Source organism: Nicotiana tabacum, chromosome 22 (genome assembly GCF_000715075.1).
Source record: "Nicotiana tabacum cultivar K326 chromosome 22, ASM71507v2, whole genome shotgun sequence".
NCBI classification, from domain to species: Eukaryota; Viridiplantae; Streptophyta; class Magnoliopsida; order Solanales; family Solanaceae; genus Nicotiana; species Nicotiana tabacum.
This window is the reverse complement of record NC_134101.1, coordinates 146,521,224-146,593,312: the sequence shown is the minus strand read 5'-3', so window position 1 is coordinate 146,593,312 and position 72,089 is coordinate 146,521,224. Positions and strand designations below refer to the sequence as shown.

Here is a 72,089-nt window from a genome sequence, read left to right as displayed (position 1 = left end):
GCCTCGGGGTAGCAAGGCTGAACAAAGAATCATGCACTATCTTTTATTTTTACTAGTTGATTTTCCTTTCGCATTTTGAATTTTCACAATAAGATCTTCCAATGTTTAAAATAGTTATGAAATTTATCAAAGCATTTCGGTTTCCTTACAAATCTTACTTTTATTATTTTCTCTCATTACTTTACTTATACAACATTACTATTACCTATCTTGATGAACCAATGTCTGTGACATGCAACGAGACACCACAACAAACCGATTCAGATTCAGAAGAAGATGACATACCGGAAAAGATTGTTAAAGAAGTCGAGAATTTTGAGAACAGACCTAGGTCCAACCTGGACGAGACCGAGATTGTTAACCTGGGAGATGTAGAAATATCAAAGAAACTCGGATCAACGTTCATTTGTCACCGACAAAAAAGGAAGAATACAGAAATATCAAAGAAACTCGGATCAACGTTCATTTGTCACCGACAAAAAAGGAAGAATACATAGAATTTCTGAAGGAATATAAGGACATATTTGCCTGGTCATATGATGACATGACTGGTTTGAGCACAACTATTATGGCCCACAAACTGCCAACTGATCTGACATGTCCACCGGTAAAACAGAAGCTTAGAAAGTTTAAACCCGACATGAGTCTGAAAATCAAGGAAAAAGTCACTAAGCAGGTCAAAGCTAAGGTCCTCAGGGTAGTAGAATATCTGACATGGTTAGCCAATATTGTGCTGGTGTCGAAGAAGGATGGGAAGGTCAGAGTTTGTGTCGACTATCGGGATCTCAATCGGGCTAGTCCAAAGGACAACTTCCCCTTGCCGAACATACACATCCTGATCGACAATTGTGCCAAGCATGAGTTGCAATCATTTATAGATTGCTTCGCTGGATATCATCAGATCTGGATGGACGAAGAAGATGCTGAAAAAACGACTTTCATTACGTCGTGGGGGATGTACTTCTACAAGATGATGCCATTCGGGTTAAAGAATGCAGGGGCCACCTACATGAAGTCCATGACTACTATCTTCCATGATATAATACACAAGGAGATTGAGGTGTATGTAGATGATGTCATCATAAAGTCCAAGAAAGCCACTGACAACATGGAAGATTTGAGGAAGTTCTTCAACAGACTGAGAAGATACAACCTGAAACTGAATCCCGCGAAATGTGCATTTGGGGTTCCTGCCGGAAAACTACTTGGGTTCATTGTGAGTCACCAAGGGATAGAACTGGATCCATCTAAGGTTAAAGTTATTCAAGAACTGCCACCATCAAAGAACAAGAAGGACGTAATGAGCTTCCTAGGAAGACTTAACTACATCAGCCGGTTCATAGCACAATCTACGGTCATCTGTGAGCCGATCTTTAAGATGTTGAAGAAGGACGCCACTACCACATGGACTGATGATTGCCAAAAAGCTTTCGACAGAATAAAGGAATACCTATCAACACCACCAGTCTTAGTTCCGCCTGAGCCGGGTAGACCTCTATTACTCTACCTTGTAGTATTAGATGGAGCGTTCGGTTGTGTTCTTGGGCAACATGATGAAACAGGGAGGAAGGAGCAGACCATCTATTACCTCAGTAAGAAGTTCACCCCGTATGAGGCTCGGTATTCTCTGTTAGAGCGCACCTGTTGTGCTTTGACTTGGGTAGCTCAGAAGTTGAGGCACTACTTCTATGCCTATACTACATATCTCATATCAAGGATAGATCCCTTGAAGTACATCTTTCAAAAGCCCATGCCCACTGGCAAGCTGGCCAAGTGGCAAATCCTGTTGAGTGAATTTGACATTGTCTACGTGACTCAGAAAGCAATCAAAGGACAGGCACTAGCAGATCACCTTGCTGAAAATCCCGTGGACGGAGGATATGAACCCCTGAAAACATATTTTCCTGATGAAGAGGTATCATTCATAAGAGAAGACATTGTAGAATCCTATGACGGTTGGAGAATGTTTTCGATGGAGCAGCAAATTTCAAAGGAGTTGGCGTAAGAGCGGTCCTAGTATCAAAAACCAGTCAGCATTATCCAGTGTCTGCCAAACTCAGGTTTCCCTGCACCAACAATATGGCCGAGTATGAAGCCTGAATCTTAGGGCTCAAGATGGCCATTGACATGAACATCCAAGAGTTGCTAGTAATTGGGGATTCAGACTTGCTTATACATCAGGTCCGACAAAAATGGGCGACCAAGAACTCCAAGATCCTCCCTTATCTGCATCATGTGCAGGAGTTGAGAAAGAGGTTCACAAACACAGAATTCCAGTATGTTCCCAGGGTCCAGAATGAATTCGCCAATGCACTGGCTACCCTATCATCTATGACACAACATCCAGACAAGTATTTCATTAATCCCATTCTGGTAAATATCTATGATCATCCCGCTTACTGTGCTCATGTTGAAGAGGAAGCAAACAGAAAGCCTTGGTTTCATAATATCAAGGAATACTTGGCAATACCCAAAGCTCACAAACGCTATTCAGAAGCGCACGCTTTGGAGGTTATCCAACAATTTCTTTCACAGCGGAGGAATCCTGTAAATGAGGACTCCTGATTTGGGATTATTAAGGTGTGTCAACACAAAGGAAGCATCCAAGCTATTAGAGGAAATTCATGTAGGGACCTACAGTCCACATATGAATGGCTTTGTTTTAGCAAAGAAAATACTCTGAGCTGGTTACTTTTGGATGACTATGGAAACAGACTGCATCCAGTATGTCCTAAAGTGCCACCGCTGACAGATACATGTAGACATGATAAAGGTGCCTCCAAATAAGCTTATGCAACAAGCTCGCCATGGCCGTTCGCCGCCTAGGGAATCGATGTTATCAGACCAATCGAACCCGCCGCATCAAACGGGCATAGGTTTATCCTAGTAGCAATTGATTATTTCACCAAATGGGTTGAAGCAGCATCTTACAGGGCAGTGACTAAGAAAGTCATGGCGGATTTTTTCCGCGACCGTATCATGTGTCGGTTCGGAATTTCAGAGTTAATCATTACTGATAATAGCTCCAACCTCAATAGTGATTTGATGAAATCCATGTGTGAAACCTTCAAGATCAAACACAAGAATTCTACAGCTTACAGACCTCAGATGAATGGAGCCGTAAAGGCTGCCAACAAGAATATCAAGAAGATACTAATGAAAATGCTAGAGAAGCATAAGTAGTGGCACGAGAAGCTCTCATTTGATTTATTGGGATACCGCACCATAGTCCGCACATCGATAGGAGCAACCCCCTATATGTTGGTTTACGGTACAGAGGCAGTCATTCCCGCCGAGGTTGAAACTCCCTCATTAAGAATCATACAGGAAATAAAGCTAGACGATGCAGAATGGGTGAAGAATCATTACGAGCAGCTAGCTCTTATAGATGGAAAGAGAATGAATGCAGTTTGCCATGGTCAACTTTATCAGAACAGGATGTCCAGAGCCTTCAACAAAAGAGTCAAGCCGAGACAGTTCACACCGGGGCAGCTGGTGTTAAAGAAAATCTTTCCACATCAAGATGAAGCCAAAGGAAAATTCTCTCCCAACTGGCAAGGTCCGTACATGGTTCACCGGGTTCTAACAGGAGGAGCCCTCATACTTGCAAAAATAGACGGAGAAGTCTAGCCAAAGTCGATCAATACAGATGCAGTCAAGCGATACTATGTGTAACCTTTATGCTTTCTTTTATGATGTAATTTGAACTACGCCTGGCCTGATTCCCATTTAAGAGGGGATACGTAGGCAGCCCTATGGGTTCGGTCACAATTCAATAAAATTTCCATTTCCCCCACTATTAGAAACTGGGGCAGAATTTTGAGGAGGACTCTCAAAATTCCGAAGTCGATTCCAGCCATTTATCATTAACAGCCGTCAGGAGAAGCAGCCCAATAAACTGGGACAGAATTTTGAGGAGGACCCTCAAAATTCCGGAGCAAGCGAAGTTTCCATGTCTTGAACCACGTCGCAGTCGTCGGTTCATCTAAAAAAAATTATTCTTAATTATGCACTTATGTCATGATTTTACTAAATCATGCATGTTTATTACTAAAATTGCCTTGTTTAGCAACGCTACCCCAATGATACGTACAATATCACCAGATCAAAGCCGAGCAGGTCAAGCAAAGCCAGCGGGGATACAAACTAACTTTCCCCCTTTACAAACTCACGATTTTTCTTTGGATGCAGGCACTTGAGTTGCAAAATCATCAAATATACTATACGCTCACTCACAAAGTTCAGGAATACAACTCTCCGAACCGTTACACTTGCTCGCAACTACTATCCATACAACAGTGTCCCCAGCAGGCACAGTATCCCCAGCAATCACGATACCGCAATCCGCTATCAGCTAATAAAACTCTATTTCCATTTGCCATTTTTACTTCCTGCATAAGGCTACCATTCTGCTTTCTAAGGTTAAGCTCTACCTCCATCTGCATTCTCTGCATTGCATAAGGCTACCGTTCTACCTCCCGAGACTAAGCTCTGTCTCCATCTGCATTCTCTGCATTGCATAAGGCTACCACTCTGCCCTCCGAGATTAAGCTCTGTCTCCATCTGCATTCTCTGCATTGCATAAGGCTACCATTCTGCCTTCCGAGGTTAAGCTCTACCTCCATCTGCATTCTTTGCATTGCATAAGGCTACCATTCTGCCTTCCGAGGTTAAGCTCTACCTCCATCTGCATTCTCTGCATTGCATAAGGCTACCATTCTGCCTTCTAAGGTTAAGCTCTACCTCCATCTACATTCTCTGCATTGCATAAGGCTACCATTCTACCTTCCGAGGTTAAGCTCTACCTCCGCCTGCATTCTCTGCATTGCATAAGTCTACCATTCTGCCTTCCGAGGTTAAGCTCTACCTCCATCTTGCATGGCTGAAAGATCGCCACTTCATTTACATCTTGCATGGCTGAAAGATCGCCACTTTATTTACATCTTGCATGGCTGAAAGATCGCCACTTCATTTACATCTTGCATCGGCTGAAAAATTACCACTTTATTTACATTTTGCATGGCTGAAAGAACGCCACTTCATTTACATCTTTTATGGCTGAAAGATCTCCACTTCATTTACATCTTGTATCGGCTGAAAGATCGCCACTTTATTTATATCTTGCATGGCTGAAAGATCGCCACCTATTTACATTTGCATTGGCTGAAATATCGCCACCTTATTTACATTTGCACTGGCTGAAAGATCACCACCTACTGCATCTCATAGGCTGAACGATCGCCAAATCATCCGAAGGCGTCATTGTTTGGAGGCACCATTTTCATAGCCCGAGAACGCCATGCCATGGCCTGAGGACCCCTTTTATCTTTTGCATATCAATATTCAAAGGCGTCATAGTTCGGAGGCATCATTCTCATGGCCCACGAGCACCATTTCATGGCCTGTGAATCCTTATTATATTCTTCATGTCCCAGGACGTCATGGTCTAAGGACGCCATCCTAACCGTCTGAAGACAACATTCATGGTCCGATGGGAACTTGCATCATGTTTAAACTTTTGCACAATACATTGTTTATTTGCAGGTAAACCAGCGAGCAACAATCGTCTCAACAAGAGCGATCCCGCTCCAGTTCCCGCGGCCCCATTAGGCCTTAACCATCCAACCCAACCTAAACATTGCGTCCATTCTTGGAAAACCTCCATCGGCATACTCCGCCGACGGATCCTGAACTACATATGGCCTAATTCTTATAATACCAGGGATATGTAGGTAGCTCAGGAACCAGGGCACGGTCAACCTTTTCAAACCATTTCGTTCGGTCAAAATTGGCCATCATGTCTTTACTAAACAACTCTTTCATCCTTCCCGAGTAAAGAGGGGCAGCTGTTGATACCCAATTGTTCCCTATATATTTCTCATATGCAAAATACTTTCAAAATAGCATATGTATGCATATATAAGCATGTCCAAGTGTTTCATTATTTTTCTAATTTTTAAAATATTTTTAAATCAATTTATCGCCTTATTTTATCAAAAAAACCAATAATTATTTCCCAAATTATCATTTTTTGGTAACTCCTTTATTGTACTCTCATACTTATACCAAAATATAGCTAAGTTAATTTTTGCACATTTTTACAAATTTATTGAGTATTTTAAAATTAAATTGCACATAATTGCAATTTTAACCTATTTTAAGATTTAATTGTGTTTATAATAACAAAATTGATCCAAGTATTTTTAATTTAATATTTTTGTATTATTAATTAATTTAGTACCTTCAATTTTGTTTCCAGAAATTATTTTGCTATTTTTTATAAAAATAAAGAGGGAAAAGTGGTTATTTAATACTAGCCCTGCCTATTTAAATTTTAGCCCAAATCGACCCCCCAATTAACTCCAATTTCAATTTCAAATGGACCGGTCAAATTCCTAAACTACCCGCCCCTGATCCAATTAAGTTCAACCCCCCCCCCCCATTAAATCCAAGTCGTTGATCATTTTGATCAATGACCACAATCCCTCTTTTCCTTTTTTAATCCACCAACACCCCTTAACCATAAATCATTTCACCTAACCAGCTGCCTCTGAAACCCTCCCCTCTTTCAAAACACTCTCGAACCTTCCCTAACCCTAGCCGCCTCCCATCACTTCTACCTTGAAACCCACCGGGATCCATGGCTTCTCAGGCTGTGGAAGTCTTATACCCACCTCCTCTGGCTCCCACGCGTCTGATACCTGAAGATTTGAGGCATAACTATGAAGGTTTGCACCCAGACCTCTGCCGATTCAAGGTTCCAAAGTCATCACCGGCCTTGCTCTGGCATACCACGATGTTTTGAGCCTGGTTCTGACCTCTCCGACTCAGATCAATGACCTTTTCAAAGCCTTTCTCATTTCTGGGGTTCTTCTGAAACCCTAACCCTTCGAGGTTTTCTCCGATCTCTTTAGATCCGTTGTGTATCTGTGCTCTCTTTGAGTTTTCAAATGATCTCCCTAACTTTTCTTTCGAAAATTACTTTTCAACGTCTTTTTTTTACGATTTAGGGTTTTCTGAAAATGTTTAAGTGTTTCTATGACTTTCTTTCCCTTTTCTTTTGTGTATTTTCCTCTACTGTGCTCCTATGTTTTTATCTACCACGTTCTCGTATATTCTCCTACTGTGTTCTGTTCTTGTATGTTCTTCTACTGAGTTTTTATACTCCATTCTTGTATGTTTTTTTATTGTGTTTTATATACTCCATGCTTGTATGTTCTTCTACCATGTTTTCTGTACTGTGTTCTCATATGCTTTTCTATTATGTTCTTGTATTTTTCTTCTACTATGTTCCAACATGTTTCTCCTACTGTCTTTCCTGCTAAGTTCTTAAGCTTCCTTAGTTTTCTTCTACTGAGCCCTGTTTAAGTTTCTTCTGAAAATTTTCTTAAGTATGTTCATTGTTCCTATCAGTGTTTCTCTTCTATTTTTTCTTTAAGTACTGTGTTCTGCCTGTTACCTTGATACCATGCTTTCTCATGAGTTTTGCTATTGATAGAAGCACACAAGAGGTTTCAGTTCTTCTCTGAAACCTCTGAGCCTGCTTCGACCACTTGTTTTCTCATCTCTGTACTTGATTCAAGGCGGAAACCCTAAAATTTGGGGGTTCTGCCAGGTTTGATCATATATTTGATTGAACTAGGGTTTTATTTTAGAACCCCTAACTCTTCGAGTCTTTGAATTGAGTTTGGACTTCTTTGTTTTCATATGATTCTGACATTTTTACTAAAACTCTTCTACACTGGTTTTTCCTATTGATTTTACAGTGACATGAAAGTTTTCTTTCATGCTCACATGTTCCTTATATATGATGAATTTTCCTCTAAATGGTTTTCAAATTTGCAATTAGTGCAAACTTCCTTCTAAATATGGCTTGATTGATTTCTTTCCATTGTTTACTGATTCTTCCTATTACTCGGCCTAAGTTAATTTCTGACTTGATTCATTCATACCAAATCTCAGACCTTGTGATTTACTGGCTGTTAATTGACTCCCTTAAATTATTTGCACAAACTGTGTACTGTCAAAACCCTGTCCTTAAATAACCTTTATTTATTTGTCCTCAATTGCATGATTTACACAAAGTGTTTATTCAATTCCTTTCCTTAAATGGTTTTCACCTATTTGAATCTGAATCCCCTAATTAAGGGAAGCCTTATGTAATTGATTGATAATCAGTTCCTTAACTATTTTTGTTGCCTTATTTCTGCTTGATTTTTACACTATAAAAGGCACGACTCTCTTGACACACTACAAGATCAGAATCCTTCTGAACTCACACTCTCTCATAATAATTCTTGACTGCACTGTGGCCTGTTTTACAATACTTACTGCTTTCCTTTACTTTTTTCCCTGAAAACTGGTATGTCCTGATTTAATTCTTAGCACCACAACAATGTGTAGTTACTGCTTTTGTATCCATGTTCATCTGCTATTTCTGTATATCTCAGCACTTAAATTAGCATGCTGATTTCCTTATGTGTGTTTTGTTATGAACCCCCATTCCTCTATCACCCCTATGTGTTTTGAGTGGTGACTTAAGGCATGGCAATGTAAGTTGTTGTCCATGAATTAAGTTTGAACCACTGGGGTCTTGACCTCTAAGCAAACAGGCTAGAGGGTGTGCCAGCATCTCCCATTGCTGGGTATGCCCTTTAGCCCGCTTTTCTGTTGCCTCTTACAACTTCCCATTCCCCTATACCCTTATGTGTAATGATGTGAGCTACTTCCCTTTTCCCTTTTCCCCTTTCAGAATCCTACTTCTGCACTTGCACTCTCTCTTAGTCCCTAAGTTCTGCCCTCTCTTGTGAGCCTTGTCTTGGGACCTCGAGCTCCCTCTGAACTTGGACACCTGAGGGCTGGCCCTTTCACACTGCACTATGGATTAATACATGATACATTTGGGTGTAAGCACTGCCTGGAGTTCATATGAGACTCTTAGAGAACTCTGACACACCCCAAATAGGAGAAAGGCTTTGAAATATGATCTTTTGGAGTTGATTTACTTCATACTTCAGACAGGAAGTCTGAATCAGGCTCTCCTTGGTTGTACTTTTAAATTTCTGATGTATTTTTCCTTTACTTTACCTTTTCTAGGTTGTAATAATTTTGTAATAAAACTCTCGGGGATGGTCAGTAAAGAGGGAGGGTGACTATGTATGCAAAAAGGGGTAGATAATTTGCCTATAGGAGTTTATGAATTTCTGCATTCTCATATAGATACCATGTCTATAGGAATCTTGCATTCGCGTCTAGATACCATGTCTATAAGAATTTTTACATTTTCATGTATAGATACCATGTTTATAGGAATTCTGCATTCTCATATAGATACCATGTCTATAAGAATTTCTGCATTCTCATGTAGATGTCATGTCTATAGGAATCTTGCATTCTCATGTAGGTACCATGCCTATAGTTTATTTCTGAACTTCTGCATAGCATATAGATATCCTACCTATAGGAATTTCTTAATTTCTGCACATCATGTAGGTATCCTGCCTATAGGTTCTTTCTGAATCTTTCATATGCATTCCTCATCAGGCAAACATGTTCGTAGGTCTTAAATAATCAACTGGAATTAGATATCATGTTCATAGGCTTTAAACGAAATTCAGCATCAAGATGTCATGCCTATAAGGTTTCTGCATTTTTACTACGTTTATAAGAGTGTCCAAAATCGACAACACATAGAAAGCATGCCTATAGGAGCCTTGATCGAATCTGAATCGTTTCACTCGCTTATAGGTCTAAAACCAGTAACAATGACGCATGCTCTTTTGTTAAAACTCGCCTTTCTTTAATAACAGACGATTTTCTCAAATAGGTATGTATTCATGTTTGTTTCATTGTTTCTGGAATCAGTAGATATCATGCCTATAGGGGTCTTCGTCTAACACTTAGGCAAGCCATAGGGTGAAAGTTTATAAACTGAATCAGATTTTATATGCTACAACCAGCAGGCAAGCCTGACTCAGGCTTCTTATATGAACTATGTAATAAATCAGACAACCTCGATCCTTTAAGTTTCATCAGACCCTAAACAGTATGTGCGAGTCATGCTACATTATGTGCTTTATTTGGTTTAAAGGAGATCTGTTTGAGCCCTTTTTATTTGTTTATATGCTTCCCCAAACTTGCTATATGTGTTTTGTTTGTCGCCTTAGTATTTTACCTTTTGAAACCACAGATGAGCCCAATACATCCTCCTTTTAGGATTAGTAGTCCCAAGTGCCTCCGGGGCTGATAAAATTGGGGCGGGTAATAGCATGCAATAAGTAAACGAGACCATTCCGCGCTTTAATACCTTAATGGGGTGGGAAGGGTAGATATGAATATGATGACCACGCGATAACATCACGTGTAGCCCCTCACTGAGGAGTGATTACAGGATGTTGTGTGGGGTGATTTATATTATCAATAAACCTAGGACCCCCTTCCTTTTGTTTTCTTTGTTTCTTTTAAATCTTTTTAAACCATTTCTTTTAAGGAAATCAACTCTTTTTAGTTCCTTTTTCTTACTTTTGTTTATTTGTAACCATTACGTGAAAATCCCCTCTTATTTGAAGTCTTTATTTGCCTATGTGTTATTTGCACTTAAGTCACAACAATAGCTTCGCCCGGAACCACACTAGTGGATCCTGAGGGGTGTCTAACACCTTCCCCTTGGGATAATTTCAAGTCCTTACCCAATCTCTAGTTGTTCAAACCAAACCTTTCTTAGTGTCCTAATGCACTTAAACCATTAGGTGGTGACTCTTCAATTCAAACCCAATTCCCGAAAGGGAACGAGTTGTCTCCGAAATGTCACAAACCCGATTTTTGCGAGAAAAGGGGGGCGCGACAGCAGTGAGAGAAAAGGATTGGGGAAAGGACGATGACTTCATTGTCTTCTTGTATTGGGGGAAATATTTTCATTAATTCTAATATTTGGGGGGAAACTTTGAGTGAAATTTTATATAAGAAAATTTTAGACTTTTTCCCTAACTGAACGGTTGCCTTATAAGAATTGGGGGAAATATTTTATTAAGTGCAATTTTGGTGGGAAATATTTGGGAAAATATTTTATAAGGAATTTTTAGGGTACGCTTGTAAAGTTTTGCATTTAATATGACAATATAACAACTCTTTAAAATCGTAGCAATAGACCTAAGAAGTGTGGCCAAAAGTTTTATATTTAGATAACACTTAAAAAATGTTATCTTTATATTTAAAAGGAACGCTTTATAAGTGTTAACTTAAAATCCGTGGCCGAAGACTATACTTAAAGGCCACGCCTAAAAAGTGTTCCTACAGATACTTTTGACAACATTTTTTAAGCGTTGCCTAAATTAGTGTGGTTGTAGGCATAAAATATTGTCTTGGGTTAAAATAGAATTGTGGAGTAATAAGTTAGGGCATAATTAGAAAGAAAAATAGGAAACAATCTCACCACACCAAATCGGTTGTTTCAAAAAAAAAAAGGACTTTTCATTGTTCCGGAACAATGAATTTAATAATATAATACAACTAATTTTAATGAAACATTCAAATAAATATTTTTTTGGGATAACAATACAACGGGGAACAACCATCCAAACAAGCCATAACATTGAAGGCGCGATCAGCAAATGAGTCGTCCTTAATGCTGTGGCGTCAGAGGTTAGTCAAATCCGCATCAGGCCGGTTAATTTTTATTTTATACAAAAGAAGAGATAAACTATAAACGTTTTTATGTAATATTAAAAAAACGCTCGCTTATTTGGCGCGCTTTTACCATTTATTTAGAAAAATATTCTGACAATCCCATATATTGTATTCTATTTTCTACCATTTCAATCAACCTTTCCCTTGGAGTGACGCACTTGGGTTTAATTTGTTTTCATATCATGACACTAATGGAGAATTACGATTTTTTTTGAAATTTGAGGGGTATTACAGATGCTGTCCTTTAAGTCGGTAATGATAGCATATTTTCGAATATTCAATAAGTTCCTTGTTATAAATTAGGAGCATAAACAAGAATTGACAAGGTAATTCCAACAGGGAAGTAGAAGCATACTAAAATCGAACAAGAAATTAGAATTTGCAGTCTATATGGGCAAGCTTCTAAAATTAGCTTATTTTGAGAAGTATTTTTTTAAAAATATTTTTCTTAAAAGTACTTTTGGTGAGAATAAGTTTGTGTTTGCCTAATTAATTTGAAAAGCACTTCTGAGCAACAATTAATGTATGAGCAAGCTTTTAAAAATGTATTATTCTACAAAGTGCTTTTTACAAAAATACTTTTGGAAAGAAACTACTTTTTTTTTGCTTCTGCTTCTACTCAAAAATATTTTTTTCTTCAAAAATCTAAACACTTTAACTTTAAAAAAAATACTTTTTTTGAGAAAATAAACTTTTAGCCTTGAAAAGCATGGTCAAACAGGCTACTGCTCCTTTCAATAAACTTTCCTCAAAGTGACTTGCATCGTGTCTTGCGTAGTCCATTTGTCTCACATCCACAAACCGATCAATTTTAAAGCTCACTAACACAAAACTTTATATAAAGTGCAGAAACTTTATAAGCAATTACTCACTCTCTCCATTTGAGATTATGTACGGGTAAAATCAGGGATATCATTATCCCCGATTTCTCTATGAAAAAATGAGGGGCAACATAATTCGACGCTGGCTCGACTAAGGCCGAGGGAGCCTGCAGATTGAATCCTGGGGGTAGATGAATGGTGCGTCGGAAACAGAGATATCCGCCATCAGTCGGATATTATAGCGCGGATCACGCCTGATATTAACTACGAATCGTGTTTTCTTGCAAAAAAAAAAGGAAGGAAAGGATTTTTACCTTATTTAGATTTGTATTAGGGTTAAAACTCTTCTACTATATAAAGAGGAGAACCATTTAATTTTTTGGATCACTGTTGGCACGCATATCAAAGCAATAAATTTTACTTTTGTCTTTTAGCAATTGTTTAAGTATTCTTCAACTGTTCATGCATTCAGTTGCAACGAGCTCTATCCCAAGGGCTCGATTGGAACCGGTTTTTAGTGTTCAAACCAAACATCAAGCTTAATTATTTCATCGCATTTGCTTTGATTGTCTCTCGTTCCTTTAATTAAATTACTTTTTGTTCTTTGACTATTCGTGTTAGATTAAAATCATGTATCATTTAAACCGTGTACAAATTTAATTGTTACTTATTTTAAGGGTAAACAGTTTGGCGCCCACCGTGGGGCTAAGGATAATAGTGGTAATTTAATATGAATCTTTATAACACACTCTACTTTACGTTTGCTCTTTGAAGTTTGACTTCAGGATTATTCATTATGTCGACTCCCAATCTGCTCACTTGAATGTTAGTGCCGAGTCAGGCCACCACGGTGAAAATAATAACGTGGTACCAAGAAACGACGTGCCCCTTGTCGGCCCTAATGGCGTTTCAATCGTTGATCCAGTCGATGTCAATTCACAGATTGCTATTAACATCAACCTACCGATTGATCACGGAAATAGAATTCACGGGGCACCCTGGCCATCGTCTCGTGAAGCACCCGAAGAGGGAGGTGATGGAGTTAGTTTATGTTTGATTGTTGAGATGTTACAAGCTCGACAAATTGCAATAGAACAATTGCACAATCAAAATCTCGCACACAACGCGGCCAAACCCCAACGGGTTGGAGAGGGTACTCGAAGGGATGAACAAATTGTCACAGAACCCGATGGATCTGGACCTAGGAAAGCTACCGAGACAATGAAAATTCTCAAAACACTAACAAAACAGGTGGAATTCGACAAGAAGAAGATAGAGACGCACGACAAGAAGGTGAAAACTTACAATTCAAGGGTCGATCAGATCCCGGGAGCGTCCCGAATATTGAAAGGTCTGGATTCCAAAGAGTTCATTAAGAAATCTTTCCCCCAAGCGCCGTACCAAAACTAATTTCGAAAAAAAATTTCACGCTCAATATTTCAATATACAACGGGACCATATATCCAAACGAGCATGTGACCTCTTATACGTGTGCAATAAAAGGCAAAACGAGGATGATGAGATCGAGTCGGTGTTGCTGAAGAAATTTGGGGAAACCTTATCCAAGGGAGCAATGATATGGTACCATAACTTACCTCCAAATTCTAGTGATTCATTTGTATGCTTGTAGATGCCTTCATTAAATCCCATCTCGGCACTATCAAAGTTGAGACGAGGAAATTGGACCTGTTTAAAGTCAAAGAAAGGGACAACGAGATGCTTAGGGAATTTGTGTCGAGATTCCAGATGGAACGGATGGACCTGCCCCATATTACTGATGTTTGTGCCATTCAGGCATTCACTCAGGGACTCAACTCTCAAGTTCGATTGCTTCTCAGAAATTGAAGCAAAACTTGGTAGAGTACCTAGCGGTTACCTGGGTCGATGTCCACAATAGGTACCAGTCAAAGATCAGAGTCAAGGATGACCAACTATGGGCTCCCTCGGGGTCGATTTATCCCAATAGAGCAAATGAAAAGCCTAAAATAATAGGGGATTGGGAGTCGAGGCCTTCCCGAGACCGATACCGATACCAGCCTTACAATTCAGATAGAAGGGGAAACGGACCCAATCACCATCCGATCAGGAACGATAGAAGAAATGATCAGGGTCAAAACAATCGAGGGTTTGTCAATAGAAACGGTTTCGACAGGTCACTCGGGGTCAGAGATTCCCAGAGACTATTAGAATATAACTTCAAAGTGGATGAAATTAACGAGTATAGTATCAGCCATCGATCGCATCAAGGAGACCAGTGGCCAAGGTCACTCATGTTTGATCTCGCATAGAGGGATCACAATTTCATATGTAAATATCACGGTACTCACGGTCACAAAACCAAGAGTATCGATAGTTAAGGGAAGAAGTGGCTCGTCCGTTCAACAATGGGCATCTTCGAGAATTATTAAGTGAGCGGGCCAAAAACCATTTAAAAAATAGGGATGCCAACAACAAGATTTAACAGGAAGAACATCAACATGTGACTAACATTATTATCGAAGGAGTAGATGTTCCATGTGGACCAATGATAAAACACTCCAAAGTATTTGTCACCAGAGAAAAACAAACACGGGATTATGTCCCGGGGGAGCAATATCATTTAGTGACGAAGACGTCGAGGGAATTATTCAACCTCACAACAATGCACTGGTAATATTTGTACTTATTAATAAATCTTGAGTTAAGGGTGTGTTAATTGATCTAGGTAGCACGGCCAACATCATCTGATACAGAGTCGTGGAATAACTAGGGTTGTTAGATAAGATCGTACCAGTAGTTCGAATAATGAATGAGTTCAATATGGCATGCGAGACAACGAAGGGTGAAATCACCCTGCCAGTCAACACAACCATGACCACCCATGAGGCGAAGTTCTATGTAATTGAAGGGGATATGAGATACAACGCCTTGTTCGGAAGATTGTGGATCCACAGTATGAGGGTTGTACAATCGACCTTGCATCAAGAGTTGAAGTTTCTAACCCAAGAGGAATCAAAACGGTCTATGGGGAACAAACAGCTACAAAGGAGATGTTCGCTATCGAGAAAGTGATCCCGGTGCCCGCAATCATGACATCAAAAAGTGAATGACTAGTCAAAGAGAAAGACACCAAATATCAATCACTGGTCCCAACCCCGACCGGGCCGAAAAAATAGGAGGAACACCAAAAGGATGATGAAGATGGCTTCGGGGTACCGAGATCCTTCGTAGCACCTGATGATATCGATGCCTCCAAGTCAACGATCGAGGAACTGGAACAGGTCATATTGATCGAGCACCTACCGTATAGAAAGGTATACCTGGGCACGGGATTTACCAGCAAGCTCAGGAAAAAACTCATTAATTTTCTGAAAGTTAATGCTGATTGTTTTGTCTGGTCCCACTTTGACATGACAGGAATAATAGCGAAGATAACTACTCACAAATTGATCTTGGATCCGAACTTCCACCCGATCAAACAAAAGAGAAGGCCATAGTACGAAGTCAAGCATGCATTTATCAAAGACGGGGTATCTAAACTCATAAAAATAGGTTCCATTCTGGAGGTCAAATACCCCGATTGGCTAGCTAACGCAGTCGTCGTACCTAAAAAGAAAACAATCTTAGAATATGTTAGATTATACGGACTTGAATAAGGCATGGCTAAATGACTCCTTCCTTTTGCCTAACATCGATCGAATGATCAATGCGACAGCTGGGCACGAGACATTGAGCTTTCTCGACTCCTATTTCGGGTACAACAAAATAAGGATGGACTCGAGTGACCAAGAGAAAATTTCTTTCATAATTGGGTTCGACACTTACTATTATAACATGATGTCATCTGGATTAAAAAATACCGGTGCCACGCACTACTGACTAGTTAACCGGATGTTCGAAGAACAGATAGGGAAATCAATGGAGGTTTATGTTGATGATATATTAGTTAAGTCCCTGCAAGCAGAGGACCATTTGAAACATTAGCAGTAAACCTTCGACATACTAAGGAAATACAATATAAAACTAAACCCGGAGAAATATTCCTTCGGAGTCGGCTCGGGCAAGTTCCCCAATTTCATGGTATCTAACCGAGGGATAGAGATCAACCCGGATAAAATAAAGGCCATAGAAGATCACCGTGGTTGACAATGTCAAGGCGGTACATAGGCTGACCTAGTAGATTTCCACATTAGGACGATTTATTTCCAGGTCATCGGATAAAAGCCCCCGATTTTTCTCATTAATAAAGAAAAAGAATGACTTCTTTTGGACCCCGGAGAGGAGTGCTAAAAGGTTTTAGAAGAACTCAAACAATACTTATCAAGTCCTCTTTTGTTGTATACCCCGAAGGCGAATGAGCAGTTGTGCCTTTACTTTGTGGTCTCCGAGGTAGCGGTAAGTGGTGTCCTAGTCCAGGGAAACAAAGGTACACAACTTCCTATCTATTATGTTAGTAGAACCCTAGGTGATGCCGAAACGAGGTATGCACATCTAGAGAAATTAGCGCTTGCCTATTTAAGCGTATCTAGGAAACTGAAACCATACTTTCAATGTCACCCTATATGTGTCGTGACCTTTTATCCACTAAGGAATGTTATGCATAAACTCGAGCTCTCAAGTCGGCTAGAAAAATAGGCCGTAGAGGTTAGCGGGTACGATATTAAATACATACCGGCCTTGATCCCTAAGGTCAATAAAAAATTATTACTTGCCTCGGGAACTAGCCTAGGGTCTGGACCCTATTTCACAGATGGCGCTTCCAACACGAAAGGGTCCGGGTTGGGAATCGTATTAAAACCACCCACGGGTAATATAATAAGGCAATCTATTAGAACTGTAAGATTGACTAACAATGAAGCCGAATATGAGGCTATGTTTGCTGGTCGAGAACTGGCTAAAAGCCTGGGTGCTGAGGTGATCGAAGCCAAGTGCGACTCCCTCCTTGTTTTTAACCAAATTAATTGGACATTCGAAGTAAAAGAAGATTGGATGTGGATATACTTGGATAAAGTACAAGTGGTGTTATATCGGTTCAGAGATTGGACATTACAACATGTGCCTCGAAATCAGAATAGCGAGGTTGATGCTTTGGTTAACTCAAATTGTCAGTTGACTTTGATGAATTTAACTCCGAAGCGTTGGCGCAATTGATGAGCTTGGTGATAAGGAAGGTTATTCCAACGTAAACTCAACGAGTTTAACTTGGTATTGGAGAAACAAATACATAGACGACCTTTAGAAGGCAAAATTGCTGATCCCAAAGAATGAAGGGCCCTTTGAACTAAGTTTGCTAAGCTTAGCTTAGTTGAAGGGAAACTATATCGAAGATCATTTTTCGTACCGTTAGCAAGGTGCCTTGAGACCGATTACATGACGAGGGAAGTCGACGAGGGTACTTATGAAAACCATTTAGGAACAGAATTGTTGGTTCGGAAATTGATCAATGCCGGTTATTACTGGAACGACTTGGAAAAGGATGTGAGGGACTTTGTTCAAAAATGTAACGAATGTTAAAGACATGCCCCGATGATCTACCAACCGGGAGAGATGCTTCACCTTGGACGTTCATGAAATGGGGAATGGACATCATAGGTCCTTTACCGTGGGCACCCGGTAAGGCCCAGTACATCTTTCTTATGACTGATTACTTCTCCAAGTAGTTTGAAGCACAAACATTCGAGAAATTTTGAGAACAGGAGGTTATCAACTTCATTTGGGATCATATAATATGCTGGTTTGGGATAACAACCGAGATCATGTGTGATAATGAGAGATAGCTCATCGATAGCAACGTTAGTAAATTCTTCGAGAATCACAAAATCAAGAAGATTTTATCAACCCCTTATCACTCGAGAGCAAATGGTCAAGAGAAAACAAAACTATACTAATAAACCTAAAGAAAATATTGACCGACTCAAAATGGAAGTGGAAAGAAATGCTGCCCGAGGTCCTGTGGGAATATCGAACAACTTCGAGGCCGAGTACCGGTGAAACACCATTTTCCCTAGTTTACAGTACAGAGGCTTTGATTCCGGTAGAAGTGGGAGAACTGAGTTTAAGGTTTCGATATGCTACGGGGACATCGAACGGTGAGGTCATGGACACTAGTCTAAATTTAACAGATGAAAGGCGAGAAGCCACCCTAGTCCGGTTAGTAGCTCAAAAGCAGTGAGTGGGAAGATACTACAAACGAAAGGTAAACCTTCTACACTTCCAAGTAGGGGACTTGGTATTGAGAAAATTCATGTTGCATACCAAGAAACCAAATCATGGGAAGCTAGGCCCGAACTGGGAGGGACCGTACAGAGTCACCGGTATAACTGGGAAAGGCTCATACCAGCTTGAGGCCGAAAATGGTGTAAAACTACCAAACAACTGGAATGTGGCACACTTAAAGGGGTACTACTGCTAAGGCATGAAAACATAAATTTCTTTAAGGTTTGTTACACTTTGAACTAACCCATGCAGGTACTCAATCGAAGTCAAGTCCAAAGATTAGGTCTGAAAGCACGTATTGCACTCATTTTCCTTCGACCAATTTTTTCCCGTAATGGGTTTCACAAAAAGGTTTTTAATAAGGCAACAGTACGTGTGCTACTCTAGTTTGAATGCCGGTCTAAGATCGGGGATTGCAAATGGCCCGTATCGGATCAATAGTATTCGAGCCCTTAAAATTCAGTCTCGAGTTCTATGGGACTATCACACCCTGAGTTAAGAATCGAAGACCTAAGTTTGGGAATTTAGAATTCTATTCCACATCGAAAACCAAGGTAAGAATATTATGATTTATTGTATGGGTCAAACGTTCAACCGAACCGTGCCCGTATAGCTCGTTCTCGCCATAGCGGATAGCTTTTTTTTATCTTCAATTACTTACACTACATTTAAAGTAATAAAAAGAAATTCGCCTTCTATGTTTCATCGGTTCACATTCGCACAAGAAATGTTATCGTTACATCACTTAGAATGAATATTGTGTTCAAAACCTTCTAGGCCCATGGGCCACCATTAAACAAGGGCATGAAACCCCTAAGGCAGTAAGAGTCCACGAGACCGTGCCCAACCATCTAAAAGACCCCTAAGACTACAGGTCACCCCGAACCAGCGACTGCTACCCAATAGTAAGATTGGGAAAATCAGGCTACTAAATCCCTAAGGCACCGAGCCAACAAGGCAGGGCCCAAACACGAAGGGTCACGGCCATCCTAAGATATGAAGCCTCTATAGCTTTGATCACAATGTATAAACAAATCGGAGACGCCTGATTTCATGCGTAAAAAGTAAAGTCCTTACACATTTTAAATCCATAAGTGATTATTTCTGACCGGATCAAGTCAATCGGTCTCGAATTACGGTCATGAAAAGAGCCACCTTCGGCAAAGATTAGTTGTGTCTGGATAAATTATTCAAATATTTTAACAAAGATTTATTTTATTTTTTATCGGGTCCTCTGAAGTCAAAGCAACTCGGAGTCATTACTTAATTGGGCTTTGGAAGTTGAACAATTTATGCAATGTTAAATTCTATGCTAAGGCATCGATGGCATATTAAGTCTGATACACAAGTTATATATATCCTAAGTTTTAAACATAAACAAATGTAGAAAAATTAAAGGACACAACATGTAGCCGAAGGAAAATTTCATATATTATTTACCGTGAAAATGGTAATAATAATTAAATTTATTGATGGGATTCTAAAAATACATGATCTATTTTTATGCTAGTTCGTTAAGCAGTTGATGCTAAGTATGTGAGAATTATAAATGAAATAAGAGTTAAGGATAGGGCGAAAATCAAACCGTTAGGCCAATTATCAGGGCCTCAAGCTCGTCGATTCCGAAGCTTGACTATGAGCTATCGAAGGCGGTTGCTATGCGACTAACGGTTATAATAAAATTAACGGTGGCTCTTTATGGCCAATGATAAGCAATAAATGATGGACAAACTAGCATAAAAATAGATCACGTATTTTTAGATTCCCATCAACAAATTTAATTGTTAGTACCATTTTCACGGTAAACAGTTTGGCGCCCACCGTAGGGTTAAAAATAATAGTAATTATTTTCTTGTTGGTTTTGTCCTATAACGCAAGTTATCTTTCACGCTTTCTCTTGTCCAAGATCATCGATTTCAGGTCGAAATGTCTAACTCGATAAACGGAGGTGAAAACAACAATTTTGAGGACCATGGGGAAAACAGTGTGGTTGTTCCAGGTGGTGGTGTGACACCACAAAACCCTGGGAATACACCAGAGCCAGTCCCCGTGGATGCAATCTCACGCTACGCCCAACGGGTCGATATAAGCTCGCACACCGACAGGAGCTTGCGTCAAGGAGATCCATAAGAAGCTCAGAAAACCCCAACTAGGAAAGAACGCGAGGTTAGCCTTCCTGTTATTTTTGAAATGTTGTAGGCACAACAGCTAGCTATTGCTCAACTACAAATTCACCAGAAAACTCCTAGCACGGTAGCACCAGGGATAGCTCCCCCAGCCAAACAGGTACCGGAGAGATCGAGCAATAATAGGTCGATAGCCGATCCTGTCATCGCAAAAATGCTCGAGGACCTCACCAAAAGGATCGAATCGGGCGAGAAAATGATAGAAGCCAACGATAAGAAGGTCGAGACCTACAACTCCAGGGTCGACCAAATTCCGGGTGCACCCCCAGTCTTGAAAGGCATGGATTCGAAGAAGTTCATACAAAGTTCATTCCCAGAGGAAGCAGCCCTGAAACCCATTCCAAAGAAGTTCAGAATGCCATAACTCCCAAAGTACAATGGGACCTCAGACCCTAATGAACATGTTACTGCCTACACTTGTGCAGTGAAGGGCAACGATATAAAGGATGACGAGATCGAGTCCGTCTTACTAAAGAAGTTTGGGGAAACACTCTCGAAGGGGCCATGATGTGGTATCACAACCTAGCTCCTAACTCCATAGATTCATTTGTCATGCTAGCACACTCCTTCATAAAAGCACATGTCGGTGCCATCAAATTAGCAATGAGGAAATCCGACTTGTTCAAAATCAAGCAAAGAGAGAATGAAATGCTGCGAGAGTTCGTATTTTGGTTCCAAATGGAACGTATGGAGCTACCGCCAGTCTCCAACGACTGAGTAGTGCAAGCTTTCACTCAAGGTCTGAATGAATGAAGCTCGGTGGCTTCAAAACAGTTGAAACAGAATTTGATCGAGTATCCCGCGGTGACCTGATCGGACGTCCACAACCGATACTAGTCGAAGATCAGGGCCGAAGACGACCAGCTGGGAGCCCCTTCAGGCTTAGTATACCCAAGCGGGCTTTCGACGAAGGAACCAAATCTAAACAAAGAAAGGTATTAGCTATAAACCGAGGATAGGAGGAATGCCCCGAGGTGCAACCCACCTCGCAATGATCGAAGTATAGGCCGAGGACAGGATCCTCGGGGACTCATCAATAGGGCCAAATTCGATAGGAAGGTAGGGCCAATGAGGGCACCTCACTTGTCACAATACAACTTCATCGTTGATGTATCAAACATCGTGTTCGCCATCAGTGAAATCAGAGATGCTAGGTGGCCCAGGCCTGTACAATCGGATCCTTCCCAAAGGAATCATAACTTAGTGTGCAAGTTTCACAACACGCACGGCCACAAGACCTAGGATTTCCACCAACTCTGAGAAGAGGTAGCTCAACTACTTAACAAAGGTCATCTCCGGGAATTCCTTAGTGATCGAACCAAAAATCAGTTCCGAGAAAGAGAGGCGGCCAAGAAAAATGAAACAAATGAGAGACAACAGTTATCTACATGAACTTGGGAGGCCCCGATGCCCCGAAGGAACCCGTGATGAGAAGGACAAAAATATCCATCACCAGAGAGAAGCGAACCCAGGGTTATATACCCGAGGATGCCCTCACATTCAGCGAAGAGGACACCGAGACCTTGTCTCAACCTCACAATGACGCACTGGTAATCTATTTCCTTGTAAATGCTTTTCAAATAAAACGTGTACTCGTGGATCCAAGTAGCTTGGCCAACATTATCAGGTCGAGAGTGATAGAGCAGCTTAGACTGCTTGACCAAATTGTGCCCGCCCCCCGAGTCCTCAATGGATTCAACATTGCAACTGAAGCAACGAAAGGAGAAATCACCCTCCCAGTCACCGTGGTCGGCACAACGCAAAATGCTAAATTCCATGTCATCAAAGGAGACATGAGGTACAATGTCTTATTCTGACGACCGTGGATACACTGCATGAGAGCAGTACCATCCACTCTCCACCAAATGATGAAATTCCCGACAAAGGATGGGATTAAAACCATCTACGGGGAACATCATGCGGCAAGAGAAATGTTCGCGGTGCACGACGTGGCCCCAGCTAGCACCAATACCTCCACCCGCAAAAGAGCCGAAGGGTAATAAAACTACACCTTTGAGTATGCCCGATTAAACAAAGTAAAGGACCGTACCACGGCCTCATCTCGAGTAACTAGGACATATCGATCCTCGAAACATCGCCGACACATCCCACACTAAGGTATAACCATCTCCTTTTTCATTTCATATTTCGTACTAAACCTTATACAGGTGCCCGACCGAAGTAGTCAAAGCGCTAACCCAACTTGAAGACCTTAAGGTTTTAAAGCATCTGTTGCGCACTCTTTTCCTTCGATCGGGTTTTTATTTCGAGAAGGATTTTACCGGCAAGGTTTTTGACAAGGTAACACTTATATGCTACCTAAGGAAGATCCAACAAGTGTTCAAGGCTTCTTTTGCAATCGACCCCAAACACTGGGGGGCATCCCCCCGAAAGGTCATACACTCAGAAAAGCTAAGAAACGCCAAATGGGGTCCCAATAGGAAAATGATGTACCGGGCCAAACGGTCGAAACGAGCCATGTCCGTATAGCCGGACCCCCGACGGCAAAAACATGTACACTTGTACGAAATAATTGAAGAATATCTTTCGTCAAAGCATCTCGCACTCTAAAAGAAGCTCGGCACCTCCGCAAAAATGACTTCTCTGCCAAAAATGTCCCGAATACTCGGGGACTGGCGTCAACAATTCAACCCCAGAATGACCTCTAGGTAGAGACTCCAAAATCATAAGCCCTCAGATGAGGCAACATGAAAATCGTAAAACATCTCCAATGCCGAAAGTACCCCGAATACTCGGAGACTGGCGTCAAAATCTCAAAAAACGTATGACCTCAGGGTTGGGATCTCCAAAATCGTAAGCCCTCGATTAGGCAATACAAAGTTTGCAAATAATGGCTTCCGAGTCAAGAAATCCTCAATGACTCGGGGACTGCCATCAAGAGCCACCTCCATCGACTTGTCAAAACCCGAGGCCATAAGACCCCGAACGGACAGACTTGGTCTCGTAAGACCTACATAAGGCAGCAACTATATCTGTAAGACCTCAAGCAAGGCATGAACCACACTTGTGCCAAATGACAATATGTGTAAGACCTCAAGCAAGGCATGAAGAATACTTGTACCAAGTATCCAAAATTATAAGACCTCAAAAGCATAAAAAACTTGTAAGACCTTACTAAAGGCATAAACCCAATCTCAAAGTTTCGGCTATTTATCGAACTTGTAAGACCCCCAAAAAGGCATACCCTCGATATAGATACCAAAACTATCTCACTCGGGACTCAAAGGCTCTGGCTGAACACAAGTGACTCCGGTCACACGGCTGTACCAGCCGATCTAACGCGACTCGGGGATGCCCGACCATCGCTACAAAATCACAGGCCTTCAATTACTTCGAATCTACTTCGAAAAAAACCGGTTAAATAGGCTACCCTCGATACAGGCAAAAGAGCTTCGACCATGTCAGCTCCTAAACATCGGCTTCGAGATACTTAGCCTCCGAGCCAAACCCTCTCGAGGTGCTTGATCATCACCGTATAACAACTTACAATCGAGGTTTTTTATTACGCCGTCGAAGAGTCAGGCAAACACTATTTTTCCTTATGGAGGGAAAATAAAGCCAATAAAAGGTCGCATCGACCAAAAGCGTAAGAGCCATTGTCGCCAGCATAATGAGCCTCAAGGCCATAAATATAAAAGGCCGCATCGGCCCAAGGATTAAGACCCATTGTCACCAGCCCACAAAAATACAAAACTTGAGGGTAAAATGAGCTCAAGTCATAACCTGATTCGGAGATTGAACCCAAAATAGTTAACTAAGAACGCCTGAGAGCAAGGCATAAGAGCCATTGTCACCAGCCCACATACACTAAAAGGTCGCATCGACCAAAGGCATATGAGCCATTGTCACCAGCCCACATACACTAAAAAGTCATATCGACCAAAGGCGTAAGAGCCATTGTCACCAGCCCACATATAGGTCGCATTGACCAAAAGCGTAAGAGCTATTGTCGCCGGCCCACATACACTAAAATATCGCATCGACCAAAAGCGTAAGAGCCACTATCGCCAGCCTAAATTTCGGCCATTCGAAGGTCAAATAAGCTCGAGTTGATGCACGACTCGGGGACTGCGCCCAAAACAGGTGGCCTAAATATGCCTAAGAGTAAAAGTACATAAGAGCCTACAGGCCAATCCAATGAGCCTCGGGGACACATCACGATTCTAAGGATTCCTACCAACGCAAAAACTAGCTTGCCTGGCCAAATTCAAGACAGAAAAAGATATGAAAGAAATAAAGCCGCAAGGTTTTCTTTCACACATATGCAAAAAAATGCAATCTCCATCTACAAACATGCTACGGAAGTGCTATATACATATGACAAAATATATGCCCCTCCCCCCATGGCCTCGCGGAGGGGCTATGACCTGTCGGCCTCATCTTTGCTTTCTTTGGCATCGGGCAAAAACAATCAAGCATCACGCTCGTCCGCCCTTGCTAGAGCCAATTCCTCCGAGAGGTCAAAACCCCTAGCACAGATCTCCTCGAGGGTCTTTTTTCGGGACTTGCAACGAGCATATTCTTCAATCCTCCCTTCGTGGTCGAGGATCCTTCTCAGCTTAGATTGAGCATCGATAACATCCTTTGAATCGATCACCATCTCCTAGTCAGCCTTAGTCCGGCTCATTACAGCTCCAGCCCGGGCATCAACGACCTCAGCCCTGACCTTCGAAAGCTCGGACTCGAGCTTCGCAATCATTTCTGTCTGAACCGAATCATTCTCACACGCTAAACGAAGTTGAGCTTCAAAAGCAGGAACTTTAGCCAGGGCGTCCTTCCCTTCTAAAGCCTGAGCCTCCGCCCGAGCTTTTAGCTTGTCATGCTCACGCCTGGCCCGACCAACTTCATCTCGAAGGTGCTCCAGGGCCTCCATCTTTTTTTGAAACTGAAATAAACTAAGCGTTAGCCTTAGGAACCAAGAGATGAAATGCACGCTCACCCACGACAGAAATTTACCTGCTCCTTCAGGTAGTTCTTGTAATTCAAGCTCCGGCGAACCTCATATTGTAAGAGTACCAGCTCGACTTCCTTTTCATCACAAAGGATCCTAAGGGATCTCTCCTCATCCAGAGCTTTCCATATCCTGGCTTCACAATGAAGCAGCCCGGACTTAAGCTTGTCGAACGTCTGGAAAAGAAAACCCAATAAGGAAGGGAAGGCGCGAAGCTCGAAAGACCTATGCCAAAACTCACCACAAAGTGAAGCCACTGGGCTTCCTTGAAGGCCGAGCACACACTTGCCAATCCAGTTCCTTCAGCCCTGAAAGAGTCGACTCTGGTCGAAGCACGGTCGCTCGATGTATGCGACCCCGATTTTCTAGTATTTCCAGAAGTACTATCGATAGAAAAAGAAGGCGACAACAACGGAGAAACCCTCTCTCCAGAACCAGGAACCGCGGACGCGGTAGGCCTAGACGATGCTTCCACTCAAAAGCCCCGGTCCCGTTCTACCTTATTTTGAGCGCCATCTCTCTGTAAAAGCATCTCTCGCTTATTGTTGTCGTTCTTTAGCCAGGGAGTTGGCAACCCTTCCCCTTTTCCAGAAGAGCGCAGCCTCGCCTTAAAAGACTCTTCAATGCCTACAATAGCAAGCTTAATACACATAAAGGGAAAATGCCTCTCCAAATGAAGGAAGGGAGGGGAAGGTATAACACAGCACTCACATGATGTTTCACTTCCCATCTGCCCCGGGACATAGCTCGCCACTTGTGCTCATCACATGTCGAGTGAGTTGCTAAATTTCGGACCCAATCCGGCAAATCAGGAATGTCGCCCGGCGCCCATGAAACTGTTGTGGTAAAAGAAAAGAAGGTACGATTACGAAACCAGGATTTTACCATAGAAAGATTTGAGAAGGCACGAAATGCACCACTTACGCGTATAGTTCCATTCCTCAGGGAATGGCACAAGCTCCACGGGGATAATGTCAGCGGTCCGCACCCGGACGAAGCGACTCATCCACCCCCGGTCTCTGTCTTCCTCATCAATAACAATGAAGGGTGTGGTCGATCGACATCGCAAGGTCAGCTGACCTTGATGGTGGAAGGGCCGGTACAGCCTGATTAGATGGCTAAGAGTAAAATCAAGCCCTGCCTTCTCCGTAAAAAATCTCACCATCAATACTGTTCGCCAAAATGACGGATAGATTTGCATCAAGGTAAACCGATACTCTAGGCAGAAGTAGAGCACAACTCTATCAAGGGGTCCCAATGTCAAAGGATATGTATACACATTTAAGAATCTATCGGCACGATCCGTGATGCCCTCACCCAGGGGAAGTATCTGTAACACTACCTTTTCCTCCCATTCGCAGTCTTTTATTGCTAACCCAAGATGTTCTTCTCTTATCGAAGAAGCAACCTTCAAAGCATACTCTCGTTGGTCCTGAATGACGGAGGCAGAGCCCTCCCCTCTCCACTGGGCAGACCTCGATGTAGCAGTCATGATTATGGCAAAATTTGAGAGCTAAAGCGGGAATCTACGCAGGTATGTTAGTACTGAAATAATGAAATGTTTGACACAGAAAGAAAATGTCAACTTCCTAAAATGTTGGGATCTCCAAAAAAGCAAAAACATCCTTGTATATATACTCATGGAAAAAACGGCGATGATTCACCTACCTCAAAACCGATTAAAAGCATCTTTGCCTTTTCCGAGGTGGTACCCGACCTTGAGGACCTCTATCAGAACAAGGCTAGGTCTAGGAAGCCAATAACACCTTCGCCAGTCCCAAGGGGGTACTCGACCTTGAGGACCTCCATCAAAGCGAAGTTAGGCTCTGAAAGGCCAACAACATCATCGCCAGTGCTGAGGTGGTACCCGACCTCGAGGACCTCCATCAAGGGAAGGTTAGGCTCGGGGAAGCCAATGACATCATTATGAGACCCGAGGTGGTACCCGACCTTGGGGGCTTTTCTCAAAAAGGAATCAGGCTCCAAGGAAATAAGCATTTAAACTCCACTCGTATGGGCCTGGCCCCGAGGTACCGTCTGAGATTGGACAAACCCTCTTTTAGGACCTATCTACAAGCACCCTAAGGTTGTCTGCACTAAGTTCAAAGCAAGTTTCCGGGTGGTCTAGATTTGAATGAACTTCCACTCAGGGACTGCCCTCGAAAGATCAAAGACGGTCCCTGTCCGCGGACCTCTGAGCAAATTTCTTCTCAAAGATTACCACAGAGCCTAAGTGACAAATCATGGTTTCAAGGCCCAAAGCATAACTTTCATTCTACTCGAAGTAAAGGCCCCAACGACCCGAGTTTATCAGATCAATCCAGGTTTGGCCCGAGGAACGACAAAAGATTCCACGGGAAGCCATTTTTATCAACCAAAGGCCAGAAAGAATACTCGCACCCGGGTTTGATATTGGTAGCAGCAGATAGAGTCATGCATTCAGAGCCTCCACAAATGTAAAACAATATAGCAAGCATCAGAGACAAAGGTTGAAGAAACGTCTTTATATTCATAAACATTTGATTACAACGGTCCGCGATGGGTCCTTACATATGATTACAAAAGCCCACGGGGGGTCCTTATACAGAAACAAAGAAGCGGGGAGGTGTACATATAGTAAAAGCCTAAGAGCCTAGCCTATTCTCTATGTTGCTTCCTTGGCAACAATATTTTCGGGCATCATCTCCTCGAGCATGCGTCCTCAAAGACAATATCTTCCAAGCACAATCCCCTCGGGAGCCTTATCTCGGTCCCCAGAATGGCATTATCAAGAGGGGAGACGAAGAAGAGGAAAGTGGGAAGGCAAAGAAGAGGAAAGTGATGCAGAAGAGGCAGAAAAAAGAGACACAGCCCGCCGAAGCCAAAGGTTGAAGATTCGACGGGCCTCAACCCTACTCGCACGGTCGCTCCGAGTCCACCTTCCGGGACATCGTGTCGTGTGAGCTTAATGTCCAGTCGCACCATCTTATCCCTTGGGAAAAAACCTGAGGGATGAAGTGCCACACCAGGCCAGGGTAGGAGAGTGAGTAGAGATATATAGTCCGAACACGCTCACGAGTAGTGGTGTATAGTCCGAACACTCTCACGAGCAGCGGTGTAGAGTCCAAATGTCCTCCTAACTCGAAATAGGTTGACCTCCTTTATGTCGTCACCTCGATCCAACGACGACAGTAGTGATAGCCATAACAATAACAACAACAACAATGAGATAGTATAATCTCGCTCGGCATGGGGAAGTCCAGGTAAAAGGACATGGCGTGGCTGATAAGAATGCCGCCATAAGACCTTAAGTCTAGAGACCCCAAACATGGCGGGTAGTAATGGAGAAGGATAATGAGAATGAGAAGAAAGGGAAGGAAAGATGTCGAAAAGCACTTGGATAAAAAGATAGTATGGAAAGACCCCATTTATAGGGGATGATAATGTGGCCAACAATGCCATCAATCCCTTTGAAAGACGAATCGATAGGCGCAATCAATGCGCCATTGGAAACTGGATCAATGGAAATACGGTCGCCTTGAATAATGGGAATCGGCAGCATATTGAATGACGTTGAAAAGACAAGTCCATGAGATGTACCGGTTATCGTGAAGGTTTACATCATAAGTATGATATCATCAGTCCCACATCATTATGGGAAGTCCATGGAGTTTGATGTCAAAATCATTTCTTATCACTCCTCTCTAAGAAACGCGGGGATATCTGTATGTGATGAAATCAGAGGGTTCAATTTCTCATTATCAAAGAACCTCTAAAAGACTGTCTCGAAGTCTCGAGGCTACAAGCTTATGATCGAGTCTCCTCCCTTGAGGTTCGTCGGTCGCTCGGTCTTGGGATAATGTTGACCACGACCACGATAGAAACGGGGAGTTCCCAAGGCACGTGGCTAGGACTGACAGAGCCTAGAGAGCTACTCTAAGACCCGAATCAGGGTGTCATCTAGTTGTCACATCTCCGTATCTTTGTAATTAATGCTTATAGTACTATGATGGGATTCCCGTCCTATATAAAAGGGATACTTGCCACTTTGTAGGGGGCTGTTGCTTCAATTACTCCACACGCAATATACAAGAACATTCTATTTGCTCTCTAACATATTCTCTTGATATTATTGCTTTCATTTATTACCTTCATATTTGTTCATCATTTATTGCTTATCATTGGCAATAAAGAGTCGCATAACAACCGCCTTCGATAGCTCGTAGTCGAGCTCCGGGATCGACCTCGAGGCCCTGAATCGACGAGCTCGAGGCCCCAATAATTGGCCTAACGGTTTGATTTTCGCCCTATCCTTAACTCTTATTTCATTTCTAAGTATCACATACATAGCATCAACTGCTTAACAAACTAGCATAAAATAGATCACATATTTTTAGAATCCCATCAACAAATTTAATTGTTATTACCATTTTGATAGTAAACATATATATTTACCAAAAGGTATTTACCAGGATAATATTAAATGGACCCAATGTTCAAAATGTACAATTACAAGAAAAACAAAAATAAGTTAAGGCATCTCCTGCCTAGTCTTCCTCGGAGCCCAGCTCACTATCTGAACCCTATGTCTAGTACTTTGCCTTAGTCTAGGCTTCACGCTTCTTGGCCTCCTCGATTTTGACTGTTAAGTCAACTCCTCATGCTTGGATCCTCTCGAGAGTCTCTCTCAGAGACAGCCACTTCATGTACTCGCCCTATGTTATAATATGTGATTCGGCTATCTCTACATCATTCTTGTAGGGCTAGCATTTATTAGGATTTCGAGGCCTCGTTCGAAGCCATTTCCAATCTGGATTGCAGCGCCGTGTACTCTTGGCTGAGAGCTTCACGTTATGTAATGGTCGAGGCAAGTTGTGCCCGAGGCTCCTAATTAAGCTGAGACCATTTGTTGGCCTTCTCTCTCATCACTCAGAGCTGCACTTTTGTCTATGCCAGGTTCTCTTTGGTGGCATCTCACTCAGATGCTAGGTGGTCCGTTTTTCCCCTCAGCTCATCAACTGAAGCCTTGACCTCGTCTATCTCAGACCTAAGTTGGTCGATCAAGGTTATTTTCTCTTGGATCTGCGAGGCTGCAGTGTTAGCATTTGCATTTAAACTCTCGTTATTGATATCGAGCACTTTTACCTTTTCAACAAGAAGGGCATGGTCCTGTTTTGCTTTCAAAGCCTCATTTTGGGCTTTCTCTAGCTCGTCTTGGAGGGCATGGTGGTCGGCCATGTCCCTGAGGACTTCATCCTTCTGCTCGCAGAGAACTTTATACATCTCTTTTTTCCAAACCTGCTCCTTGAGCTCGAATTCAAGGTGGCTCACCTCCATCTAGGACCAATAAAAATTTTCATAGTGAAGCACCGAGGCCTAAGACATAAAGAGATAAAAATCATTAAAATGTTGTTAAGGCAAAAAGAACTCTTTAAAGATACGAAGAGAGGAAGACATTTCCTATTTAGTGCCTGCTGAGCCTCGTTAAAGAGGCTTGGCCCACTTGACTCCGGTTGCACAAACTTTTTTGGGATCTTCAGGTGGCCAAAACCGAAGTAATCCTCTAGCATGCCGATGTCCACGCCCTCAAAGGTTGAGTTAAGAGCCTCATCCATGGTCTAAGACGCCTCGGTCAGCTGTTCTGCGATGGTCCGAGCTTCGTCTATCTAGCCTCTATTTGAGGCGGTGACTCTAGAACGTGGATAAAATCGACATTTTTCGAGGCGGCCTCCCTCGAAACCAGGGGAGCTTCTTGTGAAGCAGTAGCTACTTGATCTTCTTCGAGTCCCCGAGCTATAGGGGACTCATCCTTCTGAGCATCCCCCTCTTGGGGCGCCAACTCTAGGTCGACATCAATCAGCTAGTTAGTGAAGAACTCCATGTCATCGTCAACTTCAGGAAAGTCCTTAAGCCGGTAAAAAGCCTCAAAATTTGGGGCTCGGTCACCAAAGGCTTTTTTGGTGCTCCTTCTAACCCTGAGTATGATTCTTTTCTTCCTTTTAGTCTCGACAGGATTGTCCGAGGAGTCAGGAGATCTTTCCTTCTTTTTCATTTTGTCCTCCTTCTTCGGAGCAGCTTTGGCAGTAAGCCAAAGTGAAGCTAAGGAATTTGTAGATGGAGTCGAGGCCAGGGCCTCGATGGTTTCCCAAAGTTTATTGGTCTTGAGCAAACATGAAGAAGGAAAATACTTGGTCTAAGTAATGATAAAATAAAAATGACCCAAAGGGAGATTCATACAAAAAAAGGGGCACTCACCATGAGAACTTGCCTTCCACTTGCCTTTGTAAAGCTTGTGCCACTCACGCAAGGGATAGGTGAGTTATTTGCATATACCCTCGACCCAATCCCTAAAATGAGGGAATGCATTGGGGACTCGGGAAATAATTGCATGTCAAATGAGACAAATATGAGAAAGATGAGTAGATTCGAAAAGGTACTTTGACAACTTAAGAGGAAGTAAACTTACGTTTTGAGTTCCACTTCTCGGGGAATGACAAGAACTCAGAAGGAATGAGGTCCTCAGTCCTTATCCGAACAAATCTCCCTTGCCAGCCTCGGTCCCCATTCTCGTCTATAAAGGAGAAGGGAGCTTTCTTTGCCTGATGGGCCAGCTTGATTAACCCCCCTCAGAAGATTTAGGGGTTGTAAACTCGGAGCAGATGGTCAATAGTGAATCAAGGCTCCTCTATGTTGTTAGCCAAGTGATGAAGAAGGGTCACGATCCTCCAAAAAGATGGGTGAATCTGCCCGAAGCAGATTTCATACCTCTTACAGAGATCGAAGATCACAGTATCCATCGGATCGAATGTGAAAGGATATGTATAAATGCTTAATATCCTTCCATGTGAGTCGTGATGTCCTCATTGGGATTGGGAATGACTATACCCTTGCCTTCCCATCTGCATTCCTCTCAGACCACTGGGAGCGTCTCTTCAGTGATGGAGCAAACATACCTCCACGCCTCCTCACCTCGGCCTCCCTGTGTGGAGGATTTTTCGACCTTGATGTCGTTATCTATGGATCAGCCTCTAGGGTTGAATTCTATAAGGGGAGGTCCCGGGCTACTATGGAAAGTGCTGCCTCGGTGCCTATGGCCAAGGTAGAAGTTGAAAGCGCAGTGCTTTGGGGTATCGATTTCGAAATCATAGCCATCTCAATCTAGAAATATGAAGTTTTGAAAATTGGGTATAAAGGTTTCAAAGTTTGGTATGAAGTTTAGAAGATTTGTTATTAAGGTTTGAAAGTAAGATATGAAGATGCGAAGAACATGTTATGAAGATTTGAAGGATTGATGAACAGATAAAAAACTCGAGGGTAACTCAAGAAGGTTCGAAATCAGAAAGTAAAAAAGTGAAAAAAGGAAACTAGAGCTTTTTTAGAGAAGGAATAATGAATGGACGACGTTTCATATTCGGTAACTGCCGAGGATAATCAACCGGCAGTTGACGCGTATCTAAATTCAAAGCAACATAACTGATGGGACGTTTTAGCTCGTCAACTTGCTTATGGTGTACGAAAGAAAGAAACGGGATCAATTAGTCACTTCTCATCGTACCTATAAATTAACTCTCCAAGAAGTGAGGGGACTATCTGTGTACGACTAAAAGCAAGTTACCCCCGATTTTCTGATGAAGAAACAAGGGGAAACGTAATTCAATACTGCCTTGGGTAAGGCCGGGGGTGCCTGCAGTTCGGAGCCCGTAGGTGGATGAATGATGCGTTGGGAACCAAGCATGGCCAAACATGGGAAGAATCAAGCTCGAGCATAACAAAAAATCGAGGTTAAAGGAAAGACGATTAAAGAGGACAAACGAGGAACCGAAATTTCCTCCATCAATCGAATATTACGGCACAGATCATAACGAATATTAACTGTGGATTGATGAGTGAGGATTTTGACTGCTTATTAGCGCCTTTTAGCTTTTGTTTTAGTCTAAAAGCTTTGAATTGTGTTCCCGAAACTAATGAAATTATGCAAAATTGCAGAAATAATGGAAGTTGATCTCCCGAGATGAAATCCGACTCAAAAAGGAGTAAGTACGAGGTACAAGGCAATAAAAAGCGCAGGAGCACAACTGTGTGGTCCGCAGAAAAAATTGCGGACTGCAAAATTCCATCTGCGGCCGCAAACAAAGAAGGAAACTTTAGCAGTGATTTGTGCAAATTGTGGACCACAAATGAATTGTGCGGCGCAAAGCTGATCTAGAAGTTGAAGATCAGAGAGTGTGCAAAGACCAAGTCTAGAGCCTCTGAGAATTGCGGACCGTACAAGAATTGTGCGGCTGCACGAGAATGCCTTGAGGTCACAATCCTAATTCTGCGGACCACAAAAGAGTTGCCTCGTAGCCGTAGTTCAGAAATGTGCGGCCGCAAACCTCCAGTTCCTAACAGATGAAGAAATCTGCGGACCGCACATGGAATTGTACGGCCGCAGAACCTCCCGAGGGGCATTTTTGTCTAAGATTTTTAACCTTGTATAAATAGACGAGTTTCACAAAATTAGGTCAAGTTTTGAATATCTAAAGTGTTGTAGCCATTTTTCTTTGCCTCTTTAGGAAATCTTAGCTTATTTTGGTGATTTAACATTAGATTTCTCTATTTTAATCTTCCAATATGAGTTTTATTATCTTTTCTTCTTTATTTTCTTCTACACCCACTATGAGTAGCTAGATTTTTACTTGGTTTGTGACTCAACCCTAGTGTATAAACCTTATGAGTGATTAATTTTATGCTTATTTATGATTGAGTGTTTATTATTTAACTTAGTTCATGCTTCATTTGTAAAATTGATAGTTGCAAACATTGATTCATGCCTATTTGACTTAGTCTCTACTTGAGAAAGAGGGACCTAGTCTAGGTTAACTTAGCTAACAAGAAATTGGGTCAATTGAGAGATTGATTAACCCAATTAAAGGGCTGAACCTAGAGATAGTAACAACCCGACTTGAGCTCTTATCAACTACTTTGGTTGATACCCATTAGGTGTTGAGAATGCCAAATTGGGCAAAACCACTCTGTGACCTAGAGGTATTGAGTGGGTAACGTAGTATTGTGAGTTATAATACACCCCAATCAATAAAACGAGCATAAAAATCTTTATCCCATTAGGCAAATACACTTCACTTGCTTATTCCGAATATATACTCCTAGCTCCCATCTTAGGTCCCTACAGATTCGACCCCGACTCTTTGTTGGGTTTTATTATTGCATACGACCGTGTTATACCTCTTGTGAGGTGTGCATTTGGACGTGATCACGGATCGTGTTTTCTTGGAAAAAAGGGAAGGAAAGGATTTTTATCTTATTTAGACTTGTATTAGGGTTAAAACTCCTTTACTATATAAAGGGGAGAACTTTTTCATTTTTTGCGTCACTGTTGGAACGCATATCAAAGTAATAAAGTTTACTTTTGTCGTTTAGCAATTGTTCAAGTGTTCTTCAGTTGTTCATCCATTAAGTTGCAACTGAACTCCATCCTGAGGGCTCAATTGGAACCGGTTTCTAGTGTTCAAACCTAACGTCAGGCATAACTATTTCATCGCATTTAGTTTTCTTGTATTGCCTTTTTTTTTAATTCAATTACTTGTTGTTCTTTGACCATTCATATTAGATTAAAATTACATATCCTTTAAACTATGTACAAATTTAATTGTTACTCATTTTAGGGTAAACAGAGATATTATTCACTTTTTTCAATAGAACCAAGTCGGAAATTAGGGAACTAGAATATATTAAACTTAATAACTAGCTATGGCTATTTAAAAATAAAAACCTAACCTGGATATATTTGTTTAACCCAAAAAATGATTTTCAAGGTCAAATCAATAATTTTATATGACGGGCCACAAGCAACCGATTCAATCCGAAAGATATAAAATTTTGTTAATACAACATGATAGAGAAGTGGAAAATAAATTCAATGACAGATAATATAATAAAAATAAAGCAGAGAAGAAATAATTCTTATTGAATGATCCTTGATAGGATAATGAGCCGAACAAAGCTTGAAGGGCCGAATTATGACTAACTTGGGAGTAAGATGCTATCAATTACAATGTATAAAATTATAGAGAAGAAATTAGATTTCCCTGATGGTGGTAAAAGTATGTCTATTTATAGGGCTAAATCTAAGTAACTAGTCTCCTTGAATTTTGGGTCCATTATGAGCATTTACTCAATCCATCCATTACTTTTGGAAGATTTGTAACAGCTGTGTAAATGCTGAAATTCCGTAACTGATGAGTTAATTCCGTAATTAATGAGTCAATCTCGTGCCTGTTGAGTCGATCCCGTGCCTGTTGAGTCAATCCCGTGCATGTTGAGTCAATCTCATAATTGATTGCCTTGTTCTGACCGTTACAATCATTTATTGCATTTATTAATAATTGATTTGTAACTAATGGTGTAATGATGGTAAATCCCATATAATCCGGGATTAATTTATTCCTTCCTCATTTCTAATTATGAGATATTCTCCCACGTTTGATTTGGGTTATTTTATGATGATCAGTTCTGGGGCTAACAGGCACGATATGAGTATGTTCGGTCCCAGGGGTGTTTCACATATCATCTTTACATGTCATTCTTCACTTTTCTTCAAACTTTACTGACACGTGTCGCCATTTAATAGACCCACATGGCGAGTCTAATTTTCACTAATACAGATAGTCCCCCCACTTTCTGGTTACTCACTATGATGTGATTTGAAAGTGGAAGATTTTATACTTTTCATCCTTGCCTCTGCCTCATTAAAAACCTTGCCAGAAAAACCCAATAGGGACAAAAACCGAGCGAAGGAAAAAAGAGTGTAGAACTTAGATATTCAGATGATAACTCTGTCGCTTATGTTCCTTTTGTCAATAATCTGTTGGTTTACACCTGTCTTGTTTCGGGGTTTGAAGACAAATCTTTGTCTTATGTTTGCAAAGTTTGATATATGTATTTCGGCTTTATTTTCTGCCTATTTTAATGTTTGGGTTTTTGTTTCACCCTTTAACTTTGCATTAAAAATGCTTCAATGCTCCGTGACTTTTTTGAATAAGCACGAATTATAAAAGAGGGCCCTTTTATGAACGACACTTAATAAAGAAGACGTCTCAACTTCATAATGGTGTAAATATACAAAGGAGAGATAGGAATTTTCACATGTTTTTCTTTAACAATGTTTTGAAGAAAGTTTTTTACATTTAATTTTCATAACATTTCACATGTGTTTGTGTATCGTCTATAACTCATTTTGCAACTGTTTTTTCTTTTAACAGATTCGATATAAGCTTGCACTCGTAACTGTTTTTCTTTTGCAACAGTTTTTGTTTGAATTAGTACAAAGAGATAACTAGTTTTGTTTACAACAGTTTTAAATATAAGGGTATGAATTTTTACCCATAACTATTTTTATTGATAATAGTTTTCAAATGAATACAAGGGTAATGCTTTTTCATCCGTAACTGTTTTCAGTTACAACAGTTTTTGAGTAAGTACAAAGATGTGCATTTTTACCCATAACTAATATTCTTCCTTTAACCTTTTTTGAAACATTAGTTTATATTTACGAATATGTTTTCAAAGGTTTTCAAGTCATGCTTGTGTTTTTGGCTTGTGACTTTGCTCTTAACTTTCGATTTGTTGGGTAGACCTTAGGCTTGACTTGAATTTTGATTTTTCTAGTCTTCTTTGCCTTCCATGTATATAGTCCCCAAGTGTTAGAGCTTTGAATTATGAAATCTCGAGCATTTGATTATTCCTTCCACGTAGTCCATTTCCTGAAAAGGAAAAACATACGGGACTCGGAGGTATATATTTAGATGATGACTGCTTAACCCCCCCTTTTTTTTACCAAAAGGGTTGTAACCTAGACCGGGATTAATACAGTGTTCCTCGCGTCTTTCGGGTCTAATATCATCATTTGGTATTCTAGAGAATTTATCTGAGTACTAATTTTTCTTGGCACTTTAAAAAGTTATTTGAGTGCTCATACTTAGTCTTTTAGACTTAAAATATATATTTGGATGCATCATTACATGTGTGATGTCTTAATGTTGCACCTTTGGGTGTCTAACTTTTATATGAAAGATGACTCTTCTATATACTTTAAACGTTATGAAGAGGACGTCTCCTTTTCATTCAGGCAAAAAATAGGATCGATTGATCCGAGTAGACTTTTATTCTGAGGGAATATTAATCCCGGTAGGATTTATAAGAGTATTGACCCCATTAAAATTTATGGGAGTATTGACCCCGGTAAGACATTGAGTTTGAGGGTGTATTGATCCCAAATAAATATATATCTTAGTAGATTTGTCGTAAAGAGACATTTAATCTGATTGGATTTTGAATCTAAATTGGAGTACATGAACATACTTCCAAGTAGAGAGGGACACATGTCCGAAATAATATTTGAGATTTACGGGATAATCGATCCGAGTCATAATACAATTAGCCATTAAGAAAGAATTAGATATTTAGCTTGAATGGTCGTTGTTGGATCGAATACAAATCACGTGCTTGTTCAAAGTGAAATTTATTCTGGTGGTTTATTTGCATACATTTATCTTGACTTAGATGTAACACTCTCATTTTTTATCGTGGGATTCTTGACTCTGACATGGAGTTCTTGATCCTTTTTGTGTACGTGAAGTATATGTATTTTGAAAGAACTCATTCAACACTGTTTGAAGTGTTTATGCTTGATATGAGTAATACAACTAACTGAGTTGAGCTGGTAAATAATGTCAGGTCAAATTGACTAATCTTCAAATATGAGTAATCTCCCTAGTGTTTGAGTTTTGAGGTATGAGAACTCAAACACTGGAATCATAATTTGACAGTTCGCGATCTAATAGTCCCCAGAAGGATAGTTAGTTTCGATATTGATGGACTTTGAAATGGTCCAGTTCCAACATAGGGACGGTACCGAAGCTCTTTTTATCAAATATTTTATACTCTAGCTAGGAACTACGGAGGTTCCAAAATATTGTCGAGGATCATGCCATATCTTGACTAGAGCTATTCATACTGACTTTGATGAGTTTTTGATTTGAAGTCTTATTACCGGAGTAATTTTCACTACTTTCTTTATAAATTTCTCGCATCATATATTTTGTTTGTTTGGTCCATATGGTTTTAGCTTTTGGAGCCTTGAATATTCTCAAATATAATTCACCTCCAACAAGGCAGGTAGTACGGGATGAGACGCACTCAGAGTTATCGAGAGCATGCTTATCTTTGGGTAAAGTCCCATTCTAAATAAGAGATGGCTCGATCCCGAGGCTGTTTGATCCGGAAATGATATTTCTCAATAAGTGCCCGGAGTTACTTTCTAAGTCAGTGATATCAGCAGTAGATCTGAGACTAACACATCCGGCTCGATTTTCTTGGGCTGCATAGTTTTCTTGGATTTGATCAATCGTTAAATCAATATTTTTACTCTGAGTCCCCAAGCCAATTTAAGCCCTGTAGCATATGCTTCATACTCGGCTTTGTTGTTAGTAATAAAATAACTTTTATGAATTATCTAACTACTTTCCCTGATAGGCATTAAGCATTGCCCTAACTCGGGAGGTTTAGTACTTGTGGACCTAATTGTGTAGAAGGTCCAGATCCCGAGAATTATCCCAGAAATAACATGTTCGGGTAATATGTTCGAGCTAAAATTAATCATGAAATCTACTAAATTTGTGATTTTATAGTCGTACGTGGCTGATAAACAATATCATATTCACTTAGTTCGACTACTCATTTAGCTATCCTTCCTGACAATTCATGTTTATGCAAAATATTGCGTAATGAAAATATAGTGACTACGGAAATTGAATGACATTGAAAATAAGGCCTTAGATTTAGGGAAACTACAATTAATGCCAACTTATCAAAATGTAGATATGTAGTTTCCGTATCTAAGAGCATTTTATAATAGATAGGAGAATGTGTACCTTTATCTTCTTGAATTAAAATTGCATTTACCGAGACATACGAGATAATTTGGTGTACCAGCAATCATCTTTCTCCTCAGAATTTTGAAAGTAATGACGCGTTGTTGTTAGATAGCACGTTCGAATGATTTGACTTTTCGGACTAAACTGATCTTTCGAAGTTCTGTAATTTTATCTTTTATTATTTGACTCTAGTTTCTTCTTTTGCTTGGCCGGATTATACCCCGGGTCAATATTGAGCATATAAACCTTTTCCTCCGGTAGTACACCTGCTATGTTAGCATGGAGGCAAGCAAATCAATTTTTGTTAGCATGTAAAAGTTTAATCACCTTACCTTTAAAATCGGTGACTAGTCTCGACCAATGTAAACCTTCATATTTGAGAAGTCAATGATAATTTCTAGTTATTCAGCATTTGACCTCGTGGCTTTTGATGCCTTTGGTTCAATGATTGCTTCCAAAAATATTTGTATAATTGTCCAAGGTTATTAATGAACCTTCCTTCCTCGTGTCTATTCCATCCCGCAGCTATCTCTTCTTTTTCAGTTGTTAGATGTGGTATCTTTGTAAGCAATCTTGTGGGTGTTTTGCCCATGTTCTTCCTAATCTTCATTCTTCTCCTGTGAAATTTTACAATTTAACAAGGTAATTCCTTGCATGTTCGGGTAGAGCCAGATCTTTTCCATCCCGTGAAGAAAATCTCGTATCTCTTTGCTCGGACCTATTTTTTAGATTTTTGCATTTAGATTCGAATCACCCAAGAATCATATCCACTTGATCTCCGGACCTGTTTTTGACTTTCAATTGAATGAACGTGTCTTCCTCTATTCGAATCTTTATATTATATCGAATGTAAATTTTACTCCTCAGTTCCGGGAAGGTCCGGCGTTATTCTTCTGACTCCTTCAATCATATCCGGAATCACCTCGTTTTGGTTTTCGAACCTGTTTTTGGACACTTATTACTGTCGATTTGACTTACCGTGTCTTTTTCTGTTTAAATTCCGGTGCTGCAACAGTTATGCATATCATTCTCGCAGTATAGATAGGAATTCCCGGAGGTGTTCTATCCGCTCGTTCTGTTTATGTAAGGTTAGAATTAAATTTTGCAAATTAAAATTACCTGGTATATCTTAACCTCGTGTTCCGAAACTGTTTCGTACAGATCCGTTATAATCAGTTCTGGTACAGATAGTTGCGGTACCAATATATCGATGTACATTCTCTATTTTTCTCTTCTTGTTACTTACATATCATTATCATAGCTATTCTTCCCTTTTTATTTTGCATGGTACGTCATCTCCAACTTGGTTGTCCTCAACTGTGTTGATTGGTAAATTTCGGCCATGATGAAGGTTTAAACTGAAAACAAGCGAATATTAACAAAAATTGTTACTATCTTTGGATGAATAGCAAATTTGCTTGAGTTCCCGATAACGGAACCAAACTGTTTAACCCAAAAAATGGTTTTCAAGGTCAAAACAATAATTTTATATGAAGGGCCACAAGCAACCCATTCAATCCGAAAGATATAAAATTTTGTTAATACAACGTGATAGAGAAGTGAAAAATAAAGTCAATGACAGATAATATAATAAAAATAAAGCAGAGAAGAAAGAATTCTTATTGAATGATCCTTGATAGGATAATGAGCCGAACAAAGCTTGAAGGGCCGAATTATAGCTAACTTGGGAGCAAGATGCTATCAATTACAATGTATAAAATTGTAGAGAAGAAAATTAGATTCCCCTGATGGTGGTAAAAGTATGTCTATTTATAGGGCTAAATCTAAGTAACTAGTCTCCTTGAATTTTGGGTCCATTATGAGCATTTACTCAATCCATCCATTACTTTTGGAAGATTTGTAACAGCTGTGTAAATGCTGAAATTCCGTAACTGATGAGTTAATTCCGTAAATAATGAGTCAATCTCGTGCCTGTTGAGTCAATCTCGTGCCTGTTGAGTCAATCTCGTGCATGTTGAGTCAATCTCGTAATTGATTGCCTTGTTCTGACCGTTACAATCATTTATTGCATTTATTAATAATTGATTTGTAACTAATGGTGTAATGATGGTAAATCCTATATAATCCGGGATTAATTTATTCCTTCCTCATTTTTAATTATGAGATACTCTCTCGCGCCTGATCTGGGCTATTTCATGATGATCAGTTCCGGGACTAACAGGCACGGTATGAGTATGTTCGGTCCCGGGAGTGTTTCACATATCATCTTTACATGTCATTCTTCACTTTTCTTTAAACTTTACTGACACGTGTCGCCATTTAATAGACCCACATGACGAGTCTAATTTTTACTAATACAATATTGATCATGAATCGTTGATCAAGTCTAATACAAATGAAACTTAAAAGCTTTATTTAAAATAAAATAAAAAAAGAGCAATTACACAATGATAAAATTAAGATAACAGTAGTGGTCGTTCAAAGTAGTCAAAGTTGAATGTTTCAATCCCATTCAAGTCGAGATCATCAGTATCAATTTCCCCATTCCATGGATTTTTGAAGTCATTGCTATCAACAGATCTCATGGCACGCCAAATCAAACTGCTACATTTGAAACCCGATCCAAATGCCATTTGCCAAATTCGATCATTTTTCTTGATCCTCCCCTTAGCCTCTGCATATGCAAGTTCATACCAAACTGAACTACTCGAAGTATTCCCAAATCGTCGCAACGTAATTTTTGAAGCTTCCATACTCTCATTACAAAACTTCAACATCTTTTGCAATTGATTTTGAACTGGTAATCCTCCAACATGAGGGAAGAAATGATCAACCGCTGCATTAAATTTTGGTACGTATTTTTTTACATTTCCAACCCCTAGAAATCGTCTTATAAGATTTTTTTAAAAAAATGTATTTTTCCGACAAGGGTAGGATTAAAGGACCTAATAAGGTAAGGTTGGTTTCTATAGCATTTGTTCCTGCGACCAAAAGATCTTTAGTTATGGAAACACCAATTAAACCTTGTTCATCTTCTTCTAGGAAAATTGATTTGTATGAACGATCTAAACTTGCGCCATGAGTATGGACATCGCGAAGGATTTCGTACTTGGAAAATTCTTTATCGGATGGTCGATTAGAGAGGAGAATTGCAGCTCCACCAACACGAAATGTGCAATTTGATATGAATTTGGACTCATCATTTCCCACGTAGATGCAGTCTGTAGTGTTCTCTGTACTCAATATTAAAGCACAGGTGTTTTCATGCACCTGTTTCCCATGTAATATGAAAGTTGAATATCACTTGTTCTAGTATAGTAAACAATCGCGGAAACAAAGCACCTGACACTAGCTAGCAGGCGTTTGAATCAATATTTGGTTAAAAATAAGAAAAAGAAAAAAGAGTACTAATAGTAGTTATTTTTAAGTTTAAAAAATAGCATTTGGAAAATTATTCATTTGTGAGTAGAAAGAAATTATGTTACTTGAAAATACTCATGAAACAATGTATTGCTATAATGTCTCAAAAATTTTAACACCAATCCTCAAATAATACGTTACTATTATTCACTAAATTATCTTTCACAATTTCGATATAAAATATTATCATCAAGCTAGTTAACCTTTCAATGGCTACTTTTGCTACCATAGTTATAATATTTAAATTAAATTAACTTTTTAATATTGTGACTAGTCAAACATATAATATAAAATAAAATAGAGAAATAAAAGCATAATAAAACTTTGGCAGTGCTTAGTTACCTGAAGAAGTTGGTTGGCAAGACGAATGGCCAAAAGTCCAGCAGTGCAACACATTCCAGTAAGATTATATGACAAAATATTGTGGTTCAGCTTGTAACGATTAACTATCATAGACGATAAAGACGGCACAGGATGAAAAACAGAGCAATTCACTATTAGTATGCCAATATCCTTAGGCTCAACAACTTTAGTTTTTTCAAATAAATTGTCCAAAGATCCAAACATGACAAACTCAGACTCTTTTCTTGCTAAATCCATGCATCGATTAGGAGGATCTTTATGCAAAGCCTCTGGCAAATAGGTGGTATCACCTAAACCTACTTTGTCCATTGTCATCTTCATGTAATCCATCATTTCTTCGGAGTAATTTCCAAGAATTTTCACTCTTTCTGCTGTCATTATTTTTGTGCACATTTGTGAAATTGGGGGCTTTGAACATGCAAACTCTATCAAGAAAACTTTTTTAGAACGCATTTGAATGAAACAACGCCGTACTCCCCATATGAAAATAAGCAACGCCCAGAATATTATTGAATTGACAACAGACATCTTGAGAGAAAATAAAATATGTTTTTGCTTTAATTTATTCTTGGAAATACTGACGAAGGAGCGACGTCCCACGATTATATATAGGAAAGTGAGCGTAGATATTGCTTTCAAAGGGTAGAAATTAAAATATCAATCTTTTTTACTGATGCTTCTTCACTTTCTTTATGGGTGAAAATCATTTTGATCCTCCAACATTAAACTATAGATATTCTGCTCCTTAAAACTTAATTGTATTCCCAAAATGACTATTTTATCCTTAATTTTGTCAGCCTTGGTCGATATTTTTTGTTATACATTTTTAATATCATGATATTTTTCTTAATCTATGTTATGAGTTTACCTATAGTAAAAATATTTTTTTATAAAAAAATTTAAAAATTAAAAATGATAATCAATCATATATAATTTATTGAAATTGAATACTGAAAGAAATGGGTAAAATTAAATATTTTGAATAAAAGCCATTGTTAATATCAATGGGAAAATGCATAAGTACCCCCTAACCTATACCCGGATTCTCAACTACATACTTTTTCTTTGCGGGAATTCTATTACCCCTTAAACTTATTTTAAATGAAATTATTTGCACCCTTGACGCTGACATGGCAGAGTGTGTGTATTTCACTCTCCCAAAGAAGAGTGAGAAGCAAAAAAAAAAAATGATTTTCAGATTATTTTTATTCTTTATACCATTTTTTCTTACTTTTTTTCCTTTTCCTTTTCCTTTTCCTTTTTCTTTGTCTTTTTACTTTTACTTTTAAATGAAATTATTTGCACCCTTGACGCTGACATGGCAGAGTGTGTGTATTTCACTCTCCCAAAGAAGAGTGAGAAGCAAAAAAAAAATGATTTTCAGATTATTTTTATTCTTTATACCATTTTTTCTTACTTTTTTTCCTTTTCCTTTTCCTTTTTCTTTGTCTTTTTACTTTTACTTTTTTTTTTTTAGTTTTTTCTCTAATTCCGGCATATATTCATTCACCGGCGACTTTGTCTAACCTTTTTTCTTCTATTTTTTCTTTTCACACACAAATTAAACTCTCAAAAAGTTCTATTCATAAGCAAGCAAAATACACTCAGATTTGGGGGAAAAAATTCATCATCAGAAAACCTTCCCACGCCGAAAAAAATAATGTATTTAAATTTTAACTGAAAAAAGATTTTAACTGAAAAAAGTTTTCTCTGTTTATATTCGTTTTTATTTCTTTTGATGTTCCTCTCACCCATAAATTACACTTTCAAGAAAATTTTATATATATATATATATAACAAAACACACTTAGATCGGGATAAAAATCTGTCTCTAGAAAAAAAAATCGCCGGAAAAAATGGTGTTTGTGAAATTCCGACGACGACCATTTTATGTTGCCGGTGACCAAAACAAAAAGAAAGAGAATGAAATAACAAAAAAAAATAAGAATAATAAGAAATAAGAAAAAAGGATAAGAAAAAGAAGAAAGAATAAAAAAGTACTAAAAATACTTGTCGGGGTGCGTGTAGCTCACCATCTGGCAAGAGTTTGGTTGTCTAGTTTATGATGCAAATAATTCCATTTAAAATAAGTTTAGGGGAGTAATAGGATTTCCGCAAAGAAAAAGTGTGTAATTGGGAATCCGGGTATAGGTTAAGGGGTACTTATGCATTTCCCTAATATCAATCAAATAAAAGGTAGCGTAGTAATATAAAAATAATAATTTAAAATAGAGTTAGATTTTATAATGAACTCCTAAAAATTACATATTTAAACCTCGGATGTTCTTTAAATTTTAATTTAAGATATCTTTCTTTACTAAAACTAGAAATTAAAGATAACGATAAATTTTGTTAAAAACTCATACAAGTACTATTCTAGTTAAATTTTATTGAGCTTTAATTATAAAATTCATAATAAAATATTTAGCTAAGTGTTTTACCAATCTAAATATAACAAAAAACTTATATGCATAGAGGAGAAATTAAATATATTAAGGGTAAAATAGACAATGCATATGATAGGAGGAGCAAATGTCTATTATTTAATGTTGGATGGGTCGGGGAATTTGATTTTTAAGACAAACTTGGGAGAGTAAAATGATTTTCACCCTTTCTTTATGGTTTAAATTTATCTACTTTTTGGCCACTCATTGGAAATGTTTCTTTACCCATAAAAGAAAATAAAATAGCTAAAAGTTCATGGAAATACATAAAAAGTCTTATGCTTGTATAAGTTCACATAGATATCTACACTATATATGGTATTAAATATCTTAATTAAGATCACACTTCTAGTGGATATATATTGTTAACGTGGAGGGAATTCCGCTATTTATCCAAAATTGTGGGAGCAGCAATCTTGTTTAGTTTAAGTTTTATGCAATATAAAGAAAAGAATTTTTACCTCCTATAGCAAAGGTTAACACTTTATTTATTTTAATTAAATACCATTTAAAAAATTATATTCTATAGATACCATTTAAGGTTTATAGCAAAATATTTAATTTTGGTTACTTCCTAGCCCTAAGCCACTAAATATGTTATTCAGTTACACTATTTTTTTCTCTCTCTACTTTGATACATCTCATTCTCTTTCCCCATCCCATTAAAATTTCTGCTCACAGAAGTCTTGTTAAAGGAAAAAAAAAATCAGTACAACGTGAGTAGAATAAACCCATTTGCGCTTATCCTCTCCACTCGTCCTCTTTGATTTTCCTTTATGCTGTTTTTCTTTGCGCCTACTGTATGAATAAGTGCTGGAAGTTGCATATGTATGGGTATAGAAAGTGGAAGTATGATTCAGGGTTAGGGTTTCAGTTTCAGTCTCAGTTTGACGTATTGTTACTCGTTGCTTCTTTTTGATGCAGTAGGAAAGTATTAGGGCTTATTAGGCAAGAATTCAACAAATTGATTAAGAAAAGTTGAATCTTTGATTTTCATCAAAAGTGAAGAGAAATCAAGAATGACAAGTCCTATGTCAGAGAGACTGGCTTTGACTCCAGTGAATCGAATGCCTACTTCGGCGTCAGGTAGGGATTCAAGTTCAAGAACCCCTTTGACAAATGAAGTCATATGGAAGCGACTGCGTGAAGCTGGGTTTGATGAGGACTCCATTAAACGCAGAGATAAAGCAGAGTTAATATATTTCAATGTATTTTTATGTATTTCATTATATTCATTGCCTTTTTATTCATTGTAATTCAATGTATCTTATTGTTTTTCATTGTATTCACTATCTTTTTTTTCCATTGTATTTCAATGTATCCCGATGTATTCTATGTATTTCATTGTATTCACTGTCTCGCTATATGCCATGAATGTATTCATATATTTTTTAAAATTAATATAATTTATGTATTCAGATGTATTATATAATTTCTCTGAAGATTGCTATGTTTTTGGGGTATTTTTCGGTTGAGAATCTTTTTTATAACTAAATACAAAATTTGTGTGTTATAATTGAGTTTGTTGAGTTATATTAGGAGTCTATTATGTTAATTGATTCACTTTCCGTTTTAAAAACAGTATAATCTCCTATTTCACGCCGTGAATACAGTCGAATACAATAAGTTGTCCAGCTGTAACCCCGTATTTCACTCCATGAATACAGTTGAATACACTCGAAAACAACAACTGATTAGTTGTACTTCCCTGATTCACGCCTATTTTTGCTACTGTATTCATGAATACAATAGTTTAAATACATCAAATACATCTTATAACCACAGAAAAAGGTATCTATAATCTGTAATATAGCAAATGGTATCTATAGATGACTAATTACTACTAAAAGATGATGTTTTATGAAAATTTCTCTATAAAGAATACTCATACAATCGTGTCTAAAGCCGTCAATATGGGCTTGATGAAGATAATGTGTTGGACATCCCATATATAAGCGTCATGGACGTTCTCTTGAATAGTTTGTTTCGAGTTTTGATTTTTAGTAAATGAAACATAGTCTTGTCTTTTACTTTTTTTAGTGTTTATTGTAATATATTAGAACAATATAAAAACTTATTAAGTTTTATGAAATTTTTCCAATAAGATTTTTTTAACTTTTAAATTGTTATCTTTTTTTTAGTTTAAAACTTAAAAAAATATATAATTTTAAAAAATGATGGGCCGGCCCATGGGCCCACAACCCACATAGGAGGGGGTGGACTGACCATTATAAGGCCAATCAAAATGGTGGACTAGCCCAATCCAGTCCGTCAATTGCTAAAGCCCACGTAGGCTGGCTGGGCTAGCTCGACCCCGCCCATATTGACAGCGCTAATCGTATTGTTGAAAAATAAATCACATGTAACACTTTATAATATTAAGCATTAAAACTAAAAAAAATTAATAAGTCACTTGCTGGACGATATTGGATGAAGTTGCAAGTGATAAAAATCCACGGTACTGTTAATATATGTACCTTAAAATCATGGCAATAATAAGGTATGTTCAGCTTATTGAAGACGCTGTACCTCAATTTTGTCACTCAACTATCGCGTGTGTATGTTTCTGCATGTGAAATTACTTGTAACTCCTGCCCAAATTTGGTTACATTTAGGAGCCACCGTTTTCAGGGTTAGATGTTGAGGGTTGGCAACATATTCACGTGCACCCAATAGTTTTTACTCCCGATTCAGGAGCGGATGCAGCATATAGTTATCGAGTTCAATTGAATCTAATACTTTCGACACAGAGCATAAATTTGTATGTACAATCACAAAAATTATAATTATAGTAAATATGAACACATAACTTTAAAATATAATGGGTTTAATGCTAAAAACTTTAAATGTTGAATCCACAATTCTAGATCATCCTCTGTCCCAATCATGTATATATATATTAAGAAATTTACTAAAAAATTTATATACATGAGTGTGAACTCAGTTATTATTATAACTTAAGGTTATTGTTGGGACTCATAAACTCCAGATCCTAAGAACGTATTTCACTGTTTTCCATCAACGGAAAGAGTTATGGCGTAGTAATTGAACCAGTTGTTTCCCATGAGGAACTAAAATGACAAAGAAAAATCTTCTAAAGATTCAGAATATGGAAGAGGCCTCAACAAAGAAAGGAGGACTACGATCTTTAACTGCACTGGAAAAAGACCAAAGGGCATGGGGGTAGTGAAGCCAATGTGTTAAGGAAAAAATACTTTAATACATGTTCCATATTTGGAAATTTTTATTCGTGGACCACGTCTTAGAATCCTGGTGGACCATGCCTGTTAGTTGTTGGAACATTGAAGCCATCAATTGCTTAATTATGCAGTTATTAAATACTTAGTTACCTCTCAACTTCATACTACCATATACTCCTTCCATTCACTTTTACTCGGTATATTTTGATTTTTCACGCCCCTTAAAAAATAATAAATAAAGTGTGTAATTTACTATGATAATCATATTAATTGATGCATATTTTATTAGATTTGAGAAAATAATTTAAAAGGAGTAATAAATACTGTGAGTATAACATGAAAAATAAAAATGTATTTTTAATATACATGCCAAGTAAAAGTGAACGAAAGGAGTACATTTCTTTGAAACATTAATTACGCCTAAAGTATAATACAATGTGTTGGACTAAACAATGATAAAAAGTTTTTCACACCCAATATTTGCACCAATAGGAAGATGACATGGCTAGCAGATAAATTTCTTTCACTGAACCATAGTTAACTGATATGCTTTCTCATTTGATCATATTACTTAACCATGCATGGTTAGTTGAATTTGATTTAGTGCATATGAAAAATACTTTCGGAGTGTCTTGAGAAAGGAGTAGGCTGATCTGATGTAGAAATAATTTTTTTCTTTTTAAATCTTTTGACGTATGGTAGTTTCTTACACCCGTTGATCTTATAGGTCTTTGTTGTATAAGAAAGTTAAGGATTTACTTTTTACAACGATAAGAGATAATAGATCTTTCGCAAAATTTAAATAGGGGAGTGTTGTGTATCATCCCTTCTTACAGTCCTCCACAACAAGACAACAGTGATTATCTTTTTTTAGAAGTAACAAGAGTTAATTTTCAGGTATTTAATTATGCTTCTTTCTATGTAGTTCATGCATGTTGATGTTGATGAGATCTATTGTAATATTGCTTCCCTCATGACGTTATACACATTGAAGAGACTATCCTTGTATTGTTATATTTTTGTACCAAGTAGATTAGAATGGTTGCTCAAGTTCGTGTCTCGATCTTCCTTCCTGCCTTGCTTATGAGGGCTGAATTACCCAAGATAATAAAGGGGCACATTAATTCATTCCCTCAACCAACTTATCACTCCCTCGTACATAAGACTAAATAATTGGAGCGTGTATAACATAACACGAGGGTCCAACATTGAGAAACACGACAACATTGATAGATGAGCTAGTCTGGCTTCGATACCATGTTACAAACTATATTTCTTGAGGATAATGTTGTTAACCTCGAAAATATGAGTAACAATTATATTTGATTTGTGGTTTTAAAGATACGTGATTTAGTTTAATACTAATTAATAATCAAAAAGTATAGCGTATAAATGAAAGAAATAAGTAAATCAAACCAGTGTTGCTAGGTAGTATCAACCTCGAGCCAAAGTGACCTCGAGATGGACCAAAAACAATAAAGCTAAAGGACAATTCTAATGAACAATGAGTGAAAAAGTAAGAGAGTATATTCTTTGCCAATGATTAGATGATCTTTACAAATGATTGGGTTCCCCTTTTTATAATAGGGAAACCCTAAATAAGGTATGCATTTCTATTTACAGTAAGAAATATTATTGGGACAGCCGTCTAATCGCATAGTATAGATTCGTACTATGTCGTACGAATAAATTTCGGAATTTACGCCGCGATCTTGGGGACGTGGCGGGAATCTTGTCCTTCTATAACAAACTCATAATGGCACTGTCTCGGAGTCAGCCATACTTGGCTCCGATGTTCCTCGAGCGCTTAGGTCTTCGAGCCTCTTCTTCTACCTTCGAGCCCGAGCTTGGTCTATATCGAACTTTTGTCCTCGATGAGACCTCTCGAGCCTACAAAATCGGAGGCATAAAATTTTGACCGTATACAGATAGTCCCCACATTTCTTAGAATAAAATGATAAGAAATGATTTAATTCTCTTCCCTTCGATGCCTCGATCATGATGCCAATCTCGTGGCGTCAGTGACTGAAGTGACTGAAAGGTCGCGCCTGCACAGTTTCTCAAGGCCATCAATTAAAGGCGGTTGATAGTCGACTGTTGGTTTCCCTAAACCGTTTAAGGTAGCCTCTATAAATAGGCCAATCTCACAATTTTTACATTTTTTACTTCTCAAATCACTACTAAAATTTTACTAGTTTCTTCATCTTCTCTAAGTTCATTCATTTCCCAATTTGTTCTTACTACAACATCAACTCTTTCTCCTCTTTTGAATTTCTCAACAATAATGGCTAAAACATTTAAGACCGTTCGCTAGAAAGAGAAAGATTCTTCATCATCGCGGCCGGCCAGGGGTAGAACAGTGGTGCCACCTCGTATCGAGGAGTGCACTCTCGGGCCATGAGAGATAACTTCAGATTTTAAAATCGATAAACCTGCATCAACATCAGGCCGGTGTGAGCCCATGTCTCTATACATCTTCTTTATCACTGAAGATGAACTTGAGTAGGTAAAAAAGGATTGCAATTGGGAGAATAAGGACGTGGTGATCCCGTCCCTCGAAGAGGACATCACTACCCACAAGGTAGGATATTTAAGCATATATAACCCTTTTACAATGGGTCTCGTAGATCCATTAGTGGGTCCTGTAAACCCAGTCATTCTCGATTTTTGCCAACAATACCAGGTAATGCTTGGCCAGATCTATCCTTCTTTCTGACGCATCGTCAATTTGATCAGGTATTTCTCGAGCCAGGTCGAGGGGATGCCTTTTACCCTCGACCACCTGATCTGGCTATACAACCCTCGCCTTTATTGAGGTGGTATGTTAAAGCTGCAGTGCCGATCTTTGAAATCTCTTTTCTCCAACATCAATGAGGACAAGGACCGAGGATGGATGAGCCGGTTTGTTCATATCAGGACCTCCGATCTGATCCCTGCTGAGAGGATGCCATTCCCTAAGGAATGCAACATAAAACGTAAGTGCAGATTTATCGATGATGACTTAATATTCTGCTTTCCCTACTCTTTCTCGATCTCATCCTTTACTCGATCTAATTCTTTTTCGATGATGCAGCTGTTCCTTGGTTTCCTAGCGCGGTCTCGGACCTTACAGGTTGGGTCTAGCAACTAGCCTCCACTTCTTCATATGCTGAATGTTGTTGGCGTGACTTGGCCAAGGGTCTATGGGAAGCTAAAAACCATGGTGAGTTCTCTTATTTACATGTTTATGTTTCTTAGTGAAGTACTCACATTATCATTATGCAGGCCTTGGAGACGCCGTTGCTATGCGGCCTCTCCCGCCCGGTGAAGAATAAATCCCAAAGCCTGCGAAGGAAAAGAAAAGGAAAAGGTGGTCGCCTGCAAGTTCTCTCAAGCTAAAGAAAAGAAAGGCTCGAAAGCCTAAGACCGATATCGTGGCCCTATCTCCAGAAACGGCCCAACGCCTTCAGGATAAGAACGAAGAGGGAGAAGATGATGGCTGTCTGTTGGTGGCTCGGAAAAGACGAAGCACCAACGCTTCGAAGACCACTGAACCGATGGTGGCTGGTGCAGTTCAATCTCTAATCGAAGAAATTTTGGAGGGGAGCTCGAGCAAAGTCCCCAAGCCATCAGGTGGAAAAAGTGTGTCTCGTCTTGGGGAACATTTGGTGGGCGAGCTCGAAGAGCCTAATTTTGAGACCCTCCAAAGAAAGAATAATATCCTAAGTGAATCACTTGGGATAATCAATGTAGATGACTTGTCAAAGGGCCAGGTGTTCTCCGAGGTGCAATTCCGAGATGCCCAGGCCATGAGGACTCCTAATGTGGGAACAACCCATGAAGGGAGTGATATCTTTTGGGAATGCCTTGCGGGCATCGAAGATGGTCCTGATCCTGACGCCTCATTTATTTTTGATGAGGTCGAAAATCTTCTCAAACAAGTAAGTTTTTGTCTTCATAACTACGTTTTGAATTTAATTTTCACCATTCTAAGCCTGACTCCTTTTCTTTGTGAGAAGGTCATGTCGCTTCACCGACAAGCATTTACCAAATCTCGGGCCGAGCTTGCTCGATGCGAATCTGAACTCAAGAGCTCGTGAAAGAGAGGGACAACCTTAAGATCCTCTATGTCAAAAAAGAGGGGGAGATCAACGGTCTCCGAGTCGGGTTAGCGAAGGTTCATCAAGAATAGACCGAGCTTATTGAAAAAGTAATATAGTCTTTGAAGGTCTGTTATGCATTTACTTGATTTGGCGACTAACATTTCAACTTTGCAGGCCCAATAGAAGGGCGAGCTGGTGGAGCAGCTTCGAGAGAAGATCAAGACAAAAGAGGCTGAAACCCTAGGGTAGAAACAACACATGGACCGTCTAGCCTTAGAGAAAGATACATTTCAGGAATAGCTGACTTCAATCGAACACCAACTTCAAAATGCAAAGGAGGAAAGCTTGGCCTGGAGCTGCAAAATCGAAGAGCTCGAAGCTAAATCAGCCGTTGAGCTTGCGAAGGCCAAATCTGAGGTAGAAGCATCTGTGTCCTCGTACCGAGATGATGCCGAAGCTTCTAACACTCGGGTAGAGAAGATCTCCATTGCGGCTGAAGTTAAGTTATCATGTGCTCTCAACCATGCCATACGACAAACCCGGAGAGAAACTCTCGATGAGGTGCACGCTCGTGGCTTTGACCTCTCAGCTGATATTGAAAAAGCAAAAACATTGGAGGAAGAGGCTGCTGCTTTGCTCTCCGATGACGAGGATTCCGCTAGTGGCTACGAGAGCGGAGGAGATGAGGACGAAGTCCCCAAGGGGGAGGTTCCCGAAGATGCGGCTCCCGATGATGCAGCTCCCGAGAATGTGGCTTCCGAAGATGTGGTTCCTGGGGATGTGGCCCCGAAGTAGATTAGGTTCTTTTGTTTTGTTTTTGTGCAAGGCCCTTTGTGGGCATTGTAAATACTTTCGATGAATATAAGAAGTTCCCTTTCTTTTCACTTTTTCTCTCATTTATATTGAATTCTACTTCGTCTTTGTCACACCTCCTATTCACCTACACCCCGGAAGGGTATAAGGGAGTTTTTCCAATTTAAGTGACAATCAAAACGGGATTTATTATTAAAAGATTCAGAGTCGCCACTTGGGAGATTTATGGTGTCCCAAGTCACCGGTTGAATCCCGAATCGAGGAAAAGATTGACTCTGTTTTATAGTCCGCGAACATAGAAATCTGGGTAAGGAATTCTGTTAACCCGAGAGAAGGTGTTAGGCATTCTCGAGTTCCATGGTTCTAGCACGGTCGCTCAACTGTTATAATTGGCCTATTATCTAATTTTAATACATATTTTAGCCTATTGTTCAATTTTAACCTGTAACCGCTTTTATATACATATTTTTAGGGAGATTGCAACGTCATTTAAAATACTCCTTGAACCACGTCACATAAATGCACCCGTGGACCTCGACATATTTTATCTAACATTGTGGAGATTTGGATTTGGGTCACATAAATGTGCACCCGAGTTTAGGAAGGTAAATTATAAAGATAACGCGCCTAAAGCAACTGCGCGTTTGCAACTTTGCGAGGGCCATGAAAATTCGTTAAATGGCGCGCCTCGATTTCTAAGGATTCAAGTATTAATTAGACGAGGGCCATGCATTTTGAGATTTTATTTGGCACGACACACCTCAAATTTATTTCAGGAGAATTCAGTAATTAAGGAACGAACTTAAAAGGGATTCTAATTATTGCAAGACTATAGTTTGATCCTAATTATTACTATTAAGAGTTGTATTAAAGACCCACTAATTCTAAGACGAATCGTTTCAACAAACAACCACTATCCGAACCTATTTGAACGAGTCCAATTTTTAATAAAGAATGGACGCCCAAGAGCATGTAATATGCAAACCGTCTCTGCTGCTTTGAATGCCATAACTGGGCCAGCCTTTAGCCCACTTTTCAGAACCAATGTTTGTATAAGATCAGTTAAGTACCAATCAACCCAAAAATCATGTGAAAGTATGAAATTGAACTAGTACTTAATTCTGAGTTCTTATTATTAGCTAGGCTTCCAATTTATATGACATGCATTTGGAGAACAATTGAAGATCCAATTTTGATAGCTATGCAATAGGCAACTTTAACTCTCTAAGTCTCAGACTAACTCGAAATAAAGACATGAGAATTTAAACCTCAAATAAATCTCATACTAATAGAACCTGTTCTATGCAAGCAAACCAACAACGTGTCATTATGGAGACAAATGAGTACTCATATCTACATTTATAAACTCTAAACAGTAGAGGAGGAATCAACAGCCAACCCTTAACCTTTCAATGAATTCAAATAAAAACCAAAGCTAGAACATGAATGATCTTAAGCATAAACTGAACCAAATCTCCAACCCAAAAACATTAGATTAAACCTTTGTTGCAAAGTTCTAACAGCTCCCTTACTCGACACACTCAAACTTATTTAAAACTAGAGTCCAAAGTTCATTACAAGCACAAGTTTGCTCACAGATTCAGAACATTTAATCTTACCCACAGATTCAGGGTATGCGAACAATAAAAGTAAATGCCTAAACTGACACTTGTAATTTAAATTCTAACTACAAAACATGGAAAGCAGTAGGGGAAACAGAAAGAAAAACTAAGTAAATATGGCTTGCATTTCATCATATTTCACTGGAATCACATAGTCAACATTCACTTGTTGCTCAGAGATAGAGAAATACTTGGGAAGCAAAAGAAAACAAAAAAATGAGAAATCAGCAGTGAGCAGCAGCAATTAGCTCAAATTTGGCCAAACGAATAGTGAACGGCCCAGGATAAACCAGTGGAACAGGAGAGGATCTTCAGAAAACTGATTCAAAACAAGCTTAAACTATTTTTCTACTAAGATGTACAAGTTCAACAGTTTTTCCAGAAATTTTAAATTATCAGAGGATGCAACTAGCCAAACCAAACAACCAGAACCAATTGAAACTTTCAAATAAGAACCGAGTTTAATCCATTTCCACCCCAGGCGAATCAAGAATTGATTCAGAAATTGAAAACCTCAAAATTACAGAAGAACACTCAATGGAACATTAATTTTTCAGTCGTTTGTGTTTTTTCAGAATTTTTTATCTATTCAGCCTTGCCTTTCAATGCAAGAAAGCACGCCTTTATAGGCCAAGAAGTAGGCAGCTTTCAGATTTTAATATTCACCCCCTTAGTCCCTTTCCAATTCTCATTTTTGCTGCTTAATCCCTAAACTTCTGACTTGCTGGCCAAGTAAGGCCTTTTTTCAGCTTTTAGGAAGCTTCCTAGACAGTTATCAAAAGATTCCCAAACCCAAACTTCCCAAACTAACCTCCAACACCCCCTGTTTTTACTTTAGCCTACCAAACAGGTCAAGTTGACCCATGGTCTTTGGGATTTTGACCCAGATTGTGATTAAAACCCACAGGCCGCAAATAGGCGCGCCCAACAATTTTTCCATATTGGACATCGAAAGAAAAATGGACGGGGCAGAACAACAGAATAAAAATGAAAATGACAAACAAGCAGGAAAAGTGAAAATTAAAAAAATACTACAGAAGAAAAATGTTAATTACACTAATATGCTGATAATTATTAATCATGACCCAAATTCTAAACTTGCAACATATATCAACTAGTACTTAACAAAAGAAATGAGAGGAAACAGACCAAATACAATTGAGATGCCTTCAGTGACGGACAGAAAAGATGTGACATAGCTAGGGAGGAAGACAGAGGAAGGTGAATATGGAAAAGCAGAAAAAAAAAGACAAGAGGCAGAGAAAATACCTAATATAGTCGACACAGGGCGAAAACTTGAATGGACTTCCATTGTTCTCTGATTTGAGGCAAAAAGGAGTGTTAGTCAATTTGTTCTTACGAGAACAAATGTCTAGCACTCATTTTAGCCCAAAACCAACTTCAAAAACTCAGAGAGTAACGGGACGGACCTTCAAATGAAGGATCGAAGGAGGGTACAAATCTAGGGTTCCTGTTTTAAGATCCGAAATTAAAGAAAGGTGGAGAGGATTTGGGGAAAAATGGTTGTAGTTTAGTGCTTAAGGGACTGTAAGGATTATGTGGTCGAGATTTGGTGGCGATTTGGAGTTGTATCGCCGGTAACAGTAGCATCTTAAGGTTTTGATATAAAGGAGACGAAGTACAGATGTGTTTGGATGAACTGAGTGGTCTCTGAAGTTTCTTAGACACTCTTATGTAATTAAAGAGATGTGCTATGGACCGTCGGATGAAGCAAGATGAAGGGCAGGATTTGTTAAGGCTAACTGAACTCGAAACGACGTAGTTCCACCCCCTTACTACGTCGTTTCAAGGGCCTGGGTGATGGACTACTTAGACCGGGTAAAATGGCGAGTTTTGTTCAAATTTGATGGGTTAATGGAAGGGAAGTGATTTGGGCCTCATGGAGACTTAAATGACAGCCCAACAAGATTTTAATTCCAATTCCTTTTCTTTTCAATTCAATTTTTCCAAAATTCTTTTAAATTTAAAATTAAAAATAAACCTAAATTAATCACTAATATAATTATTGTATTACATTAAGTAACTCTAAATAACATTTACCACAAATAATTAAAAACCAAATTCAAGGAAAAACTACCAAAATTCGACATTAAAATTAAAAAGTGCAAAATAATTTTTTTTTTTGTGATTTTCCCATTTTTATGAAACAACTAATTTGTTAATTAATCCTAAAATGTAGAATTAAATCCTAAATGCAAATGCAATATATTTTTTTATTTTTCATTAATTAAATAAAATAAATATGCACAGATAAATGCAAACATTTAACATAAAATGCCACGAAAATTCACAAAATTGCAAACACTAAAAGAAATTATTTTGTTTTGAATTTATGGGAGTAATTAATATAGGGCAAAAATCACGTGCTCACAGCTTCCCTCTTTGCCCGGAAACACGAAGAGTTTTCGTGCAAAGATAAAGTGAGCGGATACAAGCGATTTTTGCCCGTTTGAATACTCTGTGGGAAGCATTTTTGAAAGATTTGACCGCACCCTGCTTCTGAGGTTGCCTACATATCCTTGGCTATAAAGGAATCAGGTTAGTGTAGTTCGGGAAGTTTTGGTAGCTGGGACTACCATGAAACTGTGATTTCACTACTGTTGCTGCTACTGCTTACTGAACCCCTTATTACACCATGATAAAATAAAAAGAAGCTAGACTAGACTATGATCTATGCATTACAAAATCCTATCTATCTCTTCAAACTTGCTCTTGTGGTTCTTGTTGCCTTGTTGACTTGCATTCTCCCGGTGTAATCCCCTTGTTGCCGCCTTGAATTGTAATCTGAGATGTTTCCCTTTCTCCAGGTGGACACCCGCTTGCTGAAAATTGAATGTATTCCCTTGTTCTCCAGGTGGGTTCCTGATTGCTGAACTTGAAATGTATTCCCTTGTTCTCCAGGTGGGCACCTAATTACTGTACTTGAAATGTATTCCCTTGTTCTCCAGGTGGGCGCCTGATTGCTGAACTTAAAATGTATTCCCTTGTTCTTCAGGTGGGCGCCTGATTGCTGAACTTAAAATGTATTCCCTTATTCTTCAAGTGGGCGCCTGATTGCTGAACTTGAAAATGTATTCCCTTGTTCTCCAGGTGGGCGCCTGATTGCTGAACTTAAAATGTATTCCATTGTTCTTCAGGTGGGCGCCTGATTGCTGAAACTTGAAAAATGTATTCCCTTGTTCTCCAGGTGGGCGCCTGATTACTGAACTTAAAATGTATTCCCTTATTCTTCAGGTGGGCGCCTGATTGCTGAAACATAACATGTATTCCCTTGTTCTCCAGGTGGGCGCCTGATTGCCGAACTTGCAAAATGTATTCCCGTGTTCTCCAGGTGGGCGCTTGATTACCGAAACTTGAAATGTATTCCCTTGTTCTCCAAGTGGGCGCCTGATTGTTGAACTTTCAAAATGTATTCCATTGTTCTCCAAGTGGGCGCCTGATTGTTGACCTTAAAAAATGTATTCCCTTGTTTTCTAGGTGGGCGCCTGATTGCTGAACTTGAAAAATGTATTCCCTTGTTTTCCAGGTGGGCGCCTGATTGATGAACTTGAAAAATGTATTCCCTTGTTCTCCAGGTGGGTGCCTTATTACCGAAACTTGAAAATGTATTCCCTTATTTTCCAGGTGGGCGCCTGATAGTTGAACTTGAAAAATGTATTCCCTTGTTCTCCAAGTGGGCGCCTGATTACCGAAACTTGAAATGTATTCCCTTGTTCTCCAGGTGGGCGCCTGATTGCTGAACTTGCAAAATGTATTCCCTTGTTATCCAGGTGGGCGTCTGATTGTTGAACTTGAAAAATGTATTCCCTTGTTTTCCAGGTGGGCGCCTGATTGCTGAACTTCAAAAATGTATTCCCTTGTTTTCCAGGTGGGCGCCTGATTGCTGAAACTTGAAAAATGTATTCCCTTGTTCTCCAGGTGGGCGTCTGATTGCTGAAACTTAAAATGTATTCCCTTGTTCTCCAGGTGGGCGCCTGATTGCTGAACTTGCAAAATGTATTCCCTTATTCTCCAGGTGGGCGCCTGATTGCTGAACTTGAATGTGTATTCCCTTGTTCTCCAGGTGGGCACCTGATTGCCACAAAATAGACAAAAACAAAGAAAGCTTCTACCCCAATTTGATGTTGGGCGCATTGAATCATGTTACCAAATATCCTTATGAATTTGAAATCTAAATCCCATTATCCAGGAGGGTCCTGAAACTCCTAGTTAAATGATGGCTTTAAAAATCTAAATCATATTTTCTAAAGGTGTTACTCCAGCTACATCTTGTTATCTAATAAAGTCTTAAACTACATCTCATTATCCTGGAGGGTCCTGACAACAAAAAATTAAATCCCATTATCCAGGAGGGTCCTGAAAATTTAAAACTAAATCCCATTATCCAGGCGGGTCCGGAACACCTAAAACTAAATCCCATTATCTAGGAAGGTCCTAAAATTTAAAATCAAATCTCATCTTAAGGGTGAAAATTTCAGAGCTAAATTCAACTTCCTAACGGTGAAACTTATGCTAAATCTTAGCATCTAAGGGAGGTATTAAACTAAGTCCCATTATTCAGGAGGGTCCTTAGAATTTCAAATTGAATCTTATCCTAAGCATGAAAACTTCAAAGCCAAACTTATATTTCCTCAAGGTAGAGCCTAACTAGATCTTGTTAATCATGAACGTTTTGAATTTTAACGAAGTCTCATTGTCCAGGAGGGCCCTGAAATTTTAAAATTAAATCTCATTATCCAGGAGGGTCCTGAAAATTTAAAAACTAAATCTCATTATCCAGGAGGGTCCTGAAAATTTAAAAACTAAATCTCAATATCCAGGAGGGTCCTGAAAATTTAAAATTAAATCCTATTATCCAGGAGGGCCTTGAAATTTTAAAATTAAATCCCATTATCCAGGAGGGTCCTGAAAACTTAAAACTAAATCCCATTATCCAGGCGGGTACTGAACACCTAAAACTATACCCCATTATCCAGGAGAGTCCTGAAAACTTAAAAACTAAATCCCATTATCCAGGAGGGTCCTGGGAATTTTAAATTAAATCCCATTATCTAGGAGGGTCCTGAGAAGTTAAAAACTAAATCCCATATCCAAGAGGGTCCTGAAAACTTTAAAAACTACATCACATTATCCAGGAGGGTCCTGAGAATTTTAAATTAAATCCCATTATCCAGGAGGGTCCTGAGAATTTAAAAACTAAATCTCATTATCCAAGAGGGTCCTGAGAATTTTAAATTAAATCCCATTATCCAGGAGGGTCCTGAGAATTTAAAAACTAAATCCCATTATCCAGGAGGGTCCTAAAAACTTAAAAACTAAATCCCATTATCCAGGAGAGTCCTGAGAATTTTAAATTAAATCCCATTATCCAGGAGGGTCGTGAGAATTTAAAAACTAATTTCCATTATCCAAGAGGGTCCTGAAAAATTAAAAACTAAATCCTATTATCCAGGAGGGTCCTGAGAATTTTAAATTAAATCCCACTATCTAGGAGGGTCCTGAGAATTTAAACACTAAATCCCATTATCCAGGAGAGTCCTGAGAATTTTAAATTAAATCCCATTATCCAGGAGGATCCTGAGAATTTTAAAACTAAATCCCATTATCCAGGAGGGACCTGAAAACTTAAAAACTAAATCCCATTATCCAGGAGGGTCCTGAAAACTTAAAAACTAAATCCCATTATCCAGGAGGGTCCTGAGAACTTAAAAACTAAATCCTATTATCCAGGAGGGTCCTGAACACTTAAAACAAAATCCCATTATCCAGGAGGGTCCTGAAGGTTTAAGATCAAACCTGTCTGATGCTTGCCTTTCCTTTTGGAGGGTTTCCCCGAATCAAACGAAACTTTCTGCCCCTTTTTCAATCGAAAAAAATCTTATTAGTTTAAAATGTGGTGGTTAGTTGATGGCATTCTTTGCTAAAAGTCTTTCCGCTGCATTGTTTTGTTTTGACTGGCTTCCCCGAACTGGCCCTGAACTGCTTAGCTTTCTGACTGATTTTCAATTCACGTGACCTCGAATGACCTGAATGTTCTATACCCGAACCGTTATTTCACCTCTGACCCCTTTAACTAAACTTCTGGATCTCCCATGAAATTACTGAATCATTCCACCGATGGAACTTTCACTGGCACCTTATGTCCCATCACACTACCTCTGGCAATGCCTCGGCTGCCCTGCGCCTTGTGCAACTTTGGGAGTTGGTAATAGGCTTTGAAATTCCTTCTTATTTTCTTAAACAGAACTGACATTGGGAACATCTTACCGAAACAAACCCAAAATGCAATGACTTTCAGAGTTAAGAATAAGCAAAATCCAAAACGGGAAGACTTTCTGAGGAAAAAAGAAAAAGGACTTATTTGAGTGGAGCAGCTGACACCAATGATCATGACATGCATTTAGGATTAATCGGCCCAATCTGTCCAACCAAACAACTTTCAGTTGTCTTACTTGTTGCCCCGGAATTTCCATAACCTGATTTCTTCAACAAAACCTTGACCTTGTTCGGCCTGCGAGGCACCGAAGGGTTTTCACCAACAAGCCTCTCTCATTTGTTTATCTCTCAACTCACTTTCGCCTCAAGGTGCCCGTGAGGGTTTTCACCAATAAGACTCTCTCATTTTTGATTTCTCTCAGCTCCCGTCGCCTTATGGTGCCCGTGTGGGTTTTCACCAATAAGACTCTCTCATTTTCAATATTTTCTGCTTGGACCAAAATGTTGTCCTTGATATGAATCACCTCCACTTGCTTGACTTGGCATCTCTTGAAGACTGATCGGAAGGTCTTTCTTTGGGTCGTAACGTGGGCTTTTGGATAGGGTTAGAAAGAAAGGATATCAAAGGCTCAAAACAATTCGAATGGGTTCAAAATTACAACTTTCGGAATCAGATTTCTAATAACAACCACAACTTCTGCCCAAGTTTCTTGTTTGGGGACTTTTGGATTTTTATTTTGATGGGACCAAACCGTGAGGCTGCCTACGTATCCTTAGAAATCAGGTCGAACGTAGTTCATGTCATAGAAATTACTTTGTTGTTGTGATTTTCTCTTTCTTTTCTTTTTTTTTTTTTTGCTTTCTTTTCTCTTTTTTGTTTTTTTATCTTTCCATTCTTCCCATTCTTTTTTTCATTCTTTCTTTCTCTTTTTTTTTTCTCCTTTTCTCTTCTACCTTTACTTATCTTTCACGCTTGTGTTTTTGATATTTGCTATTGATTCCGAAAGAGGGGTATGAAAGAAAAATAAATAAGGCTCAAAGGGGGTAACAAAGGGTAAAGTGTTTAGATAGCAGAACAAAATGCCTTCGTCATTCCAAATCTTCAAAAATATGCCAAGTACAAACAAACATAAATTAACCAGAGAAAATCATACATAGTATCTCTTGACCGCATCAGAATTGATGGCCATTTCTACGCACTTGCCTTCTATATCTGTTAAATACAAAGCGCCATTTGACAACACTCTAGTTACGATGAATGGCCCCTACCAACTTCGAGCGAACTTGCCTTTGGCCTCAGCCTGATGTGGAAGGATACGTCTCAATACTAACTGGCCCACTTCAAACTTCCGTGGACGCACCTTCTTATTATATGCTCTAGCCATTCTCTGTTGATACAACTGGCCATGATACACTGCTGCTAATCTTTTCTCATCAATCAGACTCAATTGTTCCAAGCGGGTTTTCACCCACTCATCATCATCGATCTCAGCCTCTGCGACAATTCGAAGGGATGGAATTTTCACTTCTGCGGGTATCAATGCTTCGGTGCCATACACCAACAAATAAGGAGTCACCCCTACTGAAGTACGGACAGTAGTGCGATAACCCAACAATGCAAATGGAAGCTTTTCATGCCACCGCCTAGAACCCTACACCATTTTTCGAAGTATCTTCTTTATATTCTTGTTGGCTGCCTCGACTGCTTCATTCGCCTTGGGGCGATATGGGGTGGAATTGCGATGTGTGATCTTAAACTGTTGACACACCTCTTTCATCAGATGATTATTAAGATTAGCCCCATTGTCTGTAATGATCACCTTTGGTATCCCAAACCGGCAAATGATATTTGAGTGCATAAAATCAACCACCGCCTTCTTGGTTACCGACTTGAATGTTTTAGACTCTACCCACTTGGTGAAGTAGTCTATGGCCACCAAAATAAACTTGTTCCTGTTTGATGCTGATGGCTCAATTGGCCCAATGACATCCATGCCTTATGCAACAAAGTGTAGACATCGTGTGTAATTCAGATGGGGGAGAATGAATCAGATCTCTATGCACTTGGCATTGATGACATTTACGCACGAAACTGATACAATCTCGCTCCATAGTGAGCCAATAATAACCTGCTCGGAGAATCTTCTTTGCCAACACGTACCCACTCATGTGCGGTCCACAGACTCCAGAATGTACTTGGGCCATAATAGCTGTAGACTGCCTAACATCTATGCATCTCAGTAGCCCAAGGTCTGGAGTCCTTTTGTACAGAACCCCTCCACTGAAGAAAAAGTCGGTTGCCAACCGCCTAAATTCCTGGACACCCATATCCACAGCCATCCTCAAATCCAAAATGCATGCCTCGTACTCAGCCATGTTGTTAGTACAGTAGAACCGAAGCTGAGCCGTAACAGGGTAGTGATGCACTGTTTCAGAAACAAGTACTGCTCCTATCCCAATACCTTTCATGTTAGCAGCCCCATCAAAGAAAAGTTTCCATCCTGGATTTTCAACCTGTTCCAACTCATCAATGTGCATTACCTCTTCATTAGGGAAGTAAGTCTTCAGAGGTTCATATTCTTCATCCACTGGGTTCTCAGCCAAATGGTCAGCCAATGCTTGTGCTTTCATCGCAGTCCGGGTCACGTAGACAATGTCAAATTCTGTGAGCAAAATCTACCACTTTGCAAGCCTCACTGTAGGCAATAGGCTTCTGAAATATATACTTTAACGGACCCAAACAAGAGATGACATAAGTAGTGTAAGATGACAAATAGTGTTTCAACTTTTGTGCCACCCAAGTGAGGGCTCAACACGTCCCCTCAAGATGAGTGTACTTAACCTCGTAAGATGTGAACTTCTTGCTGAGATAATAGATGGCCTGCTCCTTCCTGCCGGTAATATCATGCTGACCCAACACACAACCAAATGAATTGTCCAAGACCGTCAAATACAGAATCAAAGGTCTCCCTGGTTCTGGTGAGACCAACACAGGTGGGTTTGACAAGTACCCCTTTATCTTATCAAATGCTTCCTGACATTCATCTGTCCACTTGACCGCAATATCTTTCTTTAACAATTTGAAAATAGGCTCACAAGTTGTCATGAGCTGAGAAATAAACCTGTTGATGTAATTCAATCTCCCCAACAGACTCATCACCTCAGTCTTGTTCTTTGGGGGTGGCAATTCCTGGATAGCTTTGATCTTTGACGGGTCTAATTCAATACCTCGGTGGCTGACTATGAATCCCAACAACTTTCCAGATGGAACACCGAACGCGTATTTTGTAGGATTAAGCTTGAGATTGTACCTGCGAAGCCTTTAGAAGAACTTCCTCAGATCTCTGACATGGTCAGATTGCTTTCTTGACTTTACAATCACATCATCCACATAAACCTCGATCTCCCTGTGTATCATGTCGTGGAATATGGTTGTCATTGCCCTCATGTAGGTTGCCCCAGCATTTTTCAAACCAAATGGCATTACCCGATAGCAGTACGTTCCCCAGGGCGTGATGAATGCCATCTTTTCTGCATCCTCCTCATCCATTAAGATTTGGTGGTAGCCCGCATAACAATCCACAAAAGAACTAATCTCATGTTTGGCACAATTATCGATCAATATATTGATGTTCGGTAATGGGAAGTTATCCTTGGGACTTGCCTTGTTGAGATCTCGATAATCAACACACACCCTGGTCTTACCATCCTTCTTTGGCACAGACACAACATTAACTAACCAGGTGGGATACCGGGTGACCCGAATGACCTTGGTCTCAAACTGTATGGTAACCTCTTCCTTAATCTTCACACTCATATCAGTTTTAATTTTCCTCAGCTTCTGCTTGACAGGGGGGAATGCTGGGTCGGTGGGCAATTTGTGAACCACGAAATCAGTGCTTAGACCCGGCATGTCATCATAGGACCATGCAAAAAACCATCTTTATACTCAAACAGTGCTTTAATTATCTCCTCACTGAGTTGTGGTTCAAGATGGACACTTATTTTAGTTTTCCGGACATTATCTTAGTCCCCTAAATTGATTGCTTCTGTATCACTCAGGTTAGGCTTGGGTTTTTCTTCAAAATGGCTTAATTGTTTACTAATCTCTTCAAAGGCTTCATCCTTGTCATATTCCGATTCACCATCACACTCTATTTATTGAATTACTATTTCACAATTAGATTGGCTTTTAAGACTGGGCCGGAGATTCCTCATGCATATCATATCATTGAAGCCAACATAAAAAGAACTGTACAAGGAAGAAAAGAAAAACAAAAATAAAACTATCAGGAAGGAAGAAAAAGGGAAATTGCATTTCATTGAAATTAAAGATAACAAGGTTTATACAACCAAACGGACGGAACATAGCATCTAAATTACAACCCTGGAGTAATCCAGATAAACTAAAAGAAAATCAAAGCAAACTACCAAAACTCCTTTCTGGTGGGGAAAGGAGTAGCTTCCCAATTGTTAATCTTTGCACTGGGCCCAACAAATTGCACATCTGCCTTACTCGAACCCTCTCCAGCCTCTAACACGTTCACATCGGCAAATAACCTCTCAAACTTTTCAATCAAATCTCCATCCATATCAACCATAAATTGGGAACCATCGTTACTGGGCGCTTTCTGGTACCAGGCCTGACAAATAATCTGGAAAGACACGGGACTAGCTTTGGAAGGGCTCATGCCTTCTGTTTCATTTTTCTGGCTCTTCTTACGTCTGCGACTGTGGGCTTGAATCCCAGACCAAATGTATCCAAGTTTTTAGGAAGAGAAACCGACTGTACAATACCTTGCAGAGATGCACCCAAACCCTTGCCTGGTACAAAACCATTTTTCAACATTTCGGTAGCTACCATGACTGATGCGGCAGCTACCCTCGGGGTTGGAACGCACTTCCCTTCTGGAAGTTTCTCTACCGATACTGTGTCAAAAACCTGATAAACCCATGGCCCCTTGTCGTCCTCGAACTCTATGAACGGAACAATGGCATCGCTGGGAACACACCAATTATCTTCGCCGTGCACAACGATTTCCTGTCTATCCCATTCAACCTTGACCATTTGATGCAGAGTAGACGGGACCGCTTTGGCAGCATGAATCCAGGGTCGACCTAACAGCAGATTGTAAGAAACAGCCACATCAAGCACCTGGAATTCCATGGTAAATTCAACTGGCCCTATTGTAAGCTCAAACACTATGTCCCCGACTGAATCTTTCCCTCCACCGTTGAATTAGATATTGTTCTTATGAATTCTTTCATCATCCACCTTCAACTTGTTCAGAGTGGAGAGAGGGCAAATGTTTGCGTTGGAACCATTGTCAACCAGCACCCGAGTAACCACAGAGTCTTCGCATTTCACTGTCAGATAGAGGGCTTTATTGTGCTCGGTACCCTCCATGGGCAATTCATCATAAGAAAAAGTGACTCTGTTCACTTCAAATATCTTGTTAGCTATCTTTTCCAAGTGGTTTACTGAGATTTTGTCAGGAATGTGGGCCTCATTCAGGATTTTCATCAAAGCCCGACGGAGCCGTCTGAATGGATCAATAATGACAATAATGAAATCTGAGCCGGTGTCTTCCTCAACTACTCCACAATGGAATAATCCTACACTTTCATTTTTCTCAAGAACTCTTCTGCTTCTTCCTCAGTCACAGCTTTCTTCGCCAGTACTGGGTTGTCTTTGGAGCTTTTAGCTTTTCTCAACTTTTCGGGGGCAAAGCATCTCCCTGATCGAGTCAAACCATGGGTCTCACATACTTCTTCTTTAACTTCTTTCCCCTTGTAAGTCACTGTCACTCGTTCATAATTCCACGGGACCGCCCTGCTGTTGACTATTGGTAATTGATTTACCATCTTGATAATGACAGGGTCTATGCGGGCAACTTCCACAATTACAACAGGCTTGTTCGCTACTCCCGGCACAACCACTTTCGCTCTTTCATGTTTCCCTGCAACGTCACTTGAGGACCCCTTCTTGACCACCAGAGATGGTTCACTATTTGCCCCATTCAACTTGATCGCGGACTTCTCACTTGTTGACTTTTCGAACGGCCTGGCATCACTGGACCGAATCATCATAACAGTTTGCGAAGGCTTCTTAGGCTCTACCTTCCTTATGCACTATCTCAATCATATTCGTCTCTTGATGAGCTGGCAATGGGTTCTGGTTGATATTAGGTGCCTCCGGAGCTTGGACCTCAATCCGATTAGTATCAATGAGCTCTTGAATAGCTGTTTTCAATTGCCAGCACTTCTCTATGTTGTGCCCCGAGGTGCCAGAACAATATTCGCAACTCACAGAGTGATCAAGATTCCTCGGGGGAGGATTTGGCAATTTTGGTTCAATCGGACTCAGCATACCCAATTGTCTCAACCTACGGAACAAACTAGTATAGGATTCTCCCAATGGAGTGAAAGTCTTCTTCTTCTGCAACCTCTCATTCTCGGTGGCCTGATTGGGCTGGAAACATGCTCCAGGGGGATTTCGGTAGGCTCCTGGGGGTGGATAGGCATTTTGTGGAGCTGGGTATGTATTTTGTGGGACTTGCGCACACCATTGTGCGTGCGCGGGAGGTTGAGTGTATATTTGTGCGGCATGGACAGAAAAATGGGGATCTAGCGGTGGGTAGTAATATCATGGTGGGCTATATGGAGTGTGGTGGTAAATTTGGTGATAGGGTCGAAGCTGGTTATAGTAATGTGAAGGGCCCCGGGATCCGACCCAAGCTCCCAACTCAATTGTCGCAACATCCTCTTTCTTCTTCTTCCCGAGTACACCCCCAGTACCGTTTTGGATGGCCTGGGTAGTTGCTTTAATTGCTGAGTAGCTCATTATTTTATTAGACTTGATTCCCTCTTCTACCGTGCCTCCCATTTTTACAACCTCATTAAAGGACTTGCCCACTGTTAAAACCAAATGACCAAAATAAGTGGGCTCCAAGGCCTGCAAGAAATAATCAACCATCTCGCTTTCTTTCATCGGAGGGTCAACCCTCGCTGCTTTCTCCCTCCAAAGGAATCCATATTCCCTGAAACTCTCACCAGGCTTTTTCTCTATCTTCGTCAATGACAGATGGTCTGGGATAATTTCAAGATTGTATTGAAAATGACAGGCAAAGGCTTGGGCCAAATCATCCCATGTGTACCACCTATTGTGATCTTGTCTTGTATACCATTCCAATGCTGATCCGCTCAGACTTTGGCTGAGATATGCCATCAATAATTTATCTCTTTCGCCTGCCCCTCTGATCTTGCTGCAAAATCCTCTTAAGTGTGCTACTGGGTCACCATGCCTATCGTACAGATCAAGCTTAGGCATCTTGAACCCTGCTGGTAACTGAACATCTGGGAAAAGACATAAATCCTTATAGGCCACACTTACTTGACCTCCTAAACCCCTCATATCTTTGAACGATTGTTCCAAGCTTTTGACCTTTCTGATCATCTCCTCATGTTCGGGATTTTTGGATAGCTTCTCGGTCTCTGCCGGGAGATCAAGATGAGGGGTGTAAGAATACGGTTCTGGAACTTTGAAGGTGGGCTCAGGGGGATAATACTGGTTGTCGTGAGTCTGGAATAGAGGCTCACTGGAAGACCGATGTAATACAGCAGGTGGAGGTGCCACAAAGACGGGTGTGACTGGTGGAGGAGGGTATGGGACTTGTTTGGGTGGTGGAGCTTTTGATGTATGGGAATTGGTGCCATAGCACTGTTGGTAGAGAGGAAAGGCCGGAGACGAGTTCATAGTGGGAGGTTCCTAAGGTTGAGCCAATGGTGGGATATAAGCAGGGTTGGCGGGATAGACCGGTGGTGGATGCCCTTTTTCCCAGGCCTGGTACATTTCAGCCATTTGCTGCTTTAACTTATACATCTCTTCCTTCATCGCATTAACATCCAATTCTTCCACCTCTTTTTACGGATCAACAATACTTGCCTCCGGTTCTTGGTTGGCCATATTCAGCTTGTCTTTTGATCGGGTGTTGTAGGGGTGAGTTTCCAGAATGCCAATCAACTAACCACCTGCCTGGACTCGGTATATTAACAACAACCTTGTTAGTGATTAGGGATTTAAAAAATCGGTAACCGCACATTTCGGGGAATGAATGCACCTAAGCAGTTAACCATTTCTATTATGCATTTGATCGGCTGCTTGCGTCATCCCGGCTTTTCCTTATTTACATTTGCAACTTCTCTTTTCTCTCTTTTTTTTTCTTTTCATCTTGGCCTTTGCTTTTTCTTTGTTTTTATCCTCTCATTTCCCTCTTGTTTTGCCATTGTTTCTTTCTTTTCTTTTCTTTTTCTCTTTTGTTTTTCCTCTTTTTTTTTTCTTTTTCTTCTCTCTTGGTTATGGTCGAATCCTATGGAGATTGCCTACGTATCATAACCTCGCATGAATCAGACCGAGCGTAGTTCTGGGAGATAAGTGTGAAAGTAAATAATAAAACATTTTGGGATTTTCAATTTTCATAAAAAGCAAATGCTTTGATTACAAAGACCCAAAACCAATAGACTCCAAAGAAACTAACAGACTCTAATGCCAAGACGAAATACAAACTCCGAATATAAGCTATCATACTCCAACAAAAAAAATACAGATTTGAAAACAACTGACAGACTCTAGCAAAAAGAAAATACAAACTCAAAACAACTGACAGACTCTAACAGAAAAGGAAATATAGACTCAAATGAAAAATCATGAATACATTAATGCTCCTGGTGCCCACGGGACATCATTCGGTCTCGCCACGGGCCTATATGCAAGATCCCTTTGAAGTCGATCCAAGTCACTCATTATTTGTTTAACAAATATCTTCACTGCCGCGAAGAAGGTGGTGCAAGTTATATCCTCACAGGCTTGGCACTTCACAACAATGTAATCGGCTATGGTTCTAATTCTTTCTCTTATGACTCCTTTTTCTTGCAACAAATGCCCGATCTGCTGGGCCCTGGCTTCCAGAGTTTGCTCGGCCACATGATTCTGCTCCTGAAGTTGTTGCAAATCTATTTCTAATTGTGCCAATGCTGTATAACAATGTTCTCTTTTAGCCTTGAAATCTTTCGCATGTTTGATCATTTTGTTCTCTGTGGCAACGACTCTTTTCTTTAATCCCGCAACCTCATTGTCGTACTTTTCTTTGAATTGCTTAACCAGGCGTGCTCGTTCATCCGCATTTTTAGCCAGTTCACTTTCTGCTTTGTTCAAATCAAAACTATAGTCACTTACTTTCTGCCTCAGGTTACCTATAAGTTTTTCATCTTTGGCACTTCGAGTGGGGTTTTCTGTCACTACTTTCATTTTCTGAATTTGGGCTCGAAGGGCCTTGTTTTCTTTGGCTAGATTTTTCCTTTCACCTTCGTCCGCTGCGGCTTGTAAGCTATTCTCGAATTGAAGTTCTTTGACTTGTCTTTCCAACTTTCCGATTGTGGCCCGGTACTAATTCTCCTTGGCCAACCAAGCCCACTGTTCTTGCGACGCCTCAACGAATTCCTGAATGTGAGGCTTTTTGGCTGGTCTTTCTGGTTCGGCCCTTGCAGTGTTCTTCTTTCTATACCAGGCAAGATAGGCGGGTGAGACTTCGCCTTTAGATAGGTCACGCACTCAAGTGTTCACCGTCAAATACTAGAATTTGTTCCAAATAGACTGAATTGTTTCTTCATGAAATTGGCCGTCGGAACTAACCTCGATCGCATAAACACTAAGATATCTCCTTCCATACCCATTAGGAGTAAGTAAGGACCAGTGGCAGGCATATACACAATTTCTTCAACAGGAAACCAGCCTAGTGTCCATTCTATTTGTCCCGCGGTGATGGAACGAAGGCGAGATACCCAATCCCCAAACACCCCTGGCAGCTTGAACCCTGAAATTCTTGTGTCAAACTCTTCAATGCAACTTTTCTTTGTAGATCTGTAACTTATATACTGAGGGCGATGATACAGGTGCTCGATCATCCACATCTGTAATAGCAAATTGTATCCCTCGAAGAAATCTGCCCCAGCTTTACAAGCTGTGAGAGCTCAGTATATCTCAGACACTATCATAGGGGCAAGAGTGCTCTTGGCGCTGGTAATCAGGAACTTGACACCTCCAGCCACCCACAAATCGATATTCCTGTCTCTTCGGGGAAACACCACGAGGCCTAAGAAAGCTACCATAAAGGAGA

The 72,089-nt window shown here is 39.8% G+C and overlaps 1 pseudogene; it reads right to left on the bottom strand.

Annotated features, from left to right (window-relative positions):
- Positions 1-42,034: 42,034 nt before the first annotated feature.
- Positions 42,035-44,104, bottom strand: LOC107813238 (3-ketoacyl-CoA synthase 11-like; annotated as a pseudogene).
- Positions 44,105-72,089: the final 27,985 nt, after the last annotated feature.